Source organism: Periplaneta americana, chromosome 4 (genome assembly GCF_040183065.1).
Source record: "Periplaneta americana isolate PAMFEO1 chromosome 4, P.americana_PAMFEO1_priV1, whole genome shotgun sequence".
Classification (NCBI taxonomy): Eukaryota; Metazoa; Arthropoda; class Insecta; order Blattodea; family Blattidae; genus Periplaneta; species Periplaneta americana.
Window position 1 is genome coordinate 73,222,662 of NC_091120.1, and position 72,089 is coordinate 73,294,750.

The 72,089-nt window shown below is 34.5% G+C and overlaps 1 protein-coding gene across 2 annotated transcripts; it reads right to left on the minus strand.

Moving 5' to 3' along the window:
* Window positions 1-13,360: 13,360 nt before the first annotated feature.
* SMC3 (structural maintenance of chromosomes 3) lies at window positions 13,361-57,651 on the minus strand. Of its 2 annotated transcripts, none has more exons than XM_069823540.1 (26): window positions 57,502-57,651; window positions 57,304-57,379; window positions 44,628-44,666; window positions 44,181-44,320; window positions 42,354-42,512; window positions 42,091-42,202; window positions 41,822-42,003; window positions 41,369-41,614; window positions 38,176-38,297; window positions 37,972-38,079; window positions 34,943-35,048; window positions 34,624-34,727; window positions 25,898-25,997; window positions 25,638-25,801; window positions 24,806-24,947; window positions 21,942-22,100; window positions 21,400-21,611; window positions 19,773-19,935; window positions 19,466-19,651; window positions 19,024-19,167; window positions 18,412-18,627; window positions 17,861-17,997; window positions 15,963-16,140; window positions 15,554-15,736; window positions 15,167-15,307; window positions 13,361-14,440 (listed from the first exon to the last, which is right to left on the minus strand). In XM_069823540.1, the coding sequence occupies exons 1-26, from the start codon at window positions 57,514-57,516 to the stop codon at window positions 14,369-14,371; spliced, it is 3,606 nt and encodes a 1,201-aa protein (XP_069679641.1). In that variant the 5' UTR covers window positions 57,517-57,651; the 3' UTR covers window positions 13,361-14,368. The 2 variants fall into 2 exon arrangements, with proteins under 2 accessions (XP_069679641.1, XP_069679640.1); XM_069823539.1 differs by having other exon boundaries at window positions 14,234-14,440; window positions 25,638-25,804.
* Window positions 57,652-72,089: the final 14,438 nt, after the last annotated feature.

The window sequence follows — 72,089 nt, forward strand, 5'->3', positions numbered from 1 at the left end:
AATAATACACTAATTTTAGGTTAGAATATTCACTGAAAACAAAGTTCGTGCGAAGTTTCTAATGTGGCAATACTGATGGCCCGAACATAACTAAATAAACAAAAACTGTGTGAATTTTCTTTATTAAAACACATCACACAATGCAAATAACACACAAATTTTAGGTTCGAATATTCACTTAAAATGAAAGTTCGTGCGAACATCCAAATGTGGCAAAATTGATGGCCCAGACTGTGGCAATCTGGCAGATTTAAACTTTTTTTCTTTTTGCCCAGCCAAAAGTGCCGTTGTTTTCATATTGCCAGTTATGAGGGATTTTACTGTACTGTGTTTTAAATTAGGTACCTTCCAGATCAGGATGTATGTTGACTATAGTTTTCTGTAGCTCACATTTCATGGAATGTCACATGTTAAGTCTCTTGACGTTCGTATATACTATAAAATATTCACTGAGAAACAGTGAGGTATAATGTACTTTTTGTAGTTTATAGTTTTCTACTACAAATAAAGGGATGAAAGGATTATGAAAAATGGACACTTGTATTATTCATTAAATCAGTGAATATCCAAAATGGGGGTTTGCTGAAAAAGAATAATATAATTTTGGACAAACCACTGAAAATGACAAAATATAAAAATTACAACATTACAGTCGAAACTCAGTATAAAATTATTTGCAGATTCTGGTAGGTTTATTTAAAGTGGAGAGGTTTAGTATTTTCCTGAGATACTAAAGAGACAATTTTTTAAGAAAGTAAATTGATTGTTTCCATACATAACCCGAATCACGCAAGTGAAGTGGTAGACATTAGATACACACACACCTTTTGGAACCTGTCAACTCATATCGTAAATGAATTTATCATTGTATCAAATATTGTTATAGTAAGGTCTAACTATACCTTGCTTGTAAAGATAAATATGTTCCACAAATTAAAATAACGAAAAATACCGACTTTCTATTCTGAATAATTATAGGGGGAAGGTTAAACTTCATCTCATTGGAATGAAATATGAAACAAAGTTAAAAAACTTTATGATGTTTCATGACGATAGCATTAGCATCAGCAGGTAAAAATAAATCTCTATCAACTTTTGAATGTAATAATATTGTGAAGTTCACTCATCACCGAGTTAAGCCACAAGTCAGTCCTTCAATATACACTGTCTCTCTCAATTTTACTATTATAATCATTTTATCTTGTTCAAAATGTACACATTATCTCAACAGAGCACGTACTTGTATTACATTTGTCATGTGTTCTGTAATAATTTAAGACTACATGTACACTCTTCTCACTGTTACAGAGACTTAGGGTACGTACACGTTGGAGCAACGATAAACGATAAGAGAAATGATCTAGCGACGCTTTGGTATTATCAAAGAATCAAGTGTTCATATCGGAGCAACGAGGCCGCGGGAAGCGAACATTTTATTTTATCAGTAGAAGATATTCTATGCATTCGCTTAATGAAAGAAAATATATAGGAAATATCAGCTGCTAAGTTCAAGGTTAATGTAACTTAAATACGTACAAAATTCAACCCATTTCTCATCCCGAAGATAGTATAAATTCGTTGTGTTGTGATTGGTTCTTGTGATCACATAACATATGACGAATAAATACACAACTGATCAATTTGTCAATATCTACAATAATTAATTTAATAAGCCGAAATAATAATAAATCAATTAATATTCGGATATATTGATAACCACCGGTAATTATACAGATTAATATTGTCTTAATCGGAGATCATATGAACGACAAGAGCGAAGAAAATGGAACTTTGGTTTTTCGTCGCTTTTATCGTTACTCCAATATGCACACCTCAATGACAATGCATGCTTCAATTCTCTCTGATATAGCATCGCTGCTTCTTTTATCGTTTATCGTTGCTCCAATGTGTACGTACCCTAACTCAGATGCTACTATCACAACAGTGCCTGAGGATATATGTACAATAAAATGAAACCAGTTCATAAATGAACTTCGAATGAATGTAATTTCCAAAAATACTTTACAACCTAATATTTAAAAGTGTATATAACATGTTTTTAAGAACGTTTTAACAAGAGACTATACTCAAAGCTTGGGAATGAAACTTAAAAACTTTTTAGAGATTTGTAATAACTATAAAAATTCTGTTTCAATATTCCAAAAACAAAAGCTTCTTGTGAAGACTTAGTAAACAAACCCTTGCAATGAAGCCAAGTTCTAATGAAATGGAATGAATGTGATATATTTTACTCATATAATACAAAAAGTCATGTAAAGACTGTAATTAATATGACTATCCTGGTAACACAAATTCCATGTTCCTGATCAGTAAAACATGTCAGGACATGACTGATCTGTTCACCACCTCGCTGGACAGCACTCTACCAATCCAGCAACTGTCCACTGTATGCAAATCATCACCAGGAAATGAATTAAGAACACCTGATTCATTGCCCACAACTTAATCACAAGAGACAAATTAAAGATAATTTAATGAGCCTGTACTGGGAGGATAGAAGGAAAATAACGTTTCTGTCAACTTCAGTCATTTAATGAATGAACTGTAAATTTTCATATCTCAAATTTTTAAACCTATATGCTATCTAGCAACATTTGTAACATTAATTTGTATATCAGTTTTGTACAATACACACACAAGCTTTAAAATAAGTTGGTGCTGATAAATTAAAAAATACAATAATAAATACGTAACAATGAATGTAGTACAGATGGGCAATACTTTCACCTGCAAAGTACTTAGTTATCAAAGACGTGCAATTCATTCAGTTTAATGTATATTTTAGGAGAAATGGCTAGATTGTGAATATGGCGATATCAACGAGCTATTCATTTTTCAAAACAAGAGTAAATAGCAATTCATTCAGTTTAATGTATATTTTAGGAAGAAATGGCTAAATTGTGAAGATGGCAATATCAACGAGCTATTCGCTTTTCAAAACAGGAGTAAAAGTACACGATTTTCAACATATCTGTAATTTGTAGCACTGCTAGACTTCAGTGCAAACACGTTTTCTTTCAAAACAAACAAAAAAATTACTCGCTCCACGTTATTTCATTAAAATATCAATAAATACCTGCTTCCCGATTTCTACAACTCATCCCCCCCCCCCCAGGTAAACAAGCAGCATTTCTTAAGATTTTGAAATGTTCAATATATTAAATTCTTCATTTCAAAAGTTCCAGAATGTGGCAAATTCTTAAGCAATAAAGTTTCCAATAAGAACTTCAACTAATTGTTCTGAATAAAGTGCATGTCATACCCACTGGACACGAAAATGGGAATCCTATTCAACTTTTGAGAGTAATGAAGATTTTCTATAATTAATTTTTACAAAATTCAGAACATTTCAAAGGCCGCTGTCGGTTAAGACTGAATTGGCATTTATAGCTATTGGAATTTGTTGGACCAAAGCAATGGACTCGAGTTATTCTTTCTATTACTGTATATTTATCTTTTTGGTGTGTGTGTGTGTGGGGGGGGGGGGGGAACGACTTGAAAGTAAAAGAGGCTAAAATGAACTTTATAACAACTTAAAAATCCAAAACTTAATGACAAACTTATATTTCAATTTCCACTTCCACTACCAAGTATTCCCAAGAGAGAGACTGTTTTAATATGGACATACAAATTGTTTTAATGTTCATTGGAGATGATATAATACCAAGTAATATCGTATGCATTTCCGAAGTTCTAATTTAATATTATTCAACTTCATTGGCAATATGAATAAGTGCATGTAATTTGCTTCCAGAATCACGGTAACATTGTGTATCTAATATCTACTTTTTTATTATTATTATTATTATTATTACTTCAAAAAGGCTGTTTGTATCTTTAAGAGCTATTTCTTACAATAATACGAGGCATATTTCACCAGATAACACATTTCCAAAAATGAAACAGCCCCTATTTAACCATCTTTTCTTAGCCAGCACAGCAGTATTTCTACCAACATTTCTTTTCTCTCACAAGTATGTAGAAACTGTTCTTATTAAATTTCTTTTAAGTCTATGTATGACACATTTGAACATAAAACTCTGGAAAAAAAAAAAATTCACATTCCTTAAGCAGTAAAATTTCACACTGAAGTTCCCCTCTCCCTCTCCCCATTCTTATATATGTGAATTATATGAAAATGAGGTTTCAAATTTGGTGATTACATCTATTACTACCTGTTGTATTCTTAAGTTTTTTCTTTTGTAGATTTTAGCGGAAGATATTTACGAGTTGTGGAATATACTTATGCAGACAGACTAAATACAAGGCTTTTTTATAAATCTTGTCCACTCAAGCAGTGTTTTACATCTTGGCTATTAAGCGTGATGCAGCTGATGATGTCCATACTTTAACTCTGCTTCTTAAAACTTGTGTAAAATCTTACCTTATAGAAGATGCTGGAAATGTCGTCCTCCCTCAACTAAACAGACATTGGTCTCAGGAAAATATATTCTGATTGACATGATTAAGTTCGCCACATGGGGTGAAAATGTTATTTCGGTATCTCTCTGCATTTGCTGTCTGCTTGTAAAATATATGACCAATTATTTGTTTTGTGCTAACAATACACCTAACTTCAACTTTCCTATAATAATGAGGGATTTCATGAACACCATGTGGATTTTCAGAACACCAATGTCTAAAACCTCCGGAAAAAACCTCATTCAGGTAACTTGCCCCAACTGGGAATCGAACCCGGCCACCTGGTTTCGCGACTAGACGCGCTGTTACTCTACAGGTGTGGACTGGGTCGATTAAAAAACCTTCATTCACTGAAGCAAAAAATCACTCACAATAACATACCCATACTGCTGCATCACATGGTTGTAAGCAATGGACCATTGTAACAATTGAGTTTTAACAATTTTGTTGCTTGATGTGCAGAAAAGAACTGAAACTCACACTTGTGCTTATTTGGAAGTAATTTTGTTGGAGTACATCCAAGATTAGCACCAATTTCGTCTAATTTTTCTTCTGTTGAAACTGTACACTTCGCAGCAAAAGGAGAGGACCACTGATAATTTATAAATTCCAAATACATAATACTATGTATGCTCGTCTCATCAAAGCTGTTGTTCACCAGATAACATAATTAAATCATTTAAATTTCCTGTATTTTGTTTATAAATCTGAAATATGTCATAAAATGGAATGAAAGGTTGAGTATAGATACATCTGGGCTTCTGAAGAGAGAAATAATACAATAAATTGATAAATAAAAAAATCAATCGAAGTGAATAAAAACAAGAAAACTGCGTATTATGCCGATCTGGTACAATCAGTTTCAAGAGTGTAGATTGCTACAGCATGGGTCTACAAAACGAGTCAATAGTGCTAGTTCAAGGTTCGAGTCTCCAACAATCTTAACTTTTAAATTACAAATTTCAACATCATATGTCTCACAAAGCTAGATTTATGTGGTGACATCTCTTACATTTTAATGTCCGAACTCTAGTAAATAAACTCCCTCCTCTTACAAGCAATACTCCTGTCCGTAAATAAAACGGTCTCGGCATTACTTTTTAATATCAATCAATCTTCTTAATGTATCCAGTTGTTTACTGACAACATAGCTGGCTATTTTGAATATGACACACAACAATTCCATCAACAAATAAATGCCCTGGTTCGCATAGATTATTTTGCATCGAGTGCAGCCAGAGTGATTGGAGTGATGACGGCAGTTGTTGAAGCAAGTGGTTTGTGGACGAGATACTGGTACCCATCAGACGTCTTTTTCGTTTATTTTTATTTTTAGGAACTGAAACTATCATTTTTGTTTATACAGACCAGGTCTCTCCTATTAATACCCACAGGCCAATACTATATTTACAAGACAGACATAACAAAGTTTATTAACAAATGTCATTAAATATTTAAAATAAATCAATTTAAAGGTAAAGTAAAAAGTTAATTTTATGTGCCTGGAGGTGAACTCACAACCTATGATATGGAAAACAGATGTCTTAACCCTATGCCACACACACCTCGTAAGGTTGACTACATTGTAGACTGACAACTTTCAATAAATAAACATCACAGTAATGTCTTCAACTGCAGTTTGTTTGTGTAAACTGCAGGTAGAACTCTGCATTTCTAACGACCAAAAGTCGGTCCATTCTTTCTGCCACGAAGTGAACGTTTTTGTTGGTATTTGTATTTTGCACTCAATCAGTAGATACAAATTTTTGCATGATATCGTGAATTGCAGTTCTGAAAGGAGGGAAATGATCAGGAAAAGTCTGAATAAATTCTGCTTGCACACAAGCTGATTCATAAAGTTTACCAAAAAAATGTGCTGCTTTACAATTAGCTGTCCAACCATCTTTGCGAATGAATGTATACTGCTGTGAGACCGTCAGGGAAAAGTTCATACATGAATTGTCAGGCAATGATGAACGAAGCATAGTTGAACTATGGGAACGACCATGAATAGCTAAGATGTAGAATATCGTGTGGGTGGACAAGATTTAAAAATAAAGCCCTGTACAACGAAATACATATGCATGTTATGTACGGTTATTATGCACAAGGAAAAGTATATAACTATTATAACCTTCATTGCCAACTGTTGTAAAATTCAGAATCATTCTTACAAACTCATCATAATGCAATGCCATAATTATTCTTAAATAACATTATCTTGTAACAAACATAGACTTTCTAACATAGTTTGACAATGACACATTGAGTAGATAAGCTTATTTCAACAAATGTAAACTGGAAAGCAAAAACAGCTTAAAGAATACGAGCAGATAGAAATGACATGGCCCCAAGCTGAATTACTATCCATCTGTTCACAATACTTCAGTCTCCAAACCAAAAGAAATCATCTACCTAGTAAATAATTTTAAAATAATTTCAATTCAGAATATTATTGTATTTTATAAAGTAGTTTCTGTTAAAAGTCGTTTCAGCCATTATGAAAGGAAAATACGGCCATTAAACTCTTGTAATTGTAAGCCAGTCCTGTACTAAGAACGTGTTACTTTTGTTTTCCTGTACATGATCCCCTTCCCAAATTCAATTTGAACTCTGAGCATAGCCAGAAAGCAATTAAATCTGGCAAAGAAAGTTTTTAAAATTTATGCACTGTTACACAGGGGACATTATAAACATTTTCGAATAAACTGCATAACAACGTCAAAGGCAAATGTTGAAATGTTTCAACTTTAAAATTAAGGTGTCACACATGAATGATATTTGCTGGCAATACACGTGTTTCAACACACACATGTAAATTCACTTTGTAGAATACAACAAAATCAAATAAATATTTGTCTAAAACCATTCAAAACACTGAGCTTTATGTCTTGTCTATGCAGCATTACAAAGATTATCAATTATATTTAAATCATGCATTTTTGTTCCCATTGTTAAAACAAAATGCAAACAAATTTTGTCTCAGAACTTCTATGCGTCAAAACCACTTCCTGAACCAATTCATTCCTTTATATCCTATAATCACAAGTACATTATATTCATTTCACTTATTGTTCTATTATATGCATTAATATTCACATATATTATTTTATATATTATTTTAATGTTCCGAAGTACATATGATATTTCCATGCAGATATTCTGCGTCATCATACGATATTATTCCTTAATAATTATTCCTATACAAAAACACTTGCATCAAAGTCAAATTAATAATTGGTTCAGGGAGCTGGAGAAGTTTCTTTGCTTGATATATGTTATTTTTTAAATGAAACCCAATGTAATACATAATGGATATTAATTTCATCTTTCGTAATACCAACCCACCAACAATGAAATTATATAAAATAAATGAATTACTTGGGACATTAATCTGAGTGTAATTACTGAATATTAAATTATTTCAAGCCAAATTGTGCACTCATCCATGTTTAATGAAAGAAAAGAATGAGATTAATATGTTGTTGTTTTCTAATGCCAGGCGTTTGATAATAAAGTCATCTGACCTCTTGCATTCCAATATTTTTCAAAGATATTATCATGGTCAGCCACTGAAGAACAGATTTTGAGGTGTTCCGAATCCATTTCTTGGTTTGAGTTGCACAATGGGCAGTTAGGGGACTCATATATTCCAATTCTATGCAGGTGTTTGGCCAAACAATCATGGCCTGTTGCCAATCTAAATGCAGCTACAGACGATTTTCGTGGTAAATCGGGAATTAACTGTGGATTATGATGCAGGGAGTTCCATTTTTTCCCTTGAGATTGTGTTATCAAATTTTGTTTGTTGAAGTCTAAGTATCTAGATTTAATAAATCTTTTCACAGAGTAATACGTATATTTATGTACAATATTATTATGAGTAGCCTATAACTGTAAATACAAAATCCTTTTACTAGCAGAGGTGGGGATCAAAACATGGAGTGTATAAATAAAGCATATCTTAAATTAGGACAATAATGTGTGAATTTGCAGCTTACACTGAACTCATATGACACAAATGTTGATTTTGATACAATCAAATATCGATATAATGATCACCATTTTAATTAGTTTTTTCAGCTTAACAAAGAAATTCGCAATCACAGCCCATCTCTGTAAGGTGCAATGTAAAGTAATTTCATTTGTATGAACACTGGTATTACGAAAAGAAAGAAATTTTCTTCATCAAGATATGACAGATTGCATTAATTAATTTTTTGCATTTTCCTTTACTTATCTCTGCAAATGCATATCATAGTCTAATTCAATGAGTGGGTTGTTCATCCCTACAGTGTCCTAAAATCCTATTTTGTCCCAAATGGAATCATTCCAATCCAGCACAGATACATACTCATAGTCGGCTTTTGTGTTTGCAGATGAGGTGAAGAAGATTAAATGTGCTGTTAAAAGAGTTTTAAACTTCTGTATGGACTGAACAATTAATGTCTTATGAGACAAATTTGCACTTGTCTTTGGAGATTCTGACTGACCAAAATTTCAATGAACAAAGTGTATCCTTAAGTAATCAATGCATGCAATAGCAAAGAGAAAATAAAGTCTCCTCACAAAAAAAGGGAGAGGGAGAGGGAGAGAGAGAGAGAGAGAATAGCCAAAGTCAAGAAGTCCGAGGCAGTAAAGAGATATTCCATCAGTGTGTCTACACTTGCAACATAAATAATTTCACTATCTCCAAATTCCGTTTTATCAACATTTAACTGTATTTAAAATATCTAAAAGTCTCTCTTCACAATAAAATCGTATATCTGTCCTGGGATCACTCCATGTCAAATCAACCATTTCTGAATTGTTTTTGACCAATATTCCAGATTTCCTTAAAGTTCTAGTATTTGGATTTATCCATGGTTTTAACAAACACTACAAATTCTACGATTTTTTGACCGTATAAATTTCTGTTTTGTGTAGTCACATCTTGAGAAATAAAAATGTCTGTTACTCCAAAACTATTGCAGTTATAGACATAATTCTGGTATCATTTTAAAGTTCACGGTATAGGCTTTCATTTGATATGCAGCACAATGATCTATTTTGCCAAAATGTTTAATTAAAAAAAAACTTAAAAAACCATCCTCTTCAATTCTCCTCAAGAAAATAATATTTTCTTACACCTTTCTATTCACTATTGCCAAAATTTGAAGATGGAGAAAAAATGGGTTCTTAAGTAAACAGATGTTTTAATATATGAGAGTGACCATTAAATTCCAGAACTGTGTCTGTTGTGGGTGAATGGATCACGTCATTGAGATGCGCGCACAGCAGACGAGGTTGTGTGTGAATTTTTAAAATCACTGTATATATATTTTGGGTAACATAACTTCATTTAGTGATATGATTGTGAAGGAATTAATTTATTATCTACCCTGTAGGATCGTCAGAAATAGGATGACTATCACCTTTCGTCTTATTTAAGCCACAGAGATAGAATGACACAGGACTAACTGCGTCCGTGTCATTATTACTGATACTAATATATGAAATGCCTGGCTCAGATAAACAACACGCTCCACTATTTTCTGTACTATTCGCCACATTAGGACAATCAGTGTAGACTTGACACTTCTCCACGAGAATTGTTAGCTGATGTAAGGTAGTCCATACAGCTAAAACTGTATCTTTCATTTATAACTTCAAATTTATAGCATGAAATTTTGATTACGTTTTAAAGTACATATGGTTTGCACATTGTACCATATTCACATTCACTCACTCTCTATTGCCTTCATAATTTATTATATTATTATTACTGTATAGTCAAAGAGTCCATATGATACAAATTTACGAGTTCGTGTTAGCTGCTTAGTTCCGACACAGCAGGCAGGCGGCACAATCAGCCGCACAGCACTACAGCACAACTTTACAATGTTGCTTCCTTCCCACATGTGAAAGAGAGAACTATCAATACCTTTCTAGTTTTGTATAGACCGTAGTGACTGACTTACACATTACAAATGTTTTTCCAAGTTTTGTGAACTAAGGCCTAAAAATTATATTTTAGCAGGAAAAACAGGCACACATTCTGTGTTTGTATTAAGCGCCAAAATATTAAGTAAATAATGAGTGGTGCAGGTATGCAAAATTTTGCCTTGAATGATGGTGAACCACTGAAAGATTATAAAGCATGTCTAGTCAACATAATGTGCAGTCCCTCAATAGCTCAATGCCAAGACTGTCCCCAGAGTAAATGAACTCAGACATGACAGGATAACATGCAGAAAATGAACTCAAGTAGACATGTACATTAGAAACAGCCTTTAAAAACAGTGATGAGCGGAGACTGCAACTTTGGCAGAATGCCTTTTTAAATGTGTTAAATCTATCTTTATTTTGAAAGTAAATCTGTATGAATTATACCTTTGTGATTGAAACATCACAGTTTTATGTTGCCCTTTTCTGCCTTTTTTAATATAAATACCTAATTTACAAAATATATGTTTTTTTTGCCTTTATTTGATTATTTATCTATTATTTATTAATCTATTATTAAAAATTGCCTACAGGTATATTTTAATTTATTTCTATAACCACTACAATGAAAGTGACTTCACCGAATGTATATTATTGTCTTTCAGTCCATATTCTCTTTGCAATAATGAGTGCTGCCATGTAAAAATGTATAACAGTAAGCATTTTAATTATCGCTTGAGTTTGACAAGGCAACATTGAGTGCAGGTCTAACGTTATTTTTCTTTCAGTTTTCATTGCGACATTGTTGTAACTAGCTAAATATTTCATAGCGCAACATATCAGTACAACCAAACACAAAAATGCACTTTCCAAGGCTACTGGGAAGAAGATTTCGTTGCTTCCAACAGTAATTGCAACATTGAGTCGAAAATCTCAATTTGCATTTGACTTATGTAAAGCTTTTCTTGCTGCTGAAATCCCTTTGTGGAAAAAACAAGGTTGTGGGCCTAGTGCAAGGTTTTTGTAATTGCCTTTTATTGCGTATTCTAGCTATTCATAATATCTTTTTGCCTGCCTATTTTTAGCTATTTATGATGCCTTTTTGCCTGCCTATTTTAATGATTCATAATGTCTAAACTTCCGGTCTCTGATGATGAGTTTATTGACGAATTCTGTGAAGTACTAATGAAACTGGAGATCATGCATTCAGAGCAAATCAACAGAAATAGTTTCATATGGAAATTAGAAATTGCATTCTTTACAGAAACTTATTTACAGAATAGTGTTCTGTAAAGCACAGGGTCTCCCATATAAACTAAGACTGAACGCACTATGTTTGTACTCTGCGCTACAGCAGATGCCTCAGCCGAACTTATGCCGCGTGCAGCTGCCCTGCTTTAAGCGTGTACACAATTTTTATTTTATTTTATTGGGTTATTTTACGACGCTGTATCAACATCTAGGTTATTTAGCGTCTGAATGAAATGAAGGTGATAATGCATCCCAGTGAAATGAGTCTGGTGTCCAGCACCGAAAGTTACCTAGCATTTGCTCGTATTGGGTTGAGGGAAAACCCAGGAAAAAACCTCAACCAGGTAACTTGCCCCGACTGGGATTCGAACCCTGGCCACCTGGTTTCGCGGCCAGACGCTCTGACCGTTACTCCACAGGTGTGGACTACACAATCTTATATGAAATCTTACCTTATAAAAGATGCTAGAAGTGTCGTCCTTCCTGGGTTATACAGGCATTGTGTCTGGTAACCGCATTCTGGCTGATACGAGTGAGTTCTGCCACTGTAATGTTTCTGATTTCATTCGTAATGTTTTCTTTCAGTTCCTCCAATGTGTGAGAATTTGTTCGATACACTTTTTCTTTCAGTTACCCACAAGTAAAAATCACACACTGTTAGATCTGGAGAAAGAGGGGGAAATAGACCAGCACTGATCACTCTGTCTGCAAACACTTCCGAGATTGTAAGAAGGGAATCTTCTGCTGTATGAGCAGGGGCTGAATCTTGTTGAAACCACCCACACGATTTTTCTTCTTCCGTTAACTGATGTAAGAACGGCGTCAAAATGTCATCTTGGTACCTCTCTGCATTTACTGTCGTCTCGAAAAAAATTGGTCCAATTAGTCGTCTTGCACTAACAGCACACCAAACACCAATCTTCCTATCATAATGAGGGACTTCATAAACACCATTAGGATTTTCTGCACACCAATAACGAGAGTTACGACTGTTCACACGACCATTAAGGTGAAACCAGGCCTCACCCGAAAAGAACACAAGCTGTGGGGTAAATTCATTATGAATGAAATCAGAAACATTATAGTGGCAGAACTCACTCGCGTCAGCCAGAATGTGGTTACCAGATACAATGCCTGTATAACCCAGGAAGGACGACACTTCCAGCATCTTTTATGAGGTAAGATTTCATATTAGATTGTTGTTGTCTAGTGCCTTGCATCTGGCAATGAAGCCATTAGCAGGCATATTAGATTGTATACACACTTAAAGCAGGACGGCCATGCGCGACGTAAGTTCAGCTGAGGCAACTGCCGTAGCACAGAATACAAACACCGTGTGTTCGGTCTTAGTTTATATGTATGTAAAAGAAACTGCATTTAAAAGTTCATCTTATACAATATAGAAGACAGGCATAAAAATAATTTCAATGCAACTATTCCTATTTCAAGTATATAAAAAAGTTATAATATCTTTATAGGTTACTGATGTAAGCTCTGTAACAACTGAAATTAACTGTATTTGATGTGGATAATACTTAAGCTTTCTTTAAAGGGAAATAATGTGAATCCATATTCGTTACCTGTAAATCATGAATAGTTTATGCAATATTAGATTCAAAATTTCATTTCTTCTGAACTCAGCTTTTGTCCATCATCAAATTCCTACCACAGTTGGTCAACATGTGTAAGAAAAACATGCAATTCTTTGAGAAAATTTAAAAGGATGTTTTTGAGTTATTCATCATCATTTGCAGATCAAGTATTAGATCCTAATGTATCTATTACAGTCTCCTGCCAATGCTTCATAGGATGTCCCAAATTCCTGTGACCTTGTTGAGTATAGGACAGAATCTGTTGGAGTTTGGAAAAACTGAATAAATATCATAGCCTAATTTTGTGCTGCATATCAAGCGAAAGCCTACAATATGAGCTTTAAAATGGTACCAGAATCAGCTCCATAGCTAGAATAGTTTTAGAGTTACAAACATTTCTGTTTGACAAAATCTGTACTAAATCGAGTAATTTGTAATATTAAAAAACCTTTTGACCCAAAAATTTTGAATCTTTTGTTTACTCCATGGGTGCATACAATAAATACGAAATCATGAATATCTGAGACTGAGGTCTAAATCTGCGACTGATTTGACATGAAATGAATGACCACTTGTGAAACATGAATTTCTCGAGATTAACATTTGTTTGCATTAAAAATATTTCATTATTTATTAGTCTCAAAGATCATATCTTGTAATGGAACTTACGGAAATTAAAATTAACATTAAAATATATGTAAGATGTATAAAAGAAGTGCTATTATATTAATGATAAGAATCCTTGTAAGAAACTAAAATCTTATGTCCTTAAATGTTGTGAATTATAATTACATATGTGACAACTTTTAACATTAATAATTACCACAAGCAGATGTCCCATACTATCACATAAATAAAACCTCGGCTATGCCCATGTTCTTAACCTCACGTACTCAAGTATACAAAATAACCTGCTTTTTCATGTATACAAAATTATTCTAATTTCTACAAAAGATATCTGAGAAACAAAATTCTTAACCATGTTAACTTGCTTGCAAAGTTTCCACATCATAAAAAAAAATGTGGACTCATTTTTAAAAAATTCTTTTTACACGAACATAAACAAATATAACTGGTTAAGAAAGACTTATTTGGTCTTCTAATAATGCAGTTTCTATGGTAAGAATAGAAGTACAGAGGAAACACCACTGGTAGTTTTAACCATGCGTTGTATCATCTTCAACAAAGTCTGCAGCTTCTTCCCTTGTAACGCACTCAACATGACTGACCTGAAAAAAGAAGATGAACTTCACTAGGAACAGCACAAAAATGGACTACTTAGGCGGAGCTAGAGAATTTCATTAAGGATTGACTATCATCCTGCAAAATTTGTGACGAACTACAGGTGGGATACAATAAAAAATTCACGTACTCTTACATATAGTATTTTTTACTTTAATGTTGAGCATACTAAGAAAAAAGTTATAAATTTGCAGTAGGTCTATACAATATTATCAGCAGCCTTTATATTCATAGTATAGAGAGAGACCCTAAAATCTTGGGTTACCTGAACATGTTGCCAGCACATAGTTAATTTATTATTTTCTAGGTTACTTAAAACAATATATCACTAATATTTTTATTGTTTCGAAAGCATATTGATTACTGAATAAAATATTATGTTTTTTTGTAAATAATTAATTTAACTATTTTTTTCTAGAATTTTAGCAAAGTTCGATATAAATGAAATAGGTGTAAACTTTTTTCACGTGTTTTTATCTCCTGATTTACGAATTGGAATAACTATTGTATTATTTAAATTATTTGGATATAAAAACAGATCTAAAAGTTGAAATTAAGAGAAATTAAATATACAAAACAAAAACACTTTTTGATGTCCTTTGGATTTTTCATGATTATAGAAATATTTATAAGCTTTATTCCAACTTTTAAAACCCCTACTAATAAGCCTCAATACCAAATGCATATGCACGCACATTCTCCCCCTCTCTTACCTTATTTCGAAACTTTACACCATAGAACTTATTGGCAAATATTAGTAACTCTGGTCGGAAAGTTGTAGTAATAAACTGTGCTTCTTTGGACAATTCGTGAATCATTTCTGCAACAGCCATTCTATGTTGGGAGTCCAAAGCCTGAATGCAAAATAAGGAAAAAGAATTAAGCACATTATATGGATTACATAAAAGTAAATTTTACAAAAACACAGACAAAGTCATACTAAGAATGATACTTACAGTAATACACATTTAGAATTGTAGTTATCTTTTATATATATTCGTTAATATAAACATTTAGCAATCACGTTGACATCAGAACATGAACATGAGTTAATTTTTGATTATACAGATCAACACTATTACATTATAAACTATAATTACCTGATCAATTTCATCAAAGAGGTAGAAAGGTGCTGGATCACATTTCTGGATAGCAAAAATGAGTCCCAGAGCAACAAGCGATTTCTGGCCACCCGACAGCTGATTCATTTCTCGCATTTCAGCATTGCGACCCGAGAATGAAACCCTAATTCCAACTCCAGTAAATTTATCTGAACTAGCTTCCTATAAATACAAGTTCAAAGACAAAGAATTAAGAATCAAACCTTGAAGAACATAATCCTTATGAAGAATGAAGATAAAAATCTTTAACTTATTTTAACTGTTTAGTTCTGGTGAAATTACACGAAAACAAGATGGTTAATTTGGAGGAAATCTCTAATAATCATTAAATTACGTACTTTTATAGAAAATAAATAAAAGTACCAAGTTAAGTTCAAAACTAACTCACATCCTGTGAACCACCAGCCTCTTCATCATTTCTCCTCATGACCAATTGAGCATGACCTGAGGGCACAAGTTTGTGGAACACTTCGCTGAAGTACTTCGATACTTGCTTAAATGTGAACTCTATAGCTTCGTACTTCCTCTGTTCTAGCACCATCATTAACTCTTTGATCTTCTCATCTCTAGAAGAGATTACACAATATTGTTGTAACCATATTTCAGTGGGAGTGTTGTTAACATAACAAAACAGATATTACATAATCCTTAAATCTAAAACATTACATATGATTTCCAAAATGTCGAATGGTACACAAGAAAGTGTAGCAAATATCATTAATATTCAAAATATGTACCTGTACTATCAACAGAACAGAGTAAATAAAATGAAGATACAGGAAAGTACTAAGAACTTTATTAATTTTAATGTAAACATAGATAAGACAACCAAAACTATATATAAAGGTTTTCCAATAAGTGTGTCCTACTTGTAACATATAACAGCTGCCATGTTTATGAAGACATAGTAGTCATATTTTTCCCATGGTTACAGTTGTCAACAAATTATCATGGAACATTACACCATTCCACAACACGTAGGAATTGTTAAAATTTATTATCACAAAATTGGTCATCCATTCACCAAGCATTCCGTGAATTGTACGGTGTGCATTATAATCATCTCTGTGAGGGAACAATTCGACATTTGATGGAAAAAGCTGAGGTAACTGGTTCTGTCGCAAATGAAACACGCCTGAATGTGAATGACGTAAACACTCAAATGAAAACACAGTCGCTATTCATGAGAGTGTAAGTGAGAATCCAAGATAATCAATTTTCCAGCGAGCACAAGAATTGAGTCTTTCTTCGACCACAACTTGGCGGATTTTGAATCTGGACTTGAAGTTACACCCTTACAAGATTGTTTCAACTCAAATGACCACAGACTGCACTGTGTATTCTCTGACTGGGCTATGGAGCAATTGGAAGCTGACCCTGTTTTTAGCCAAAAAATCATTGTTAGCGACTAGGCCCTTTTTTGGACGAATGGTTTCGTTAACAAACAAAATTGTAACTTTTGGAGCAATGAGAATCCCCTGGAGATTCAAGAATGACCACTTCATCCCCAAAAGGTGTGAATTTTGGTACAGTGGAATCATTGGTTCATATTTTTTCCAAGATGAACGAGGAGAGGCTCTGGCTGTCAATGTGGAAAGATACCAGGCTATGATTGTTGTTTAGTCAACTGTCTGAACCTGACAAGTGATACCAACAAGACAACACTTATGAGGCAACTACGTCAGGAGATAATAGAGTAGGGAGGCCAGTTCCTTTCCCCCCTACAGGCTATGATAAGGATTATTTTTGGCCTCAAATGGAAGGTATGAATCTCAGAAATGTCTCATTTCAGTAATATGGTGCCACATGTCATACTGCTCACAAAACAGTCAACCTTTTGAGGGAGAAGTTCAGAGGCTTCATCATTTCACATGGTGGTGATGTTAACTGGTCCCAAAGATCACTGCTGGATTACTTCTTATGGGATTATGTTAAATCACGGGTTTATGCCAACAAACCAGAAACAGTTAATGACCTAAAGAACAATATCAAGCGCATTATTCGTGAAATGAGCCTGGTTTATGTTCGTCTGTCATTGATAATTATTGTAAGACGCGCAACCCAAAGAAGACATTCTCTTTCATACGTAATGACATTAAGTGTGCTTCAAAATAATAATAATAATAAAATAATTAAACCTCTTTCGTTTATAGAATTTGTTTCATTTTAAAAGTATAACACTCTTATTGGAAGACTCTTTACACGTACACTTTCTGCTGAGAAGTCTACATTCAACTAGAAATCTTCATTTGAAACATAGTGCTATTGATTTCTGAATTAACTTACCCTCTGTCTAATTCTTCTTTTCTCTTAACCAACTTTTCTTTCTGATCAGAGAAACTCATGAATTGGTCCAAAGCCTTCTTATTTACATGACTGTATTTTTTTAGGTGACTATTAGCTTTCTCCATTTCCTTAAACAACTGAAAGAAAACATTGCAATCATTAATACAATATTTCCGTTTGATACATTTTATCAATAATTGACAATTTCACTGAATTATTATTAACTACTAAGTGACATTTCAATCAACTGACAATGGAGTGACAGCTGTTGCAGCCAATATGTTATCGCTGCATCTGCACAAACATTAAAACCTGATTTTCAAAACATGCCAAAGCTAATATGAGAATGATTTAAAAAATCCACATTCATTCAAGATAACATCCAATAACTGAAATTATAATCTGTATGACAAAACAATGATAATATGTTATGGCCACGAGTTTCCCTTCCTTAAGGGAATACTTTTTATGCCCATGATTTTTTTACTAGCAGAAAATCTATTTTTAAGAAAGTGACTTTAGTACTTTGTTAAATAGAAAACAATACATACATTTTTAGTGCTCATATTCTGATACTTTGAATATATGTCTGGCGATGGTAATGATCCGAGCTCCTGAATCTTCTTTGTACACTCAGCTATCTTTTGTTGCAATAAATTCTGTTTGGAAGCCATTTTCTCCAAATCTTTGGCATCTTCCTCTATTTTCTCTTGGGCCTCTTTCTCCTTTAACTTCCACTTGTCTTGAGCAGCTTGCTCACTTTTTTGCTATATATAAAAAGTAAAGCATTTGTAAAAATTTTTTACCTAACATTATGGCAGAATACTATAAAAGAAAACATTCTTTTAGGATATTTTTAACCAATTTTTCAAGCCAAGAAAATTAGTGAAGTTGAATTTATACTTCATACATTAAAATTCTTAAAAGGACAAGAGTGAAAAAATATAGTGAAATTAACTGAAAAGAATGAAATAGTGTTTCCATTTTCATCAGAACAGCAGAAGAAATTTATTCATCATACAAGTGAATGTAACTGTTTCAGTCATTTAATTTTACTGTCAATGGCACACAAGAAAATCATAATAATTTAGGTAACACTAAAAGATTTCCTTAAATATCACAGAAGTCAATACCTATATATAAACATATATAAAAGAGCATACCATTTTCAAAGCTTCTTGCACCTTCTTTTCCATATTTTTGAATTCACGATTCACATCCTCTATTCGTTTCTCAATGCCATTGAGTTCTGACTTGCTGTTTTCTAACTGCCGCTTGCGATCTTCAACAGAAATTTCTTGAAGAGCCTGCAAATATATTAATCACAAATAAACTAAACAAGATAACATTTATTCTCTTCTTCACTCTTCTTCTAATGTCCAACATTGGAGGATGAGTCTATTTGTTGCCTAGCAGTCTAATAAAAATGCACTGATTTTCCCTTATAATTATTTATCAAGACTAGAACAGCCTAGTAAGTGGTTGTTGTCCATTTTGCTGTTGTTATAAAAGTGTGCAAATGCCCCCACTATAGTCCATTTTACTGTATTTGTAACTTTATATAATATCTAAACCCAAAACTTCAATTACACAGGTATTACATACCTGCATAAGTTCGTCTTTCCGCCTCATGAGGTTATTGGTAAGTAAATTTTCCAATTTGTTCTTTTCCGCTTCTAACCTCATTCTTGTACTAAATGCCTCTTTGTTCTCTTGTGTGAGACGCCTTATATCATCATTTAAGCTGTCTACTTCATGCTGATCAGCCACAGATAGCTGTGACATCAAATCCTGTTAACACAAGTCATTGTAGCAGTTATTACAGAAACGTGTTTCATGAGATAGACAAAAGAATGGAGCAAGCATGAATAAAGGAACAAATGCTCCAAGTCTACTAATACTGTCGACATACCTGATGTAACTCAGATTCGAGTCCTTCCTTGGTTGTTTGCATGGCTTCTAGGCTAGATGCATACTGGTCAAGTGACCTCTCCTTTGGTCCTCGGTAACGCTCTATACCTGCCAATTCTTCCTTCATTAATCGAATATCTGCTTTCACTTGGTCAAAGATATCCCTACAAAGACATTAATTTTTTAGTTATGACATACATAGAACTTGAATTTGGATAAGAAGAAATTAAGATGATGCTTAATACATAGAACGGCAAGGATGATGATGATGATGATGATGACGATGATGCCACTGCTGAAGGGGAGAGAAGGAAGAAGAGGAGAGTAGAAAGAGGATGAGAGATGATGGAAGTGGAGTCGAACATACAGGTCATTCGAAAATTATTGCCAACACTGCCAGTATTCAGCTCCCCTACAGGTGAGTAATGAAAGTTAGTAATGAGATGGCGTGGTGATATATGTTTGTAAGTTATAAGATTCTAGCAGTGAGTAATGTAAGATGGAGCAGTGACTGATATGTGTTGTTTGTAAGTTAAAAGATAATGTTCTCATTTATACTCTATATGAAGTGATTGTAATGCAATGCTCCAAGGCCAAAAAAGAAAAAAAAAACAGACAAGAGTAGTACTCACTCAAAGTTATGTTTATTGTTGATTATGAAAGTGTTTTTTTTAAAACTGACAGGTATTTGACTGCTTGTCATTCACCCATATGAAGCCGGTTGTTGTAGGCCAATTTAGAAACAGAATCGCTGCCTAGAGTGCGACATAGGAGGCTAAGAAGTTCAAATCTTCTATACAGTATTTCACATTTTAAAAAAAAGCATTGAGCATATGGGGCCATTCCATTAAATGACTAGTTGCCATAGAAACGCCAACCTACCAGATAACTTCTACAATGTACTAGGTAAGTCCCATGAAACCAATGATTTTTTTCTTAACGTGGAATCATCTATATTAACTTTATTCTTAAATTATTACACATAAAGTAACAGTAAAAATAAATAAATCCTAATTCCCTCCCCCTCAAAAAATAATTTAATGACAAATCCCGTGGTGAGATGAGGATGGAGATTTGTTTGTTGGATGACACAGGGGAACTGGAGCTCCCATAGAAAACTTCTGTGTTACTGGAACATGGGTTTGCCCAACAAAAGTCATAAATTAGGGATACACCAAGGATCGAACCTGGGTCCAGAGGATGAGTCCAGCAGTCTAGTCACTGGACTGTGTGTGTGTCACACGTGGCTGCCCAAGTTTTTAAATTATTTAACAGGTGGAACTGGAGATTTCTGGAGCATCCTCCATAATCTCAGGTTGAGTCCCTGCAAATATCACCTTTTCTCTAAGATGAAAAGAACCACTGAAAGAGGTACACTTTAGAAATAGACAGACCATTATATAAGCTGTAGAACAGCCAATTGAAAGCTTAGAGCAAAATGATGCTGTGGATGGCAACAGTCACCTTCCAGAGGTGTGGCAATGCATACCTGATACTAGAGATTACTTTTAAGAACTGTAAGTATGTCCCTTGTGAATAAATAAGTATTTTAATCTTAATTAGTGTTGTCATCAATTTTCGAATGACCAATATATAATCTAAAAATAGAGAAGTTTTGTTCAACTCACTTAGCTTTGCTGTTTTTTGTTTCAGTTTTCTGCATCTCAGATACAATATGATTTATTTTTCCTTCTGTTTCTCTCAGGTTTTCTCTCAATTGCGCCAGTTCTTCCTCGGCTTCTCTGATCTGTGCTGTCAATTCACTACGAGTTTTCTGGATTTCAAGGCGTGATCGTGATGTGTTGAAATAGCCACCTGTGAGCGAACCTTTTGAAGAAACCTATGTATATCAAATAAATCAATGTGTTAATGACGATGAATGAAAATGTGAGATTAAAATTTTATATCTATGAATTAAAATATTTTAAAATTTGAATAAACTAAATAAAAATGATACTGTTCATAGCTGTGTAACTATTTATATCAGTCAAGTATTCACATACCCTTCTTAAGAAATGAAAATGAGTAACATTTCTTTAACAAGTTCAAGTGAATAATGTTTAGATAGGAAAGCTGCTTATAAACTTACAAAAAGAGTTACAAACACCCTTATAATGCAGTCACTGATCACATGTGACAGGAATAAATAGCAGCAAAAAACAGAACAAACCTGGTCTCCCTCTAGGGTTACACAGTCCAGTCCACTTGTTTTAGCAAGGTTCGTAGCTACCTCCAAGTTCCTGCATATTAACGTTTTCCCGAAGATATACCTCAATGCCTTGTCATATTTTGATGCATAATTAAGTTTTGTCACCATGGGAATGGCATCCTATAATTAAAAGGTTAAGAAATAAGAATATGTGACTTATGTACATTTACATTGGAATTAAAACATACAAATGCATAGGGAATAGAACCTTCTACTGTAACTAACTTTTACTATACTTCCCCTTTGCATAACTTTTCGCCTGTGATAATATAATATCTATCTGAAAATTTTTCTTGTACATAATTCGTTCTTACGAAAGAAAATACATTTATCTATAAACAGCAGTTTCTATTGTGTCAAACAATTAAAAGGATACTAACGTTTTTTACTTGCCACATACTAATCAGAAGCTTCACATAATATGTACTTCATGTCTAGACACAGCTTTCGAAATGGCATGCATGCACATACTTGTCAATATCACTTTTCTAATATGGAATGTTCGATCTGCTTTTTATTCTTCCATGTAATAGAAGTGAGGTAGAAGTAAATGCAAATTTCAAAAATACCTTCTTGAAGGAGAAGAAGAAGAAGAAGAAGAAGAAGAAGAAGAAGAAGAAGAAGAAGAAGAAGAAGGAAGAGGAGGAGGAGGAGCAGGAGCAGGAGAAGAAGAATTATGGTTTATTTAACGACGCTCGCCGAGGTTATATCAGCGTTGCCGGAATTTTGTCCCGCAGGAGTTCTTTTACATCTATTGACATGAGTCTGTCACATTTAAGCACACTTAAATGCCATCGACCTCAGCCGAGATCGAACACACAACCTCGAGCACAGAAGGTCAGCACTATACTGAATAATAATAATAATAATAATAATAATAATTGTGATGATGCAACCCCTTGGCCTTGACTTCAACAATAGCAGCAGCAGCAGCAGCAGCAGCAGCAACAACAACAACAATAATAATAATAATAATAATAATAATAATAATAATTAGCTTGTGCATGGGTTTTGCTCTAGGGCGAAGAGGGAAAACCAAAGAAAAAGACTGGAACAACAAGGACTGAAGAGAGAAAAGAAGCCCACAGCCAAAGAATGAGAGAATTATCGGCAAAAAGGCAAAGAAATGCCTCTAAGTACTTTGCGTAGTCCTAAATAGGCTTATTCGCAACTGAAAGAAAAAAAAAATTCTTGGATACCTATATTTTGAAGTATAATATAAGATACAATTACATGAATAGAAAACCTTAACACGTTACTCTCTGCTGACATTGAGGATAACTTTCAACTTCGTATCCACCAATTATACTTTGCTGCAAAGAGTTACTATCTAAATATCTCAACAAAAGGGATCAAATTCGTCACATGTAAGGGAATTGTTATCAAAGCTAGGACAGTAATGAATATCTTAGAAAAGCTAAGCTCTTCATAATTACTTAGGATATCTCATTCCTCTCATTACTTACATTACAGAAACTCATTGGGACTATGAAGAGATCAATGATGAGAAGTGTCACATCAGAAACGACTTTAAAAGTTTATGAAACTATAGCAGTTTCTAATACCACATTTGGATCATAGCTAACTTCGGAAATCAGAGCAATTGAAGCAACAGAGATGAAACAGTTACAACATTACAGTAGAACCTCGATTATCCATCACCCTATTAACCGACTGATGGATTATCCAACTATCTTTCTCTCGCTTTTATTTTTTGCTACAGAAATATGATATATCAAGTATTGTACAGTACATTATATTAGCATGTTACTTTTTCTAGAGTGTTATTACAAGACTTTACCCTTACACAGCATAATCTACTGTCCGAGTTGTCGTACTGTATCACTTCTATGTAAAATGCCTTCCATGGGTATCAAAATAAATTTTGTGCTAGGTATTAAAAACTTGCAAATAACTTGGTGGTTCTGGAAACTAGAAACTGTGGCTCATCTCAGGATACGAGATTGGAATCACAGCTGTGTGCAATTTAATAAAAATCAAGGATAAAATGTATAAAGAATGTAAATCTACAACATCAGACTTCCAATATTCCTATCTTTCCACAGAGAACCATTGCAAGGAGTTTCCTTGTCCCTTAGAAGCCCGTTAACAACCAGACTTAAATCAGTGAATTTCTGATCCACTGCCTAGCGTGTTAAATACAATATCATAGAGGAAATTACGAAAGTGTAAGCATTAATCACTAAATTTATGAAAATCTTTTATGGTACGGTTTATCCGATTTTTTCAATTAACCGTTCAGCCCATCCCCTTCATTACCATGGATAATAGAGATTTTACTGTAGTAGAATACACATTGCTCAACCATTACAGGAATGAAGAGAAGATGACTGGGATGCCTCGTGAAGAGATGGCAAGAAAACTGTTGTAGAGTGTAACACTTTTTTAGGATTATAACCTGTAGGACGATAATTTAATAATGATCGACACCATATTATCTAAACACAAGAATAGCTGATACAAACAAGAGTCACAAATGAATTACATTTCACTGAAGACAACACAGCATCAAGCAAAACGAAAATAAAAACAGGAAGACTCAGAAAAAAAAAAGATGAAAAGAACAAATAAATTTGAAAATGGAACAGGCCTATACCCTAAACAAGAAACCTCATGATTATGATAGTGGAGACGATGATGATGAATATTCAGTTACAAGAATGATATGATGAAATATACATGATCTTTAATAACAGCACAGTACCACATTAGTTTAAAATATTTACAAATCAAACTACGAATCTTTGAAATCCTATTTACAAAACCAAAGTTACTGACATGACAAAATAAGATGCAACACTTACATTTGTTTGAGGGTAGTTTTGCTCTTTGACATGAAGCCTGTTCAGAGGCATAAAGGTGACTTCTCCCGGCAATTTTTGTCGATTCATTTCTTTTAGAATTTGTGTTCCTACTTTATCCGAGTCCACAATGTGATGAAATAACCTAACATAAAAAAAAAATCGTAATTCATAACATGACAATAATTCGTAAGTTATGTGGCCTTAAAATAGCATTAATGAAAAACAATATTAACTTTCTATATGTAATCCATGTAGAAATCTTTTAGTAATTATTATAGAATAGTCTAGTCTAATACAAATTTGCACAGGCAAATTGATATAAATAATTTTAGTACCTGGAATACTTTCAAAACTGCCAACTGAAGGCTCAGTATTATATACAAATAGATTACAGTTACATTAATTTTACACACTTTTTACAGTCCAGAAATACGGGCTTTAACTCCAAAGGAAATAAGAAAAATTGAAGCAGCAGAAATGAGATTGTTACAATCATTAATAGGATACATACTGATCGACCTGAAGAAAAATAGCGTTATTTTGTGAGGAAATATGTGAAAAGAGAGCATACAATTATTTCAATAAACAAGGTCAGAACATATTTAAATTGTAAGACAGAATATATAATTATTCTAATAAACAAGTTTAGTACATAATTATTCAAATTCTAAGAAAGAGAAAATGCTCTGTTATTTACAAATAATGTTACAATTTAATTATACACATACATTACACATACATAAAAATGACGAAGACACAGTATATTCCTGAAAACACAATCCTAATGCTATACCACTCAATGTCATTTTGGCAAATTTGATTGAGAATTTACCTGTTTCCTGCAGTGACTTCAACTGCTGTGTAGATGCTCTTCTCACAGTCGAAGTTCTCGATGACTGGGCCATAATAGGAGTTGGCAATTTCAGCAGCTGATCCTCCTCGTTCCCGGAATGTCTCCAGAACTTTGCGGACACTGTCCCTTCCGTTCAGGATTGGCTGCTCCAATCAGGCAATAGTGATCAGATAGTAATATTCTGAAGAAGTTATCAGTAATTAGTAACTCAAACATGATAGCTAATCTAGTATACTTACCTTGCCAGCCATGGAACGCAAGGACTGATCAGCCTTGGCCAAATCTTCTTTAAGAGAAGATAATGTTTGTTGAACTGTGGTTTCTTTTCTCCACAGTTCACTGAAAAGAAAAAGAAAACAAATGGATCAAATGAAATTTAATTTACGGAAGAGAGAGAAAAAAAGCAGTGTTGAAAATTATTAAAGAAAAGGTTACCAATATGTATACAGTCTAACCTCGTTGCAACAATTTTCTGTGGACTAGGAAAACTGTATTTCTATATCAGAGTTATTGTTAAATTGAAGGGTTATGAAATTTTGCCTAACTTTATGTTCTATAACAGAATATAGTAAAAATAAGTATATTACATATTGTGAAATAACATTTACTCACCACCTGATTACCCTACTTGATGCACAAATTCATTTAACATTCAGGTATGTTTCTTTTTTTTTTTTTTTTTTTTTAATCAGTAGAGGTGACTGTATTTTGTCTTTTGATTTTGAGTTTTATGACAACAAACCTGTTTCTTATTGCTTCGAGCATGTTCTGGTGGTATACTAAGAGACATTAAATCACTTCAAGGTAGTAATGTTAAAGTCTCCTTATTCTGCAGTTTTTAAACTCTTACGTTTAGGATTAAATTTACCATTTGTAACATTGCCCTCTACAGGGTGCGCATATATAAATGATTCATTTTCGGGAAAAATACCGTTTATTTCAATCTGTATATCACTGTGTGGTATACCACTGGATACAATGTATCATGAACATAAATCACTTCAGAAATGTTTATGCACTGCTTCCAATCATCTCAAAACAGATATCAGTACAATTCTACATGTCCTCCAGCAATATTTATGCACTTCTCCCAATCACCTCAGAACAGATATCAGTACAGTTCCACATGCCCTCCAGCATGTTTATCCACTTTTGCCAATGTGTAAGTTAGTCATGGAATGAAACATGGTACACAACATACGCGGAGTGATAAGATCCACAGCATCAAGGATTCTGTCTCAGATCCTGGAGATCATGCACTCATTCTTAATGTTGTTGTTGTTTTCTAATGCCAGGCGCTTGACAATAAAGTCATTTGACCTCTTGCAATCCAATATTTTTCAAAGATATTATCATGACCAGCCACTGAAGTACAGATTTTGAGGTGTTCCGAATCCATTTCTTGGTTTGAGTTGCACAATGGGCAGTTAGGGGATTGATACATTCCAATTCTATGCAGGAGTTTGGCCAAACAATCATGGCCTGTTGCCAATCTAAATGCAGCTACAGACGATTTTCGTGGTAAATCGGGAATTAACTGTGGATTTTGATGCAGAGAGTTCCATTTTTTCCCTTGGGATTGAGTTATCAAATTTTGTTTGTTGAAGTCTAAGTATGTAGATTTAATAAATCTCTTCACAGAGTAATACGTAGATTTAGTAACAGGTCTGTAAGTAGCAGTGCTGCCCTTCTTTGCTAAAGCATCCACATTCTCGTTTCCCAGGATTCCACAATGGGATGGTATCCATTGGAATACAATTCTTTTATTGAGTGATTTTAATTGAGAGAGCATTTTAGTTATTTCTGCTGTTTGAGATGAAGGTGTGTGTTTAGAGGCGATTGATAGAATAGCTGCTTTGGAGTCTGACAATATAACTGCATTCCTAAATTTATTGATGTGGCATAGAAGATTCCTGAGACATTCACTTATTGCAATGATTTCACCATCAAAACTTGTTTTTCCATATCCAAGAGATCTATTGAGTGAGAAGAGACAGCACATAACACCTGCACCTTGTTCTCTGGCGATCAAGGATCCGTCGGTGTATAAATGAAGCCAGTTTTGTGGAGGGTACCTAATATTAATTGTCTCTAAAGACAATTGTTTCAGTATTTCAGTGCTTACTTCTGATTTCAATATTTCTTCTGTTAAATTTAGATTATATTCTATATTTAATAGAGTTAAAGGGTTTGGTTTAATTTGTAAGTTTTCTTTTAAATTCGGGATATTGACTTTCTGTTTTAATTTTCGAACAATGGATATGAAACTTTTTTGAGTTTTCAATCTAAAGAGAGGACTGTATGAATGCCAATTGTTTCCTGGTAATCTGATAAGTTTTTCATATTGAATCAGTGCTTTTCCTTCTATTGTCATTTTGATGCTGTTAATATTAGTGAGGATTCTCAGAGAATCTATTGGAGTTGTTTTGATTCCACCAGTAATGAGTCTGAGAGCTTGGTTTTGAACATATTCTATTTCGTTTATGAAAGGTGAAGTAATTAAAATCTCTCCGCAGTACTGTATGTCAGCAATGGCTGTATAAACATTTTGTATGTAGTGTTCAAAGTATTCCTAGAGCATCCCCATTTCTTTCCTGCTAGTCTTTTTAGAAGGGAGAATCTTTTACGAGCTTTTTCAGAAATGTATTTCAAATGGTTGCTCCATGTTAACTTACTATCGAAAATAACTCCAAGATATTTGGATTCATAAGTCCTAGGAAGGTGTTGGCCGTTGTATTGGATATTGAATTCTCTTTCTTTTTTATCGAGTGAAAATGTTTGATAGTTACTTTTGCTTAAATTGAGTGTCATCAAATTTGATGTATTCCATTCATGTAGTTGATTTAGAGCTTTAAGAGCAGAATTTTGAATTTTGTCTCTATGTCTGTAAGTTCCGGAAGTCCACAAAACTATATCATCTGCAAATAGTGCTGTTTTCATGTTTGATTCCTCTAATAGGGAGGGTAAGTCATTTATATAAATATTGAATAACGTTGTGCTGAGGACAGCGCCCTGAGGTAGACCTCGATATGTTTGTCTGTAACTAGAAAGTGAGTTATTGAATTTAGTGGCAATGAATCTTTGACTAAGGAATTCTGATATCCATCTGAACATATTGCTGGAGATACCTAATTTCTGGAGTTTTAGTAATAATTTATTTCTCCAAACAGAGTCATATGCTAACTAAAAGTCAATAAATATTGCCAAGGTATCTTCTTTCTTGTTAAAACTATCTTTTATTTCTTGGCCAAGGCGTATGACTTGTTCATTGGTAGAGTGTGGTTGTCGAAAACTGGCTTGTCTTGGTGATAAAAGATTTTGGGATTCTAAATACCAAGTTAATCTGTTAGAGATCATGGACTCCATGGTTTTTGCTATCATGCTTAATAGTGCTATTGGTCGATAACTATTAACATCATGAGCAGGTTTCCCTTTTTTGTGAATTGGTACAATGATTGCTTTTTTCAAGCTGCAGGAATTGAGGTGTTCCATGATAAATTGAAAATGGATAAAAGTACAGACTTGGCTTTTTCCCCCAAATGTTTAAAAAATTCGGAATGAATGTTGTTGGGGCCAGGAGATTCTTAATGTACCCCCACGCAAAGAAATCTAGGGGTGTGAGGTCAGGGGATTGTAGAGCCCACAAACGTGGTGATCTGCACCCAATCCACCAACTCAGAAACATGTCATCAAGGTATGAACAATGATTAATGCAAAATGTGGTGGGGCACCATCCTGCTGATACACGACCTCTATCAGTAATTCCATCCTCCTCCAACTGAGGCTGCAGGAATTGCTGTAACATGTCTAGGTACATCACACCTGTTACAGTTGACTTAGCAAAAAAGAAGGGTCCATAACACTTGTTCTGAGTTAACCCCAACCAAACATTAAAACAGGGGTATTTCTTTCCCCTTGCATGGTAACGTTGGGCTGTTCTGTAGCCCAAATATGGCAATTATGTTTATACAGCAGTCCACAAACATGTAACCTAGCCTCGTCGCTAAACAAAATGTTTCCCACGAGATTGTGATTGTTGACACTTCAACAAGGTCCATGTGCATTGTTTGGCGACATGCACGATCTTTGTCACCAAGTTTCTGGACCACTTGGATTGAAAGGCACATTTTTTAAGGAAAAACCGCAGAATTTTCCAAACTGTGGTATGAGGAATATCCAGTTCCCTGCTCAGACGACGTGTTGGTGATTGTGGGCTCCTGGTGATCACATCATTCACGTGTCCTACGGTCCTGTTCATGAACACGAGATTTCCTTGGATGTTGCTCATCACTCACTGATTCTGTGCGATTAAATTTGTTCAGCAGGACACGAATGTTTGCCCTCGTCGGGGCATCCTTATGAAACTTGCGTCGAAATTTCTCTTGTGTGTCTTTTCCACGCAAGCATGAGCGAACAATGGCTATTCTCTATTTAGTACTGAACCTCATCGTCTACAGATCATGAATCTAAATGCAAAAAAACACGGTTATTAATTTTTTCCCAAAAATGGATCGTTCATATATGCGCACCCTGTATTTCCTTATGTTTTTTTTGTGAATGTTGCGAGTTTGACTGAGAAAACTCATACTTTTTAGCAGTAGAGTTCTATTGTAACACATTCCTTACACAGAATGCCAAGACTGGCCAACGAAAGTATGAAAGAGGGTAGACAAAATAAGAGAAGAACATTTTTAAGAGGTCGATATCAAGTGAAAAGTGAAATAGTATTGAACATGAAAATTAAACAATTATTATAATGTTTTTATCCTTGCACTGGGGTTACTCCAAAATTTGACCATCATTGTAATCATGTATAAAACATTTAAATTACAGAAAATATGCCAGGATCTATAAAATTTATCAATGCACAGATTTATCATTATATCAGTTTACAATACACGGAGATTCGACTGTAGTACATATAGGCCTACTGTGCAAGAGAATTCATAATATGAATAATACAGATAGAACAACAGAATATCCATATTCCAGAACTTAAAATCAGCATTCAATTTTTTACTGAAATGAAATTTTTAGATTAGGTAGGCTGGTCTCAGAACTCTGATGCACTGCTGTATCTGTGTTGAGAAATAAGAATAACAAATTTCACTTTTAATATTTCTCTCTCATGTTCTTATATTACGAAAAAGTGTATACAATTTCATTAATGTCAGTTGAAGGACCCAGAAGAAACACCTTTTTAGATTTAAAAGTCAATCAAAGAGAGAATTCCAGTAAGTTTTCTGCACCTTACATAACAGTTCTGTAATAGATAATTAAGTTTCATCTATAAAATTAAACACTAAGCTGTCTTATCACTTCAGATGTCTAAAGAAGTCCCCTCCCTTTTCTGATGGCCATCTTCTTCTGAGCTTCTAGTTTTCATGGAAATGAACTTGTAACTGTATTTCTATAGTGCTCGGGAAAAGTGCACAAATCAAAAATGTTAATTTTACAGGAGAAGGAAAAAAACGGTCTTCACACTGGTTTATGTCGATTTCTTCTGTATTAATTATTGTAATGGGAGAAATACTTATGTCTCCTTTCCCAAGTGAGCAGATGTTCCATAAGTTGTCAATAAATTAATAAAATTTTTTTTGGAAACTGACTTATGCCACTTTTCTCAAGCACTGCAGATTTCATACCATGATTATATTATAACTGGGAGCAAAATAAAATTAATGTTATAACAGGAGATAAGTTACACAGTTAATGTTATAGGTCAAGAAGTCCTGAAATAATAAACATGAAAGTAGTCCTGAAATTAACATTTACTAATCATTTATTGCACAATGCTTATGTAAGATCCAAATTGACTAAAGGACTTGAAATTTGGAAAGAAATATCAGCAGCTCATCTACATAAACAACTTCTGTTCTTAAAAATTCGGCTTTAAGACAATGTCTGGAAGCTCCCAAAACAGCATTAATTGTTGCCTTAGAAATTGAATGTAATATTCAAACAAACATTATATGCTAAAAAATTATATAATTATTTTAAAACTACAAACTTCTTCCAGACATCAGATGTGTTTTTTTTTTTTTTTTTAAATTATCAGACAATATTCTGTACAAGTTACATAAACAAAGAACTACCATTATAAACATTACAGACATTGTTATTGCTAAAACTCCAGTTGTGAATGAAATTCCTTTGTGGAAGTAGACAGTTTCAGAACATAATATACATAAATTCCAGGAAAACATTTTAAAAATGTGTCATAACTTCTTCAGTCAGATGTCATGGAATTAATCTAAGATAACCCACATGACTCAAAAAAAAACCCTGATGATGGGACATGAAGAGCAGGACAGTATATTAAAGACAGGAAAAAGTTACTCAATATCATGTTCACCTTCCTCTAGTTTTGATACTTAACTTTTGGACTGATGTTGCTCTTCAATGTTTTTCCAGAACTTTTAATAAATAATTTGCATTTTAAGTGATTCAAACGCATATGGCCATTCCTGTACACAAATAACTAATTCAAGAAATGTAAAAATAAATAAATAAATAAATGGATACCGAACTGCTTTGGTATACCTGGAAGTGAGAAAGTGATAACACTGTGAAACAGGCAACATATTTGCACCAAGAACTTTACAAGTAATGTCTATATCCAATATTTTTACTTCAATTGACTCTCATCTTGCAAATGTAGAATACTGCGTTTGCAGTGAAAGTCCTGTCCTTGGGCAGAACAGTATGAATGAATGAATGAATGCAAAATTTGAGTTTTCGTTGCTCTTCTCTCTTCACCGTTGCAAAAGATTTAGACGCAACTGTCTATTTTTTAATTTACGCGGTATTTACTCTTACTGCCATCAAGATTATTATAATTGTCATTGTGATTATCAAAGTCTGGCTCACGACAGGAAGAACTTCTCTGTGAGCTAAAAGTGCACATGCATGAACTTCGTTAATAAAAATCTAAACTAACCAAACCTAATCTTCGTATATGCAAGGTGTATAACAGGAATATGAAGGGAACTTCCTGATTTGATCTGAAATGTACATGCGAAAATAAATCCAGCTATAGATCATGCTGGCAATGCAATAGAAGTTCAAGCATTCACAGTTTCATCTCACAGCCAAGTTCTTCCTGTCGTGAGCCCCTCCTGATTATTATGTCACTGGTATATAGTCTAGAGAATTTTTCTAGAGAAAATGACTAATATGGGTATTATGAAACAGAAATTATTATTAGTATTAGTAATTTGTAAATTTATTCTAATAATATTGGTAAAATCATGCAAAAGGGCCCAGATCTGATGCTGATATAGTAATGGCTTAGGGCTCTAGGCCCTGGAACTTATTAGGTACAGTGAAACCTCTCACTTACGGACATCGAAGGGATATAACAATCTGTCTGCATCTGGGAGGTGTCCTTTATTGGGAGGGAGGCTCCCCAATCTAACAGTAAATTTATAATATGCATTATGTATCCCTTCATGCTTTAAATGAAATGTATTACTGTAGTTTAATTCTAAATACAATATACTACAGTAAATTCTTTGCAACTATGAACTATAGTAGATAAGACCAAGTACTGTGTCATGTAATTTTATTCTAGGTCTACAGTTATGCAGGACTGTAATTTACAGTTTTCAACTTAACCTTTACGTTCAGGTGCCATGTCTCTCGAAACAGAACTGATTGAAGTGAAGAGAATAATCCTACTAACCCTATCATGTGTCAAATACAATTTCACGATTGCGGAAACCTTGGACCCATCAGACAGATTAAATTTTATGACTTTGTTTATGCACCCGCTTCCAGCTAACAAGGGGTAGCCGGCAAGCTAGTGGTAGCCTACGAGACCCTTATTGTTCTCTTTCATGTTAAGGAATTTCTGTACTAAATTTTCACCGCAGTCAGGGGGTAAAGCAAGCTTTAAGACTGTGAAACAGCTGTCTGTGTCCTTAAACGAGAGTTCAATTTATCATTATTTCTATATTATTTCATTTGAGACATAAAAATCTGTCTGTATATGAGGAGTGTCCGTATCTTGGGGTGTCCCTTAATGAGAGGTTTCACTGTATTTATCTGAGGATGGGTCCTGGCTCTGTCAGGGCTAATGCAGGATGGTCACCCAGACCATCTGTTGGACTTGGAAAATAGTATCACATAGGAAGACACACACTGGGTCAAGGTAATCTTAAGTAAATGGATCCATCCCAGGGCTGGTCCTCAAAAAAGCCAAGCCTAGTAACTGAAGCAGCAGCAATAGTAGTAGCACTATTGCAAAAAAAAAAAAAAAAAAAAAAAAAAAAAAAAAAAAAAAAGGGGACTCTTCAGGAGCGCCTATCTTTCTATATAAATTATTTAAAAAGCTTTGTCTTGGCTTGCCTGTTTAAGTTCGAGTAAAGTAAGCACATGTTCTCACTGATCATAATTTGTCATTCTAAAACTTCAATTTTTCATTTAGAATTTTTATTTTTCATAACTGATCCCCTTCACGACTAAAATACATAATTCTGTTTAATATTAATTTTGGACCCTACAGAATTCTCTGTTGTGGTTATTTATTAATAACGTAATAGTGGTAGAGTGCCCAGTGCACAGAACTGGGGGTCCTGGGTTCAATCCCCAGCACTGGAGAGAATTTTTCTCCATTATTAATATGTAATAACCACAACAGAGAATTCTGTAGGATCAAAAATTAATAATATCATCACACAGAATTATTCGTCTTGATTCCCAGCCACACAAGTCACTCATGATGACATAATATATGCCGAACATAGAATAGGCCATAAAAGGGAAAAACCAAAGGAGAGGAATTCAATCCAGTGCTGTGGATTCAGCCTCGGTGTAATTCAGTGGTAGAGTATCCACTGTGTAGAACTGAAGGTTCTGGGTTCGATCCCCCAGCGAATTTTTCTCCATTATTAACAATAAAATACATAAACTACCACTAAGAAGTTGAAGTATCAGCAGAAAACAGAAATAAAACTCAACTTACTTGCGAGTGCTTTGACACTGGTCTTTACTCTTCTTCAGTTCGTAGAACTGCTTATTGTACTCGTCAATACATGCTCGTTGCCTCTCCATTTCATTAGTTTGGTCCTGTAATTAGAAAATCAACATTAGGCCAAATTATACAGAAACTTAGAACTATTCATGACGATATAGTTATGCAGATAAAAGTAAATCACATGAAACTTAGATATTATAGGCTAATTATATTTTTACAAGTCTACATTTTCGAAGTACATTCTAAGCAACAGAAAAATAAAACAATAACAATATAATTACATACAAGTAGTAAGTACAATGTTTACCTCAATTTTTTTCTCCAATTGAACTTGTTTCTCAGCATCTCTCTTCATATCCTCTGCCAGTTTGTCTCTGTGATCCTTCTTGTCTTTTATTTGTTTATTTAGAGACCTACATAACAAAATGCCATTGTAAAACACACACACAAATTACATGTAAAATTATAATAAAAGTCAAAGTTATTTGCTTGCAACACAGATAATTCCACCCCAATGTAAAAGTTTAGTCATGAAATTATAAGTTTAACAGTCTTAAGAGAGAGAGATAGAGATATAAACAGAGATAGAACTAGATAGAGAGGGGATAATGTTCTAAATCCGCAATGTTACATTATATAGTAAGCATCTTACTCCCTTCTGAGGAATTATTCATAACAGTCTTTTTATTCGAATTAACACACACTCAATACATACACAAGAATGCAAGTATTACCTATAGCGGTTTCAGAATAAGAAGGCATATGGCCTAAGCCAATCGAGTGCTAGCAACAGTTCGACATTGTCACACAGTGCACGGTGCACGAGACGTGGAAGACAGAGACAACAGATAAGGACAGAACATATCAGTTGCAGCCCTCTCGCTGAGCGAGCGGGTCGAGACCTATTTCTTCATTGTGTGTAATGTTTAAATATAATTACTCTTACTGAAGTAATTCTCATCTCAATTTTTATTACTTCTTCGCTTCATAGATCAGTAGCTCTTGGAGTCACTGACTTGCGAAAGAAAGTGACAGATATGTAGAAATTTACTTTGCTAATGTCTGAGAAAGAATGTTTTAATTCTTACTCAGACTTCCTTGTACAGCAAAGCTGAATTTATTATTGTTTATTTCTCCAGAGGAAAGATAAGGTACAGTTTGTTTGTAGGGGCAGCCTAAGAATCTAGCAATAACAAAACGAAAACATATCTGTAGATACGTAATTTAGTATTGAAGTTGGAAAGTATTTTATTTTTCCTTCGTTAAATGAAGCCTATATAATTTAATTTAATTCTCTAGCTTATACATACCTAGGGGTCCAGGGTTCTACATTCTGGTTACGAATCTGGCTATAATGCAGCGTAATCATAATGTGTTCATATATAATTCAGTACTCATACTGGAACTGTAGATTATTTTATTTTTCTCTGATAAACGAAGTCTATCTAATTTTATTTTATCATATAATTTTTACATATCTAGAGGTCCAGTGTTCCATATTCTGGCTAAGAATCCGGCTATAAGAATATAAGCATATCTGTTCATATGTAGGCCTAATTCAGTACTCATATTGAAACTGAAGATTACTTTCTTTTACTTTATTAAATCAAGCCTATCTAATTTCATTTAATCCTCAAGCTTATACCTACCTAGAAGTCCAGGATTCTATGTTCTATCACTCTGGCCTGTGGCAATGTAAACCTACGAGTGAAGGTAGTTGTACAGAAACGAATATGAAAACCGTAATCCAATAATATCATTAATATATTGAAGATAAAATTGTATATTAGAAAAAATCGTATAAAGTGTAATATATATAACGAAAGGTTTTTAAAATAGAAATTGAGTTTTGGAATTATAAAATCTTCTCGTTCCTAGCATGCCTGTATTTATTTGAAAAGTGAAATGTAGTTAATGTGCTTCATTTTATAAAGTTTTCTAATGCTCTGAAGGAAGAATGTTGTTAATGCTCTTTGTATAATTCATGGGAAAAGAGGCAGGAATGTTTATGTTTACAATATCATCCAAATATCTCATATGTTTATGCAATATTTCGTCTTATACCATGTATAATATTCCAATTAAAAGTGAAAATCGTACCTATGATTATTCTCAGCTTTCTTCTTCTTTCCACGTTCTATTATAATGGCACTGCTAACACATACTACTAATGTATTTAAAATATCGTACGATGAAGTAATACACGGTTCTGAAAATTGTACAAATAATTAACACGTTTGTTTTGCGTTATTTTCCAGGAGAGGCAAATTCAAGTATACCACCTATTTTAATTGTCTCTTTGTCCTGTCCGAGAATATGAGATAACGTATGCACTTCTAAACCACACGTCTCTGCAGTCAGATTCTTTGTTTGTGAAGAACTGACACGCACTGAATCATAAGTTAGTCCTTTAAAAAAATTATATACAAAAATACCATACTCCTCGCTTGTGAGTGTTGGACTATCCCTTTACGTATAACAGATGAAACACCAGAGCCAATTGCAATCCCTTCAAGAGACATTGTTACGGTAAGTTACACATCACACAAGAGAAAACAGTCCACATCTGAATTTGAAAATAAAGAGAATCTATCTTCGTTTACAGAGACTGAATTCAGAGCAAAATATGTTCTATGCTGTAGGTTGGATATCTCTGTTTAGTCTTAAAACGAAAACACGCGAACCAGTTGACATACAATTGCCATTCTTGTACAGTTGGATTCAGAATTCGGAGCTCTATCGAATGGCATAGCTTAAAATTCATTCCTAGCCATAAGTATTGTGCGCACAAGAAAGAAACTAATACGCGACGATTTAACTAGGTAACACCGCTTCACTGTCACTGGCTAGTTGAGATAGACCGGCCTGAACTAGCTCCGCCTTATATACCTTCTTATTCTGAAAGCGCTCTAGTCTTATACTTTTGCCACTTTTAATTTGCCTATTTAGTAGTTTACTTGTATATGAGACTGGAGGAATGAACATAGTTCAGTAATTCTTACAATTAATAAATAAGTTGATAAAAAAATTAATAAAAATGTTAGAACTATATTAATGAAATACTTATGCCACTTTTAATTTGCCTATTTACTAGTTACTTGTATATGAGACTGGAGGAATAAACATAGTTCAGTAATTCTTACAATTAATCAATAAGTTGATAAAAAAAAATTACCTGAGATTAATATGAACAGAAATGTTAGAACTATATTAATGAAATACTTATGCCACTTTTAATTGGTCTATTTAGTAGTTACTTGTATACGAGATTGGAGGAATGAACATAGTTCAGTAACACTTACAATTAATCAGTAAGTTCATATAAAAAAAACTTACTTGAGTTCTTTCATAATCCACTGGTCCCGAGCTTCCTTGGATGTAAATTGGCTGCCTCTGCCCTGCTTAGCATACAGTTCCTTTCTTTTCTGTTCTTTCAGGGCCAGTCTGTTATGAACATAATAATAAATTGTGATTATCTCCTAGTTCTTTAATAGTTGCAGTTTAAAACAAAACATTTTGCACCTTATCAGAAAGACTTACTCTCTGGTACATTCTTCTTCTTTTTTCTTCATCTCTTCGTACTTTGGTTTCAGTTCCTCAAGTTCAGATTCTCTCTGCTGTATTGTTTTCTTCAGTTTCTCCAACTCATTTTCTGCCCGTAACTGTAAAGTGTGTAATTCAGTTTAATTTTTTATGATAGTACTTATAACATGCCTACCTATATTTACTGATAACAATGCATTTAAAAATTTTCACAACTTTCTGCTATTTATTTAAGAAAATGACATTACGTTTTCATGTTTAAGCAATTGTAACCTTTAAAATCTAGAAATTTAACAGGCTCAAAATATCTTACTATCAGGGTTAGGAAGTTCATGTATTTGCATATTCTTTTTAAACACTGTTACTGATAAATTATGTATACGAATTACGAAATTGTCTAGTGTCTTGAATGTATTTTATTGTGCATATAAATGCATATTTATGCACTTTTAAATTATTGCGTCATATTTTAGTAAATATATCCTTATTTGGCACATTTTAACACTAAAAAGCCTTGAAATAGCTTTAAAATGGGTTATTTTAGTGTACTGGTTATTATTTATTTCACTCACATTAGAAGCAAATAATAAAAATAAGATGCCACATCATGACAACAGTATCACAAAGGCAAATGAATCATTCATCACATGAAGATTGAGCGATTGCTCTGGCAGGCCGTGTAAGTGGCACATGATATTGACTTCGTCTTGATAAGTGGGAAATAGAATGAAATTTTCTGGAGGGGGAGGGCACTATGATCCAGCACTGCGACCTATTACGAATACTGCGCTAGCCCTCAAGCTAGGTGTTTTCCCAACCCACATTAGCTGACTACAGTTAGGCTCACTGCATACCAAGGTTTCAAGCAGGCAACCTCCCTCGTCCCTAGACTAGACCCTTCCATGCACCAGCAGTTGGCATTTGGGGAATGCTATGGAATGATAACGAAATGGAGAAATGCTGATGGAATGATGTAGATGCCTAATATGTGGAAATGGGAGAACTCTGAGAAAAATCCCAAGTATTACTATGGATTTTTCAATTGAAAAATTCATGGCCTAGCTGGGACTCAAACCCAGGCTGCTTACGTGATAGGCTGAATATCTGACCACTCAGCCACCACAGGGAACCTTGATAAGTGGAAATACCAGCCTTACTGGAGTAGATTACAAGAAAGAAGGGTCTAGAAAAGGGAGCAGAGTCTGTGTGAATAGTGATAGGAACAGAGTATTAGATAGTTTACAAAGTTAATTTTCTAGTGATCTTTTTATTAGAAATGGCAGAGTTTTATATTGAAAGGCACTTGAAAAAAGATTTCAGATGGTTGAACATATTAATGCTGCAAAACATAATGGAACTGCTAGTAAAAAAGTGTGAAAAGTGAAGGTGTCCAACGGCCATTAATACAAAAATATCTTCAGAGACAACATGTTAAGATTTTCCATGTAAATATGTCACACAACGATGGCAAATTGTAATTCATTCCTTAATTTGGATCTGGAGCCAAGGACATCTATTTCTCAATAATAAATGTAAGTTTGCATTGGTAGATTGCTATATTTAGATAATTTTAATGCATGTTTTTGTGCATATTTCGCACATTTTAAAACCATAGTTACATGCATATTACAAGAGCTTTTAGAGCATGAACTTCCTAACCTTGCTTATTATACTAATACAGTAAAATCACTCGTAACCGGCAATATCAAAACGACACTTTTGGCTAGGCCAAAAAAAAAAAAGAAGTTTAAACCTGCCAGATTGCCACAGTATGGGCCATCAGTTTTGCTACATTTGGAAGTTCACATGAACTTTCATTTTCAGTGAATATTCGAACCTAAAAATTTGCGTATTATTTGTGTTGTGTGATGTGTTAATAAAGAAAATCCACACAGTTTTTATGTTTACTTAGTTATGTTTGGGTCGTCAGTCTTGCCACATTAGAAAGTTCGTACGAACTTTCATTTTCAGTGAATATTCGAACCTAAAATTAATGTATTATTTGTATTGTGTGATGTGTTTTAATAAAGAAAATTCACACAGTTTTCATATTTGTTCAGTTATGTTCAGGCTGTCAGTGTTGCCACATTAGGACGTTCGCACGAACTCTCATTTTTAGTGAATATTTGAACCTAGATTAGTGTATTATTTGTGTTGTGTGATGTGTTTTAATAAGGAAAATTCACGGTTTTTACGTTAACTCAGTTATGAGCAAGTGATAGAAAAATAAGCTTCATATGGCTGCAATTTTCACATTTGACACTATGAAATACGAACTTTTTATTGTATATACGAGTATTTATTAAGTTATCCAGCAAAATCTGGAACTAGCCTGGTCCCTTTGGTGCTGGTTAAGAGGAATTCTACTGTAGTTTATTTACATAAACAAGTCTATGATTATTTATTTCACTTTGCAATGGAGTTATTATTGAAATAACTTATCAACCATAACATAACGACAGAAAATATAGATTAATTACATAAATGACCTATATTTTATTTAACATAGCATAAACTGTAAAGTAGGTTACCAGTCTGCACAAAATACAAAAAAACATCTAAAAGAAAATGTAATAAACACGTTTCAATAAGTTCATTTCTACATGTGATCCATTAGTGGCACTCATAGGGGTTAGCCTACCAGACATCCGTATTTTTATGAAGTTGTAATCAACTGATTTTCAAAAAATAAATTGTGCATAACCTTATATCTTGAAAATTTTGAAACACTTTAACAAGTTAACAATTAGAATTGACTCAATTTCGAGATATAAAAAAATAACAGTGATTTTCAAACTGTAAGACACTTTTTAATTTATACCATACAATCCTTTTATTGCCAGATTTGATATCAGCCATAATTTCAAAATCAGCATGAGTGAAATTGTGAACATTTAAAATTATTCTTCTGAGTGTAACAAAGGCCTCAGAATTATAGTAGTAGTAAATATTAGGGACAAATAACACATGCATCATGCTATTTAATATCACATTACCATTTTCTGGAACAACTTAACCAAAAGATAAAAGAACAAAATGTCCTTAGGTTACCAGTATTTAAGAATAGGAATTTCTCCTGTAATCTTATGGCTTGCACTAACACTATTACATTTAAAATAATGTTAAAGCAAAAATCATGGAATGGATGTGATGTGTGTAATACCAAATATCTTCATTTTCAAATATGCACCTTTGATGTGTTGTCACCAAGAACCTCATCCGACAAGTCTTTAATGGTAAGTTCAAGTTTCGTCTTTTCTTTCAGCAACTGCTGCTGTTCAGCACTCAAAGTGTCTCGCTCCTCTTTGTGTGTTTGAACCATCTTCTTTGCTTCCTTCAAGCGTCGTGCTGCTGTGCGAATATTCTCCTGAGCAGCTTTGAGTTCATTACTGTATTTCTTTTGTTCTTCACCTGAATTTTTTCGAGCTGCTTCCATCTATAACAAAGTAATATGACAAATGCTACAAACAACTGTAATATTTCTTCTTCATTAATAACAATGAAAATGTAAAGTCTTTTAAATTTTCTGTCGAGAAGTATGACAGTATCATTAAAAATTAAACAAATATCTCTGACAAAATAGTTCCATATATAAAGAAAGCAATGGTATCTGAAAGTGTTAAATTATGTCATTGCAACGTACATCATCAAGTTTCTTTCTCGTTTCCTTGAGTTCACGGTCATGAATAGTGTATTCAAGTGAGCGCCTCATTTTGTCCCATTTTTGATATTCCTTGAGCTCTTCTTTTTCCTCTTCCAGAGTTTTTAGACGCTCCTCTATTGTCCTTAAAAATTCTTCTATTTTGTCCACTTTCCCTTCAGTCTCTGCAAAAATTCAATGAACATGTCATCTTATTCATGTTTCATTATTGCAATCATAAATAGAAATTATGATTACTCTACATTTCATACCTTTCAAAATGGCTTTTGATTCTTCTCTCCTTTCGTCATACACTCGAGTTCCAGCAACTTCACGCAGTAGTTTGAGCCTATGAGAATCTGGTGCAGTTGCCATTTGATTAATCTGAAGACAAAGAAAATCTTATCTAAAGAAGTTTTACATTTCAATTTAAGTACAAAGTAATCATTTCATTTGTTAAATTCTGTTACATTTGCAAAAATCCACAATCTTGTTTGTTTGCATTTTTCTTTTCTTAAATATACATATGACTTACTTTCCCCTGTTTAACAATGTAATATGGGTTAGATCGTGAAAACCCTGCCGACTCAAGAAGGTTCATCACGTCGGAACGAGGCACCACCTTCTTGTTAAGGAAATATTGGTCTTTCTTAGCTCCAATAACTCGCCTGAGGAATACTTCCTCTTTATCGATCTAAAACAAACAAAATACACCTTACACTATCTATAATAATTATCACAATATAGTTCAGGTATTTTGAAGGAAAAAAAAAAGTTTTCTATCTCAAATAATTATTTGGACTTCACTGTGTAATTTGGTATATAATTTACTGAAAAATTCGAAATGTAAGTGCTTTTAATTACATAACACGTTTTATGTCTCTAAAAAATATCTGGTATAAAAGGTTGTGGTTTGGCATGTTTTGTAGCTGAATGTTTCATAAATTGGCGGTACTATTTACGACTTTAATGTCTGACTTTGTCGTGAGTTTTCAGGAAAGTTTAGTGTTATGTTTTTTAAAATATTTACTTTGTCACTCATTTTCTCGGAAGTTAATAATTAACAATATATGTACCTTTTTCTCAGAAACTAAAACAGCAAGAAGCATGAAATTTTTACAGCTTATCTACAGTATTACATTGATTCCCAGATACTTTAATGAATGAAGAACATCTACTACATTGTCAAATAACCAAAATCCAAGAGATATATCAATCCAGCTAATGAAGTACTATTGGGACACTAGATGCCATATTTACGCATTCTATATCGGTTTCAGGACATTTCATCCACATTTTTTCGCCTATGGACATTTCGGCCACACATTTTTCGCTTCTTGGTCCATGATTTTCTGGTCAAGAGTCGTGTTCGTCCAAGTCAATTTTGGTCAAGACAATGAAGTGTCGACAATTAATCATGGACATATACAAATGTGGCCCACATGCATTTTGCCCATACACTGTACAGTAAAGGCTCATTATTTAATGCTACACGATTGTAAAAAAAACGTGCACTGATAAGATAAATTCTAATATTCATTTCCTGAAGTTTCCTCCTCATACTCTTTTTCTTCTTCTTCATTCTGCAATTTCAGTTTACATCCCTAAAAGAAGCTAGTAACAGCAATTACGGCAGTGAGAGTGGGAAAAATAAACTAAAATCTGAATATGACAAGCCTTCTTGTCAGTCTGCAAGTACCAGATGATAACTCAATAACTATTTTAAAAATCTCTTTCATTTATTATTTATTAGAAAAAAGTTAATGTATATGTATTTTTTTCGCAACTTGCTTAAGATTCACAATCTTCATACTTGATAGTAAGTATTTATTGCGAACATAACATATTATAATGAATTTTTAACCAGTTAAAAATTAGAGAGTATAGTAGAAATGGACATTACAATGAAATTGCGTATAACATCTCTCATACAATGAAACAGTAATGAACATGCCAGAAGTGAATTACTCAAGTGGGCAGTAAGGTTAAGTAATGACAACCCTGTATTGTAACAGAAACTTCAATCACAAATTTATATTGATCAGATAATAATAATCTTAAAAAAACTTTACTGACATATTTTGGGTTTTCCATAATACAAAATCAAATCAAATCAAATTCAGTTGCATGGTATACTGTTTCATCAAAATGAAATGTCACATTTAATATTAAAATACTTCAACTAAGCTTTCTCATTATAAATGTATAGAAGACGGAACATGAATATGTTATTTACTTATTGTAACTATGTGAAGATCCAATTTTTAAAAGTTAAAACACATATCCACATCCTCAAAAATATGAAAGGAATGTAAGGATATATTATTACGTTCTTTATAATGCAACAATATCAACAACTTACGGGCAAACGTCCATCTGTGTTATCAAAAATGATCTCAACATATGCATTGAGAACTCTGGGACCAGTTCCTTCATGAAGAAGAGCCTGTCGCTGTTCGGGTCGTAAATGTGAGAACTCATCACTCAGCACAAACTGGATAGCTAAACATAAGTCACATGGTAAGTTAAATCATTTTAGTTTATTCTGGAGAACAAGTGAGTGAAATTATAAACAGAGAAGATGTTCAGAGAAGAAGAAAAAAAAAACTTTTTCTATGTTCAACTAACTAGGGCAAATAATGTAATTTACAGATATCTCTATTTGAGACTGGAATTTAAATGAGAAAAATGGATAGGATGAAATTACAAATAACGTTATTGTCTTTATTAAAATAGGAACACTGAAGTGAAAATGATGAATGTTTTTATTGTAACATATTCCCTTTCTCAACCAGACTTTAATACTTACCATAGAAGAAATTACTTTTGCCTGAACCATTTCGACCCACTGAAACAAAGAAAAATAACTTCACTTATTACAAGTATGACAGTAAATAAGAGAGATAGAGAAAGTCTTTCTTCAAAGAAATTAAAATGACATGGTAAACAGCAATTCTTGTGGAAACTTGCCCCTCAACATTAGCAATTTTGTTCACCACAAAACCCAGAAGATTTACCAAAGATAAACATTTTATATTTTAGTTGGAAGTTGACAGCTAACCAATTGAGCTATTACTGAGCACTTGAGAATGGGTTTAATTAATTTTGTATGCAATGTACAAAACAAAGGTGTGGAAAATGTTACATTAATATTCCATTATCATTATCTTTTCAGGTAATAGTAAAGTACTATTTTTGTAGACAATAAAAATTTATGAATACTCAGAAAGGTGAGGTCTCTCTATGAAACAATATATACATATACGAGGTCTCGCCATACTGTAAATATCTATTAATTTGAGAAAAATTCGTTCCGGCACCGTGAATCGAACCCAGGACCTTTCCATCTGAACTATACCAGGACATGATCCACGGTGCCGGCTGAACTCCTCTCATTGCATTATCAATAGCCTAATTCCTGCATTTAAGACATTCAAGCCATGTATGCAGGAGCACATATTTAAATGACTTTATGACCATTTTCGACAAAAGTTTATGAATACTGTTAACATTGAGGATGGCGAGACCTCATATATGATTTTCAGACAGAATGTTGGAGAAAAATATTCTTAAATAGTCTTTGGACATTTTACGACTCACACTAGCTTCTACGTACATACTTGGGAGACGGTTTTCTTCAATCTGCTTTCTTATTTTTGGGCCAAAACTTTTTTCTTGAAGACAGATACATATATAGTTTTTTTCGATATATGACCACTCATTAAAAGTCCTACATCTATTGTATAACTGTGCGTGATACTGTATGTCGATTGAACTAATGCAGCTGTTGATTGTTCTCTTTTTCTGGACAATGTACACTTGGGACACTAGTTCATAACTGAATCCACTTTGGTCGCAATTCCAAATACACTATGCTCACAACTGGTGACGTTACATCAGTGTCACTGGTGTGCCGGAATTTTGTCCAGCAGGAGTTCTTTTACATGCCAGTAAATCTACTGACATGAGACTGTCGCATTTAAGCACACTAAAATGCCATCAACCTGGCCCGGGATCGAACTCGCAACCTCGGGCACAGAAGGCCGCATTATATACCGACTGTGTCACCCAGGCCAACAAACGGTCTCCACATTCACGAATTTCTTGTTCTTTTATATCTTCGGATATCATAAAAGAAGTTATATGTCTACTGAGAAATTCTGTATTCCTTTTTGAGATGTTTCATGAAAGTCGTAGAGCACTTGAAATTGATGTTCTCTATTTCGTTTGCTTTTTGCATAACCCAACACATCAGACACTAATAATGCAACATTTTCCCTCATTTATCGACTTGTCAAATTGAGATATAACAAAATCTTTTATAGTTTTGTCCTTAATTCTTTATTTCCTCGAAAACATCTCACTTCTTTCCTTTTTTTTTTCCCCCACACAGGTACTCAAACACTACTTAAATATTTGACTTAAGACCTTTTATAGATGGATGTCTTTTCAACAAGGCAGCATAAGATGTTACCTTTCGTGGTATTTTGTGATAAACATCATAAATCCATTGAAGATTTTCTTCCGAATATTTTGTTACAATGCTGTAAACATTTGACTTTTTTTTTGGGGGGGGGGGGGATGGTTCATAATCACTGGAACTGCTAGCTTCTCTTCAGGGCATAGTATTTCCATCACCAGCACTAGCATCACATTCTTGATTTTGAATAATATTATAATAAAATCCTTTGCCTTCCTCAAAGTCTCCTTCATCGTCCACTATCCTGTCCATTGTTATTTCGTTGGTAAAATATAATTGATTTTCCTATTTTTAAACTATTAAATCCATCAAAAACAACGCAAACATGTGGTCTTCACTACCGACAGTGTCCGCTTTAGGATACATTCTCCTCAGTTTAAAACATTCCGTATGTTTATAGAGTTTTCCTTTCATCCATTTTCACTTTCCTTCCAAGCAACAAATGACACGGTGCACATCCCAACTATAGGCATCCAACAAACAAAACTCGGTGAGCAGAAACCAGCGGGCATGATTGTCTTGTGCAGATGACATATGCTCCCTTTCTTAGCATGCTCCCCATCTCCAATCACACTATGGGCATGTATTATCTTCTTGTGTTGAACTGAACACGAGTTATTGCTACAGAGTCAGGGAGTCACATAGTGTTTATATTAAATATTAATTTAATTTAAATATTTAAAATTTAAATATGAGGACAGTTCCAGTGAAGATAGATATCGATTGTGATTTAGAAAGAGACGATGTTGACATCTTGTAATGTTATATTCACTTAATTGGTTATTGTTACAGCTGCTCTTTGAGTGCACATGTCCGCAACTGTAGCCGTTATAGCTATACCAATAGCCGCTTATTAAAGAACCTGCCTACTGTAGTGGGGTAAGAGGGGTATAGTATGTGCGGCACGAGGAGTCTGGGCTAGGTTTTGCTTGTAGGATACCTATAGACATAAACTGCTGTCTCAAGCACAGCAAGCTATTGTGAGGAGGGTTGGCTTACCAGTAAGGTTTCCCACACCCTCAACTTGTACAGTGTTCTAAAAGACAAACCACACATTACACAAACGAATGCTTTTGGGAGATTTAGAGAGATGAAAAGATGGGCCTGTATACAAATTTAAGATACGAAAATCCTGTTCAAGCCGAAACCTTTTCCTTGTGAGAATATAATTTTGAAGTTTTTCTAATTTACTTATTGTGTTTTCTTCTGCTGTTACAAGGACTTCTGTTACTATTGGCTTCATGTAGACTTTGTATGTTTGGTTCAGTGTTTGTGTTGGGCTTCCTCATTTTGTTCCTGCTAATATGTTAAGATGATGCAAAATGTTCATATCACAACGATAGATTTCAACAAAATATAACAACCAACAGGCAACATACAAACAAAACAAAGTTGGTCTACCACAAGGAGTTGTGTCAAAGAAAGCTTTTGAGAATATATTAAATACATGATTAACCCAACAATTTAAATTTACTTCTGCATACCAACCAAGTTAAAACATTTTAATGGAATGGCACAGAATGAAAATTCATCATTTGTAATGGAATAATCCACCAAATTGAAAACAAATTTATTGTATCATGATGGAAAAGTAACTTAACCCTATTAATTGAAAAATTATATTAGTATAACTGGTAATGGTATTATACTGGGTTATCCAATTATCTTCTGACCACAGCTGCGATGGGAACTGCCTCAGCTCTTACGACTGGACGGAGTTAACTGGTTTTAATCTGATTCTCACGCGACACAGTGTTTCTTGAGCAGTGCAAGCAACCAGGTACATATGTCCAGTCTGCTAAGAATTAATGGTAAATAATAGGCCTAATTATTCTATTCCGCATCAGGTGTTTATTTATGATTCATATGTCGTACAGAATCTGTTTGTGCAGTCAGGAGATTATTTCAAGAAAATTCCCAGGTAATCGAGTTCCAAGTTGTGATAAGATTTATAAATCAATTAATAAATTTTGGGAAGTCAGTCATGTTCAAGATAAGAAACGAAGATGACGACGTACAGTGCTCACAAAAGAAACTCTTGATAACAATGGACGTCTGAAAAATTCCCCTAAGAAATCTCCTAAGCAGATGCCAGAAATCTGTAGAAAATGGACACAGGCAGTTCCAGCATCTTCTTGCGTAACATGGATAACTGTATAAATTTTAAAGTAAATTAGAATTTATTAGGCCGTCACTCTAGCACAGCCATCGTCAACTGGCCTGCAAACTAGTTCGGAGCGCCGAGACGCTGGCTGAGGAGGTAGTACTGTGCAGTGTGTCGAGCCAAGCCAACGCATCCCATCACAGAAGCCAACTTTCTGACCATAATTTACAATGCCTTCTTCGATTGTGTTCTATACGAGCATTGACACCTAACATAAACCAGTTAGTGAGGGAAAAACGAATTAAAAAATCCAGGAAAACCAATGTTAATGGTCGGCGAAAATAATTTTTATCATTTGTTATTTACATTGTAATAAAATAATTTAGGCCTACTTCAGTCTTGTAACAGAAACGACAATATGTTTAACATGTTATGCAAAATAACAAATAATTGGTTTTGTGATATAGTGTCAGATAAAAAATGGATAATTAATTTTATTTTATTGACGACACTTAAACAAAGGAATAGGATGACAGGATTTAAATATTAGTAATGGGTTCGATTTGTTTAATATTTTGTAACAGTGAAAATGCATTATAGGTCTGTAAGTTCTCAATTACTTTAATATGGAAAAAAAAAAAAAAAAAAAAAAAAAAAAAAAAAAAAAAAAAAAATTTGTTTTCAAAACTGCTGCAATACATAACGAAAAAGTACAACTTGCTTGTTGTCTTAAACTAAAAAGTGATTTAAAAATGCAGGAAAACCAATGCTAACGAACAGCGAAAATAAATTCTATAATTTGTTATTTACATTGTAATAAAATAATTTAAGCCTACTTTAGCCTTGTAACAGAAACGATAATATGTCTCATATGTTATACATAAAAACAAATAATTGGTTTTGTGATATATAGTGTGAGATAAAAATGGATAATTAATTTTATTTTATTGACGACACTTGAACAAGGAATAGGATGACATGATTTAAATATTACTAATGGATTCGATTTGTTTAATATTTCGTAATAGTGAAAATGCATTAGTAATTCTGTAAGTTCTCAATTACTTTAATATAAAAAAAACTATTTATTTTCAAAACCGATACAATACATACTGGCAAAATACATATTGTTTCTTGTCTTAAACTGAAAAGTGGTTTACTTATTACCAGGGAACGGATTTATATGGACTAAAAATATATGAAATATGTAAATATATATGTAGTTATTTTTACCAAAATATGGAATTAAATATGGATTTTTACCAAAATATGGAATTAAATATGGACTTAAAATTATAAAAAAATGACTATGTACGTTAAATATTGGTACATTTTAATCAAACTAAACAAAAAATATAATGGACGTACCTTATCTTCCAATGTAGTTTCAACAAAACACAATTTTTATTGTCTGTTACCATAACAATAGGTTACAAACATTTCTTTCAAGTGCTGAAAAGTGAATCTTCTTCTATTGTCTCTGAGGATAGATTTATACCGACTAAAAGAGCGTTCGACGTCACAAGAAGTAACTGGTACATAATTCAATTTCACAATGTCTGCTGGGGATAAGTCCAAGTTAATCTTCACTGTTGATTCACCACTCATCACAGCAACAACCTTTTGTAGTTCTTCATATCCAGGGTTTTTTGAAAGTACAGTGTCCACCTTAGCTCTTACTGCATCTGCAACTTTACCTCTACCACGATTCAGTTGTTCCACAGTACTATTTATAATTTCAAAACTTTCAGATAGTGAAAGGTGCCTATTTTGGAGACTTTTGAGCGTTTTTATGATGCATGAAAATGTATGCTGAATGTGAGCTAAGTCATTCTTCACACTTATGTCACAGGTAACTGTTTTCGCAGTATCAATTGAGACTGCATCTTCAGAGTCCAATGCAAGGAGAACATTGTTAATAGAGTCTATATGTTCGGCATAATATTCAACTGCTTCTAGCCATGTACCCCATCTAGTTAAAATTGGCTTTGGTGGCAATGGAATTTCAGGGTACATTTCTTTCAACACGTTAACTCTACTGGGAGCTTTGAGAAATACTTTTTTCACTGATGAAATCAACAAATCTACTTTAGGGAAATTGTCTCTGACCACTTCTGCCACACGATGAAATGCATGCGCCACACAAGTAAAATGAGTCAATTTAGGATATACAACAGATAATGCTTGTCCAGCTTTGACCATATAAGGGGCAGCATCGCTAATAAAGAATAACACATTATCGTACATAATACCCTTTGGCCACAGGATACCCATAGCTTCGTTGAACAGTTTAACTATAGTTTTGTTATTGCACTTTTCTAGAACATCACAATGTAAAAGAATTCGTTCAGAATATTGTTCACTTAACAAACCGATAACTACATTACCAACAAGTCTACCTTCTTTGTCGGGAGTCTCATCAATGGAAACCCAAATTGAACTATCTTTAATTTCATCTCTTATCTTCTGTATTGTCTCATCGTAGATGGATGGAGCATACGTCTTCCTAAGTGTTGACTCATCCGGGATTGTATGTTGAGTATATTTTTCAAGGAATTCCCTGAAGACCTTATTCTTTAGTTTGTAGAGAGGAATATCAGCAGAGATGAGAGAACGGCACAGGTCGATGTTAAACTCAGATCTTACATTCGATGTTGTTGGTTGTGTTAAAAACAATTGTCTCTGCTTGGAATTTAGTTGTTTGTTGGCCTGATGTTTACTAGTTGTAATGTGTTGTTGCACCAGGAACTTTTGTGTAGATGATACTGCACACTGACACAAATTACAAAATAATATTTTATTGTCAGTTGATAAACCATCTTCTTTAAATTCTGAAATGTAACTTGTTAGTTTTGATTTTAAATTGACTGAATGACGTACTTTTGGCATATTTACCGTCTTTATAGTATGATTTACAAAACTGAACCTATGTGTACTCTGACTGGCATTTAACTGTTGAGCTGCACAACTGAAGTCTGTTAAAAATTTTAAATTAAATTAATACAGTTTTGTAACTTACTTTCCCATTGTTGATAGGACTGCTAATTTTCAAATAACTCTGATGTTAAAGGGATTACTGAACATGTGTTTAAATCTCTATTGTTGAAATGTATTTTTAAAAGTTAATGGAATTTTGTTTTGTTTTATTGTTAAACCTAATATAATATGGACTGTTTTATATGAAATATGGAAAATATATGGAAATTAACGAAAATATGTACTAAACTCTAAAATATGGAAAAATATGGAAAATAAAAGTAGGATTTTTCAACCCTACACATTGTGAAACATAAAGATAATGCAAAATATAAATTATATTAGCTTTATAAGTAAATATGTATTTACATATAAATCCTTTCCCTGCTTATTACACAGTTCCTCTTAAAATAAATTAAGTACATGCTTCTTCCGTGTTTATTATAATTATTAAAGAATGATTGAAAGGGTTGAACAAGTGAACGGATGCCACTGCCAACACAGATTCCTTCCCCCCATCTCCTGCTGCACAGTTGTCTAAGGGATAGACCTGAGCAGCGAGCAAACTGTCCCTGCACCATAGTGCACTGAGATGACGAGTCCTGCTCTAGCATAACAAGTAACTACTGAACCACGGACTCATGTAATGCCTGGCCAAAGGAAAGCAACAGCTTATCAGCAGGCACAATCCCTACTGCAGCTCTAGTCAGACGATAATTGGATTACCAAACATGTGTAATTTTTCTTATGATCTGACCAAGAAGCAGAATTTGCATTTTCAATGAGTATCTCAGAAATGTATCTTTATCTTAGCTTGAATGGTTTTCTCATTGCATGTGTGGATAAAATGTGCTGGCTCCTGAAAGTTTTAGAGTTTTTTGGTAATTTCCTAGTGCCTGCAGATGTTTCAGGTGTCGTTTTTTGAATTTACCTTATTGTAAGAAAGTACAACATAGTGTTGTATTGGTTCTTTCTTTTAACCCTCTCCAGCTCTATTTTCTCTTTCTTTTTTTTCCTCATTATTTCATCTTACATTTAGTACATGTTTTTTTTTTTTTATCCAATGCCACCAGGTTGTCTTTTCGACATTTCTGGTCTTCTCTCCTGGCCATGGCTTAGTTGTAACCCACTTCTGAGGTTGGGGCGCCTGGAAGGCGGAGTTACATTACCCTGATGATGTGATAGGATGATTATGATAATGTGGTGCCAGGAGAGGTTTTAAATCTAAACTTAACCTAAATTCCAGACCATGGACGAACACAGGAATAATCCCCTTTAAAGAAAAATTCCTGTGCTCTAACCGGGAATCGAACCCGGGACCTCATGAACTATAGCAAGAAGCTTTGACCACTAGACCATGAGGCTGGTCAGGGAAAGAAATATAAGAAAAACAAACTATCGTGATAATGACAAACATCATCTTCTACAGAACAGTCCAAAATATTGTCGAACCATCGAATCTGTGCCCCTTCAGCGCTGTCGTCGTTCTTGGAAAATTTAACGCCTCTACTCACTCCATTCCTCCAGCTTTCCTCCCACCACGTGAAACAACAGGCCGAATAGGGATGTTGCCAAACTTCCGTCAAACGGTGTCATAAATAACTGGTCGTCCATGCTACAATATCATTTCTTTCAATCAAAATACATCTTGTATTTCAATATTTTTTAAACCTAAATCCCATGTCTCGAATCACTTTCCGTAATATTTCTCTCCAACCTTTTATTATTGCTTCTCTCGCAACCTTCAGTAATTTCTTCAATATTGGAACTTCTTTCTGCATGGTATAAAATTCTTGTATCTTTCTTCTTAAAATACATCGGTTCATATCATCTACAACAATTAAAAGTTGCCTTGGTCTGTACTTCCCTGGTGATTCTAGCTTTACATCTCCTGCACAGACTCCCTCTCTTCTGATTTTCTTTATTAGGCGCTCTGACCTGCCTCTATATATTACATAACAACATTTAGTACATATAGCCTATGTTATCTTACCTTATATATTACTAGCAGTGATGTATGCAACGTGGAAGAAAGGAACTGGCCACCCTATCCCATTATTTCCTGCCTTAGTTGTCTCATGAGTGATGTTTTACTGGTGTCACTTATGAGATTCAAACCTGTCTTCGGACAGCTAACTAAACAACAATAACAATAACCTGTTGTGCAGCCACTAGGATTCGATCCACGAACTTTTCGGTCTATTTGGTACACTCACTTTAAAACACGGCATTTCACTTAATGTTATTTGTTGTTTACAATGCACAACAATGGATGGTTCAGGTTAAAGACCATTTCCGAAAGCAACTAAAGTGAGTGGAAAATGCTTAATTTGGAATGTAATTTTGTGTTCGTTAAAAACAGCAATAATACCAATTAAATATACTGGGACAACAAGTGATACTTTCATTGAGGTTAAGTTAGTGGAAAAACGACTTATGTGCTACATAAGGAACATCAACATGTTCCAGGAAATTACTGTTTTGAATAATTTCAAGGAAAAATTGTTCCAGGGCCGGATATCGATCCCAGACCCTTTGCTTAGTGCACGAATGCTCTCCTGACTGAGCTACCCCAGGAACTATACACGACATCGTCACAATTTCTCCTTTATATCCACACAACTCAAATGGGCTGACAAGATGCCACAACCCAACTTTGGATGCACATAAATTCTGTGTGACTTAAATTGTGGCTTCCTGTTAATGTACCTCCAGTAACAAATATAATTATTATGCAAATCTGGCTTTCTGGTAGTAGCTTCCTGTAAAGCAGGTTTGAATAATTTCAAAGAAAAATTGTTCTGGGGCCAGGTATCGATCCCGGAACCCTTCGCTTAGTGCACAAATGCCCTCCCGACTGAGCTACCCCAGGAACTATACACGACATCGTCACAATTTCTCCTTTATATCCACACCACTCGTCGACCTGGTTGGCGAGTTGGTATAGCGCTGGCCTTCTATGCCCAAGGTTGCAGGTTCGATTCCGGGCCAGGTCGATGGCATTTAAGTGTGCTTAAATGCTACAGGCTCATGTCAGTAGATTTACTGGCATGTAAAAGAACTCCTGTGGGACAAAATTCTGGCACATCCGACGACGCTGATATAACCCTGCAGTTGCGTCATTAAATAAAACATAACATTTAACATCCTCACAACTCAAATGGGCTGACAAGACGCACACAAATTTTGTGTGAGTTAAATTGTGGCTTCCTGTTAACGTACTGTTTTGTCTATTCCTGCTTAAATACACATTATTTTTATTGAATAGTATCTTTGAACTACACTAAAGGAGTTTTTCTGCATTGGTGAACACTGTGATTAAACAATGAAATGAGTCTGACAGAAATATACCACACTAGTAGAAATCTTACTTCACTGTCATTTTTAATACCCAATCTTGCGAGATCTTCCAAGACTTGAATTGAGATAAACTTACCATAGTAAGTTATTAAACTGATCCACAGCATTATCAGGGGAATCATAACTTATACTGAAACCATCTTACCCTTACACTAAACTATAGACGAAGATATGCGAGGGTCCTCCAAAAGTAATGCACAACATTTTTTTTAATTTATTTTTTATTGTACACCTTTGCAATTTATGGAGGTCATAGATATAGGGGAGAGTCGGGTAGTATCGGACATCGGGTAGTATCGGACAGTGCGTTTCTTTCATCTACCACCATATGGTAGTACCTGAATGACATGGTTACGTTTCTCTATGCGACATCACAGAAACGTAACCATGTCAATCAGGTACTATCATCGTGTAGTAGATGAAAGAAACTCACTGTCCGATATTACCCGATGTCCGATATTACCCGACTCTCCCCTATCCTTCCCGCTTGTATTCAAACTTAATATAAGTCGTTCCCGTGAGTGGCATCATCATAACACTCTTTTAAGATGACTGCTGTACTTCAGCGTGCTATTATCGAGTTCCTGTGCTATGAGAACAAGACAGTGGGAAACATTTACAAGAGGCTGAAAAAGGTGTATGGAGATGCAGCTGTCGATTGCAGTATGGTTAGTCAGTGGGCAAACAGATTATCTGGTGAAAGAGGGCACATCAATATTCGGGATACTCCTTGCAGCAGCAGATCCTGCACTGCACGAAGTACTGATAATGTGCAATTCGTTAACAACATGGTTGTGGCTGACAAATGCATAACAATGAAAGAATTGCAAATCAAGATTTCAGGTATAACTCCCTGTAAAGTTGATTTGAATAATTTCGAGGGAAAAATTGTTCCGGAGCCGGGTATCGAACCCGGGACCTTTGGTTTAACGTACCAACGCTCTATCACTGAGCTACTCGGGAACTCTAACCGACACCGATCCAATTTTTCCCTCTATATCCACAGACCTCAAAGTGGGCTGACAACCGTCAAGCAACCAACTTCGAGTGCACACAATGAAAGAATTGTCACTCCAAGTTGGAATAGAAAAGGCAAGTGTGTGTGTGCAGAATATTGAAACAGTTGAAGTTAAAAAAGGTTTATATCAGATGAGTTCCGAGGATGTTGACAGAAGCCCACAAAGAAACCCGAAAAACAGTGTGTAGGCCTAGCAAACTTTTGGACCAGTATGAGAATGGTGGAGATGACTTTCTTGCAAAAATTGTGACAGGAGATGAAACACGGCTCCACCATTTTGAACTGGAGACAAAGAGGCAGACACTGGAATGTCATCATGCAAATTCACCAAAGAAAGGAAAATTCAAAACTGTGCCTTTGGCAGGAAAAGTTATGGCTACTATGTTTTTCGATTCAGAAGGAGTCTTGCTTGTGGAAATCATGCCACACGGAACCACCATTAATTCTGATGTGTATGTGGCAACTCCCAACAAACTTCAAGCTCGACTGAGTCGTGTTCGACCACATCGCGAGAAGCAGGATGTTCTGTTATTGCATGACAACACATGGCCACATGTCAGTCACAAGACCACAGACCAGACCAGAAAACTTGGATGGACAACACTAAAACATCAGCCTTACAGCCCTGATCTGGGGGAAAATTTCAATATATGAATTCCTCACCGACAATTATATCTTAAATACTAAAAAGAGCACAACTGTCTGCATTTGTCGAATGCACACCATCATGCTTACGAAAAGGCACTTTTCAGTGCCAATAATTTATTTTGTGTGCACAAGGTTGGAATTTTGAAGTAAGAGGGAAAGGCAGGAATCCGTGTTCTGAAATTTATCCTCACTGGCTTCTGTGAGATTATAGTAAGTAATAAACACGTGATTTTAGTTTGCAGGCACAAACACTTTCGACGTGTTATACTGGTAACAACGGAGGGAGGAGGGTCTGTAAGAGTGGACAGAATATACAGCGAGGCCTAAGTATAAAATGGTGCAGCTTTTCTGGAGAATTAACCAGAGGCGTAAACAAAGTTCTAAATCCGCATAAAAAAAAAACACGCGCACACACACACACACACACATAAACCCTACGTTAACTTCCTCAACTGTCACGGTTCTATGTCAAGAGTACTTCTACTAATAACCTCGTAAGAGTGTACGTACAATTAATACATTTGGTGGCAAACTTCGCGAAAGCAGTAAATAATTGCCTATGGCCGCTACAAGTATATTTGTAACAGACGAGTTAGTTTCGAAAGATTTACCTATACTCATGTTTTGCTTGTATCTCCGAACAGAAATGTAGCCAAAGTAGCATCTAATTTGTAGGTTACTTTATTTGTGCATCAGTAAAAATTAGGTCTCATTATGAATATTAATTAATTAATGCTATTACATAAAAATTCAATGTATTATAATTAGACAGTAAAATTAACCATGTTAATACAACATATGCATCAATTTTACTCAATAAAGTTTGCAAAAACCCATCTTTCTGAGAAGATACAAAAAAACGGGTAATGGCCAACGGCTTACTTCATTTCGTTACTTACCTACAACATTGTGTCTAGGATCGAAAGGTTCAACTACTGTTTGCTCTCTATAACTCTTGAACCCTTGAATAATAACCTAAAATAAATAAAAACAAATATATTTTGTGTTCGAAAGTAATGGACATAAAGTTCATAAGTCTCGAAATGTTCCCACCTTACTTCACTTGCATATTACACACAAATATTACAAGTACAAACCTGTTTAATATACATATTACTTGTACAACTTAATAGAATACTATACACCCATGAGTAATTTCATCACAAAACACCTATATAATGAATTGCATTAAACATTATTATGATTTGTTGTCAAACAAAACATTTCTTGCGCCTACTTCGTCTTGAGTAGTTTCGTTTAGGACAGAGCACCATGCCTAGTGCTCGACAGAGGATCGATTCAAAGATGTTCAAAACACTACTTTTAATTATCGTACCTAATAAACGAAAAATAAACTACATCCTCCATATTAATTAAAATTATGCTGTGGCTATCTATATATTTTTATTCAATAGAATTTCAATTTCAATCCCGCATTCATTACTGTTTACCACGTGTCATTCCGTCGTACATAAGAGAACTCACCCACAGCACGACATTTATAAACCAATAACATCACGTATCGTTATTGACGTTAGCGCGCCAAATAACAGGGCGGCAACCCACTGATGTTTATGTGTGTTAAATCTCAAACCCAAAAGTATCGATTTCGATTGAAAGAAGCGCTCAAAATAAACGAAATGTTTTAGTGTCCATTGTTGAATTGAATAAAGGTTCTGAATAAATTTCGGCAATGACCTTACTCTCTATGGATTGAAATACTTTCTTGAACAAGGTATGTAACTTTTACAAATAGTCTATGTAAAACGGAAAATGTGCCTATCATATTATTTTACTTGTAACAACTGAACCCAAAGAAAAATGTTGGTGCATTTAAATTGAAGACGTTAGAAGTCAAGGAATGTGCATGCAAAGTTAAAATAAATATTTAAAATTTCGCGCGCAGCACCGATTTTCATATGTTTTATTTAGGTATACCCATAGAGATAGAATGATTTCCCTTGGACGGGGGCATAATACGACGACAAAATAAGTTAATTCATAAATACCTATCAGCGTACGAATACGCACACACGCCACACGCATAAAAAAGACAAATACTACGTATATACTTCTTTTTGATGGAAGAGCCCGAAGGCTTGCACCGCAGCCTAGGGCTTATTGTACTTACCATTCCTGTTCTATGAATTATTTGTCACCGAACAATCGCGCTCTTGTGGGAATACAGCACTGTGAACTTAACCCGCGCTATGGTAATGATGACAATGGCATTTGAATAAATGACGAAATGAGTCCGAGGTCCAACGCCGAAAGTTATTCAGCAATTCTGCGTCATTTATCTAAGGAAAAACCTCGGAAGAAATCCAATTCAGTAACTTGTACCAACTGAGCTTTGAACCCGGACTCGTTTGTTTCATAGTTTGAAATCCGTAGAAACTGAGATTAAAACATACGTTGAATAGAAACTTTTTTATTGGAGTGGCATATTTTTCCACACAATATTGTGTAGCCTATGCAATTTCTAAGTTCCTTTATTATTCAGGTTTGTATAAATGAATATTTATGATTCGGTATTTGATGTCATGTCATGACTAATGGTTATTATATCGGAAGAAATTGATGTTTTAGTCGGTTATTTAAGGACGCTGTATCAACTATTAGGTTATTTAGCGTCGATGGTATTTGGCGAGATGGGACCGAGGATTCTCATTGGCCGATTTTCTGATATTCGCTTTATAACAATTGATATACGTTATTAAAGCATATAGCACCCTTAAAATAATACTGTCGTAATTACCCAAAGTTAGTTTTGAGTAAATGCAAGATAAGCATTTCAAAGTCGTATGAAAATTCAGGATTACCAAGTGTCAGTATAAGTCCTGCAGACTTTGCACTTGAATTTAGAGATACGGCAGTTATACTGTTTGATAGAGGATTAAATAAAGATTACAAAACTGCCTGTAACTCAAAATTAAATTTTTAGGAGTTACGACAGTATTATTTTGGGGGTGCGATTTTCACAGTCTTTTGAGTGCCAGCAATCTTGTTTCCCGGTCTCACCTCTTTCTATTCTTTGGGAAATCCCGAATGAGGCAATGTTCGTCAGAACATTGTTTCCTTTTTCGCACGTTTAATTATTACAATCACATCAGCAATTATTGTGATCGTAGGCCTATACCGTTGCCTACGTGATACTATCACGTAGGCAACACCTGTCTTACCATAACTGCCATTCTTTTTTTTTATGTCATGTTAGACCCGTCATACACTTGAAGAGATATCGATAGCGAGAAATGTGTAGCGTGAAAAATCAAAGATTGATAACATGGATCCAAACGGACGTCCACACTTTGTCTATGGTCCACATACTGGAAAAGATTCTTGTCTTGTTCTAGGCGAAAACCTCGAGCGAGAAAAGTCAAAGATTGATAACATGGATTCAAACGGAATCGGCAGCTCAGCGAATTTTCTTGACACATTTATCAAAGATGTTTGACATTACACTCATTGAAGATTGAATGTCGCCGTTGTTCCTGCAATAGCTCCTATGTGCAAAATATAAAATTTTTCAGTAGAAAGAAAAAACACATTTATTCATCCTATGGCAGCCGTACATAGGAAACTGTGAATTCTTAAATTTTCGAAACAAAGAAATATAATTACATATAGGAGATTTTATTATTTGTTGTATCACTATTTAAATTATTTAATAGAGCAAAAATCTGGAAATCGATAATTATGCCACATAGGAGTTATTGCAGAAACAACGACGATGTAGAAAAAGATTAAGTAATATCACACGTGGCGTTGAATGTATTGTATTGTTTTTATCGTTGCTTACGAAATTATTATAATCTCGTAAGCAACGGTTTTTATTGACATTGACAATTGAAGCCATGAATTAAAAAAAAAAGTACAAGTCCACTTATCAAACATTTGAGATAAACAGTTTTTTTGTATATCTTTAAATCTACCAAAGATACCTATTACTTTGATTTTTTCTATGTATAGATATTATAATGACTTTGTGGCTTGCAAAATATTACATTAAATCTATATAAAAATGATAAAAATCGTGTTTTTGTGCTATTTTGGAAATCATTTGAACTCTTTTTAACTATGAAATATTCATTTTTGTTTAATTGCATAAAAAATAAATGGCATATTTACAAAGATTTCAGAAGATACATGACACTAAAAATGTTCACTCTGAGTAACAGTCTTCACTTTCTGAGGCAGCATTATCATTGCCTGAGTTTCCATAATGAAGTAGATACTCAAAGTATGGCCGATGCAGTGCATCAATGGAAGATATATATTTCAAAATGTATCTTGCTTTCGCAGGTTTAAAACTAGTAATTTCACTGTTGTAAGCTTTCTTCAAAACTGTCAAATTAGAAACAAGATTTTGTTTGAATTGAAAAATCTGTGTCACTAGTCCACTAGATGATGTGCAAACAGTCAAATCATTATTGCGATACTGAATAATCTTGTATGATGTCACTTTTCCACTTTTATTCACGTTTCGACAGTGGCACAGGTTCTTCCACTTTTTCAAAGAAGGATTCGTAATCCATAATCATAGATTGATCGACGTGAACACTTTATATTACGTGCACTTTTCTCCATTATATCCATCTATTGTTGAGGAGTGTATACAGTATCCTGCTTCATCTTCTTTAACTCTATTCGAGCAAAATCCCTATCGCAGGATAAATAAGAGTGGCCTTTTGTAGGATAAACATGTCTCAATCCACACCTGTGGAGTAACGGTTAGCGCGTCTGACCGTGAAACCAGGTGGCCCGGGTTCGAATTCCGGTCGGGGCAAGTTACCTGGTTGAGGTTTTTTTCTGGGGAGTTCACTCAACTCAGGGTAACTATCGGTGCTGGACTCCGGACTCATTTCTACGGCATTATCACCTTCATTTCACTCAGACGCTAAATAACCTGAGATGTTGATACAGCGTCGTAAAATAACCCATGTCTCATGTACTGAAAACGTTCACTTTCCACTAAATGATGTAGATATTTGACAACAGTATTGTTTCGGTTTTGAGGTGTACATGCATCAGTGAAAATATACAGATTTTTCACACTCGGGGCAACGTAATGTTTAATAAAATGATCCAAAAAAAAAAATAAGAAACAGTTTTCGCGGGAATATAATGTAACAGCTGATGCGGAAACAGCTCCGCTCAGCGAGAGCGGGTGGAGGTATGAAAATAAACTTGTGTTGTTCAGGAAGTCAGCCGCGCTCACTACAAGTATCTGCGTTGATACAATAACATTTATTCATGCATTTTTGAACTTTTGATTATCATCATTCGAGAAACATGTTTGAAAATGAGAATTTTGTGCTGTTCTGAATCTCATATGAAAGCTTATGACAAGACGATTCCAGTGATACCCAAAACTCATATAGCGTCACAATGTGGATTTGTGCCGTTTTGGAATTCATGGCTTCAATTGTCATCAGAACTCCTAGTCCCAGTATATAATCCATCACAGAAACACGTACCGTGGAAACCGGGCTATATTCACGTCAAAAAAGGAAAGAATAGATGGTGCCATGAAAATGACACATACTTTCTTGTTGTAAATTTTACGCATTTTGTAACAATCTAATTTATGACGTAACCAATACTAATTATTACTATACGACACGATCGTAGGCTATTCCTGTTTATACCGTTCAAAAATATATGAGTACATCCATGAAATTTACTATACACACAAATAAAAATATAAACTTTCGATGGAACTGATATTGAGCAAATCGTCTTTTTATTTATATTTTTAATAGGAGCAAATTACATTTTGACTAAACACTATTTTTCAAAATTATCATTCTCGGATTAATTAAGTCGTATTTTCATAATATACCTATTTATTATAAATAAAACACTTCCAATGTTCTAACAGTACAGGAAAAATCGCTATACTGCACACAGATATACGAATGGTATGCCAAAAATACTATTTCTGCACAAGAAATGCAGGAAATGTGCTATTGTGAATATCTCGAAATCGATTTTTTTTCAGCGTAAAAATATTTTATCTTTGATAGTCTTTATCTAACTTATGTATTTAATAATTGAAATAGGTCTAAATTATATTTTTTATTGATTTTTAACTGTAAGAATTTCGTTATTTTATGTCGATAATAACAATTCAGTCATGTCTATACTTTTACCTAAATAGGGGAGAAGGCAATGGTTAATTGAATGAGCAAGGTGTAGATTGGACTTTTTCCATTGCTAAAAATTAAAAAGGAAACAACAGCTTTTCGTAAATAAATTTATCTCCTTCTTTACATGATCAAAAATATGGGTTGGACAGGAGTTCATACTCCTTGGGATCATTAAAAATAGCTAATCTACTTGATTAGCAACGAAAGCTTGGAGATTGGAGGTTTATCTGTCCATATACCTCGCAATTTTCAAACTTTCATTGATTAGTCAAGCAGATTAGCTGTTTATAACTACCCTAACGGGTAGCAATCCCTATCCACTCTACATTTTTTATCACCTACAAACGAAAACACATCGAAATGTTGTGGTTTCCTTTTCTATTACCAGCAATGGAAAGAGTCCAATTTTCATTTCGTCCATATCTATGTAGCTCGAATTCAAGAGTTAGGAAGAATTTGGCTAGTTACCGTTGAGTTACCGTGACCATATCATACACACATATTGCCCACCTCCCCACAGATACACACACGTCATTGCGAAATTAGTAAAATTGTGCTTATGATGCTCAACGAGTATATTATTACGTGGAAATTTTGAGTTATATAATTCTATAGGCTACTATTTATATAGGCCTACACACTCACTTTAAAGTCACAAACAACTCATTTATGGATTTACAAAAAAATTAAAATATTTTCTTAAAATTTCGCTAATTAATTACTCTCAACAAGAGTTTACATAAATATGTAGCACTGGATAATGAAGTGGAATTAATTTCAGTTAACTATAATAAAAAATGCATCTAAAATGAATTGGAAACTCGTGCAAAGAAGCTTTTCTGCATTTTTCCAATAGAAAATTACCTTTCCCTTGTCTCTTTTTTCAAGTTGCTTGATATATTGTATGGTCTTCATCAGATCATAATTTAGGATTTAATTATTTTAGTTTGGAAGAAACCGCAAATCCTCAGAAAATTAAAATTAATTTAGATATGTTTATTATTGATTTTATTCATCTTTCATATGAACAAATTCAGTACTGTACTTGTTCTTGAAAAATGTCTTAAATTTAAATTTGTTTCAATGTTGGTAAAAGAGTCCTTTTTATAAGTATGTGAAAGAACTGTCCTCGCCATTTGTCTGAATAAATATTTTATTGTATCCTTGTGCCTAATACAACTTCTCCTTCTCCTTGAACTTTTTCATAATTTATTATTCGAACACTTGACAGAAACCGTAGAACTGGAGCACATGAAATTGAAATAAATCCATACATCTTTTAGGCTCTCCATATAAAAACTGAAGATATATACTGGTCAGTAGGTCTACGATATTTATTTTTCACAACTACTGCGGTAGGATAAGGGCAAATGTGAAATTAATAACAGGCGAATTCGTGAAATAACCTGAAATTGATCACGCATCCTACCCTCTATCACAGACGGACTGATTAGAAGTTAACTTTCTGTGGGAAATATCACGCTACCAAAGAATTCTTGCACGAAACAATTTTTTTAATGAATTTCTCATCGGAAGCGCAGGAAAACTGTTGTTTTGCTGCAGAATTCATTTTAGCGATATTCGCGGAAATACACATTTCCAGCTTGTTACTGAAGATGCGGTGTCTGGTATATTATTCGTCGTTTATCCTGATGTAAGGAATGGGTTTTAATTCTTATAGCCTACACTAACGATTCAATTCATCCGAAATTTAAGCGTATGAAATATTATTGTTAAACAAGTAACTGCCTTCATAAAAAATAATGCAAATGACAATTTGCTCGAAATAGGCTTAGATATTTTCTCTGTTGTTTATATAAATGGGATAAATTGGAGACCGATAATAATCAATCCTGGAAAGTATTACATTATCTGAATATTTCCCTTGGGTAACACAGAAATTGTAATACTTTTATTGTTGTCCCAATTGAATTACAAAGACTATTAATATGGTAAAGCAATACATAGCTGATTTACAATATCTGCGAAAGCGTGATCATTCTGACTTCAAAAATCATTCCCAGAGTAGGAACGATGAGGCATAATAAGAAACACACCATAGGCTAGCCTTTGGGCTACTTCTTCGTAGCAAAGGGAGATGTTATGAATATAATGGAGGAATGGTGAGAATAACAAGTACGGCCAAAGTATTCGGAATAAACTATACTCAAGAGTCTTTACGCATTACAAGTCTCATAAGAAATGTTGAATATCGAACTCCGGTATATTTAGTGAAAGCCATTATGAAATAAGCTATGGTTGACTCAAGGATATATGAAAACTTGTCAGAATCTTAGTTATGTGACCAGGACCTGCCCTGTTGTAGGTTAGAGTATTTTTTTAAGTTATATAATACCGACTCTGTATCAACTATTATTTAGTGTCGGTGAAATCTTGATGGCGAAAAGACATTGGTAAGGTATTTCCGAGATACCGCTATGGAGTTACCTAGCATTCGCCTTATAGTTGGGGAAAACATCGGAAAGAAAACACAACTAGGTAATCAGCAACGCGCAGTAGCGTCGCGGTTAAAGCGTAGCGTTAAAGCTACAAAGCCGCAAGGTCGCAGGTTCGATTCCTGATGGCGTCATGGATGTTCTTCATTCATGTAATCCTTCCGGCCACAGTATGGCCAAATTAAGTTTAGTCATATTAAAAAACAACAACAAAAATTGCCTGTACTATGCCCTGCTAGTGCTATGCGTAACTTCGTGCAAGATAAGTGCCTGACATCCTTATGGAGATAAAGCATAAAGAGGGAAGGGGAGAAGAAACTAAGGAGAAAGACACCGAACATGAAGGAAAAGGTTGAACAAACTCAATAAACTTGCTTCCACAAAGCGAACTTAGACTCGACAAACATGAACCGAACATAAGATTTCTTACGCACAACACTACGATGGAATATTTAGTTTGCATCTATAGTCAAACTTCGCTACGAACAAACTTTGAAACTGGTTTTTAAGAAATTCCGCTATTTTACTCTACATTCTTCACTTCTACGTATTGTTGGATGCCTATGGCGTAAGCCGAAGACATTTCCCCATCCATGTTCGAACATTGCACGACGCTAATCTCTACTGCCATTAATTCCGGTTGTCTGTAAAGGTTGGGGCTTTAATCTGCCACCCTCTGGGTCGATTTGGCCTGTAATGGGGTTGACTTTAAGGTAGTCAGCCCAAGCGGGATTCGAACTCACGCTTGAGCACAGAGTCTAACTCGCTACCGACGAGCAATGTCGGTGTACTGTAGGTTGTAAGAAAGTGATTTTTTTTATTTCTTGTAGCTTTCGTTAAAGACTCAATTTGCATTGTTAGATTACCAATTTGTCTCACAAAACCCAAGTTAGGAACCAAAATCTCATCCTCATATGCCTGTTTTCGTGGCTACTGTGATTTTTACTATACTTGCAAGTAGTATAGTAAAATACTAATTGGAAAATATTGTTGCCTACTGAATAACATATTATCTGGCCTAGCTGTATGTGGTTAATAATTTTAAGTAAAATAACATTGCAGTGTAGGCCTATTGTATAATTACTCATTTATCATTTATTCACCGATTATTATTATTATTATTATTATTATTATTATTATTAATGAATTTAATAACTCACAGATCTATACAATCAAAGCTTTCTACGTATACTCTATGTAGCCTACTTTTTTTTCAAGTCGGTGGATATGTATCAATTATTAAAACTCATGAAAGTAATTATTAATGTTTCTTATATAACTTTAATTTGCTTCTGTTTTCATAACACGCAGACAACCGTTGAGCACGAAAGAAAACAATGACTGTAGGCAATTATATTCCGCCTCTACTCTGATTTAGTGGCTCATGAAAGTTGCACGTTGGCTGACATTTAAAGAACCTTGATTACAATGCCTTGATCTTTTGAGGTTTAAACGTATATTCATTGAACCACTTCTAAGCTGACACAGTCGCAGTAGTTGCTTTCTTTCTTAAAAACAGGATTATTCATGTAAAGTCTATAGAGGAAGATTTTTCTTCTTGCAAGAAACATCTCTCTTTGTTCCAAGAGTCTAGAAAACAGCACAGCAAACAACTGTTAGAAATGTTATTACTACCGTGGATAATATTTGTTATATGTAGTTTTTTCAATCGACTTACAAATAGTGAAGACGACAGTGGATCAGCCACTATTGTAACAAATTTGGGTGAGTGGATAAATTATTTATAAACGTGAAAATAAATCAGTAGTTATGGAGCAAATACATTTCCTAAAGGTAACAAAATCATCATCTACCTCGAAAAATTACCATTTGGCATGTCCCATCCTCATTATTGTGATTAGACACTTGCAAAGTTGCCTTGGTAACTCAGTTGGAAGAGCACTCGCTTACGAATAAATACGAAATCATTTCTACTTTTCGTTATGATTCCAATTCAAGTTTTCACGCTCTTCAACTAGAGCTAATGTGCTATGTAGGCCTACTACATAGCACTTACAGCATTAGGCACTGGTTACGCTGCGTCTGTGGCTCAAGTGCTATTGCGCTGGTCTTCCATCCAGGCTGTCCGGATTCGATCCCCGGCCAGATCATGATGGAATTTGTGGTGGACAAAACAAACGTTGCAGAGGGTTTCTCGGGGTACTCCCGTTTCCCTCTATCATTCCATCAACACCCTTCACCTCCCCCTCATTTCATCTCATCTGCAATAGTAAAAATAGGCTGGGGTGAAGTCTCGGGGTAGTATGAGTTTCCGATGCTGTTATAAGAAGGGCTTGGGGCTCCGGGCCACTGATTATCACGCTACTCGTATGCGGACGGGATCTGGCTTTATCGGATCTGAGGCAGGATAGCTCATGTGTAAGCGTCAGCTGATCAGGAAGGGCTTGGCGGTCCGGGCTCCTGGAGCTTATGAGGATACTCGTCCGCGAAACGGGACCTGGTTCTATCAGGGGCTGAGGCAGGATAATAAATCTCTGTGTTGGATTCACGAATGCCACTAACCTAAGCCACCTGTCGGACTTCGACAATCATCGAATATATAGGTCGTACAATGGGCCAAAGGGTACCTAAGTATACAGCCCTCGTAAAGTCAGTCACTAGTTATAAATACCTCTTGTTTTGCTTCGGTATATTTACATAGAAACAATTACTTGTTACAGCTGGCGCCAGCGTTTTTGGCGTGTGTCCTAGATATACAGTGCCCAGTTTGTGAGCATGTTGTTAGTGCAGCTGAGAATGGTACCACTTTCTATACACGTCACATCAGCCATATGCCAAACACAGTTGTCAGACTGACTGCTGCAAATGTAAAACACTCGCAGTTAACGTTCCCATTACTTATTTCACACGCCAAAAACGGTGACGCGGACTGTACAAAAGCAAGTATCATTCTCGTAACCTGCTTCAATGACAATTAAGTCAGATGTCTCAATTTTTGGTATTAAGAAGAATGCCTTTGTGTGCAGCCCCAGGAAAGATTATTTGGATGCTTAACAATGACATGTACCTAAGTTTCTTAAATCATAATCAGAGTGCAGGGTGCGAATTAACGGGAGGATGAGTGGGATTCCCCCCCCCCCCCGTTGGAAAGTTATCTCCCTCTCATAAATTCATATTAACATCCCTGCCAGGGATAACTTGTATCCCACTCACAAAATATAATTATTGTTTTAATGCAAGTATAGGCACTTTATAAAATACAATATAAAGTAAGCAAAGAAAATAATACTGATGTATTATCATCACCGGCAAGCTGACAACAATCAATAACATAGGAATTACACGTCTTATCTTAAGTCTGCTCATGGATATAGACTAATTATTATTATGATCAAGATGCAAGACAAGCAACTCAGTGCGACCAAGCGTTGAGCCATATGAATGAGGATAATAATAATTTTATGCATGGTGTTCTCTATCTAGGATTGTATCCCCTCCTCATCAGAAATTTTAATTCGCACCCTGATTATAATAGAAGAAAGTGAACTATCAACATTAATATCATTCGCGATACTGTAGGAACTAAATCGTTGCGAAATGCGTAAAACGTGTAATAAGAATGTATGACGTGTTTCCTCTGTGATACTTATTTTCTCAGTAACTTCAGAAATTTCAGTTTTATAAGTAGCGATCACTGTTTTGAAATCCCTCCTTGTAATTCTTGTTTCTTTAGACAGCTTAACTTCTATTTCTAATGTCAGAAGGGCGAACAAGTGAAGTAATGTTTTATTTAAAAAATACAAACGAATACATTTATCGGGACGCAATACGCTGTGTCCATAAAATCTCGATACTATTTCAAAACATCAATATATGTATTTTTCTGCAACTATATGACATAGTGCAATGCTAACTTTTGCAAAGTTCTCTGTCACTCTGAAGCTTTTTGTATTCACCCTGATGACTCTCAGTAAGGCAAGGCGATAGTTGGATAACTTCAGTTATCTTTATGCGAAGGGTAGAAATGTTATGTTATTAACTAGTGTTCTATACATATAATCCTTGACTTACCCCCACAGGGAGAGGTCCAAGGATGATATCAGGAGATAGAGGGGTCCGGGAGATTTGTCCATTACGGTCTATCTCTTTCTCAGAAAGTTGTTAATTCAGAGTATCCGAAACATCTGTGCACTAATGTGTAAAATTACTATTGACTGCATCTCTTCTACCTAGGGGACCGGGTTACTGTTCGAGCATGTCAAAGCAAATGACTCCCATAATGCAATTCTCAAGAAAGGAAAATGGAGTCTATCACCCTATGAGGCCACACCAGACTGTCAGGAATGTGTTCATGAGTTTCGTGTTGCCAAAACCCAGTCTCCGAACATTTGCAGTTAACACGTCCTAAAACGCGGTAAGGAACTTCGTCAGGAAACAACGTTTTATACAGATATTCATTGTCTTCAGCATTAAAAACAGGAGACTGCACAACGCAGAGCTTGAACGACCTATATATTGTAAGCATAAATACGTATTTAATGCATGTGAAATATGACGAATCAACTTGTGAGGGCTGAGTTGGAATGTGGCTTACATATTTTTTTTCAATAGTTTGGTCGTACACTTCGAGGTAAGTCACAAGCACTATCTTTCTTAAAAAAAACCTTCACCCATCTCAGTTTGGTTTATTAGAGGGATGATTCACGGCGAAAATGTCGTTGAACGGTAGTAGGTGGCTTGGACTCAGCATACTAAAAGTGCCTTCTAGTGCCTTCTCCTGTCACTATTTATTGTTCAGTTAAATTGTGCGACTTACATTAAAAAAACATCCAAAGTAGTATAATACTAAGCAAAAGACCACACTGCTCTACCTCGTACGACCGCAACGTAATGACCTGAATTTGTATCGGACTTATAGGTATTCTGAATATTCCGCAAAAAATACTAGTATCGTAGGTAAGCAAATATTTCACCATAATCAGGAGCATAGCTGCAAACTGTATTAAGTCCTTCGGTGGACGAAATTGAGTTTGATAGATATAATTTCCTAATCGATCTTTCATGCTGTGAAGTCTGATCTTCAAATCGTATTTGTAAAAGCATGTAGTGGCTGTTATTTCAAAATATAATCGGTCCTGTAAAGTATCTGGATCAAATCGTATTAATCCCAAGATTCATTTTATTGAGTTGGAAAAACACTTTCGAAAAAAATTTGAAATGATGACACCTAAAGACTGCAATAATATTTATAAATCTGTGGGTTGCGTTCACATTTTGAATGAAGAGTGGAATGTGAAGAACTACAAAATACTCAGTGAATTATACTAAGAAGATTGATGGTATCATGAAATAAAACGAATTATGTACAAAAGTCGATCAAAGAAGAAACTGTGACAAGATAAAAAATAGAGATCGCCTATCGAAATTCATAACCATTATTAAAAAGGAAAAGCAATAGGTCTTGTTCCTGAACCATCACTAATTGCACCAAACAGCAGAGTGAAGCAAAGAAAACTGATGTGAATGCTCTATCAAGCAAACAGTTTGTAGGCCTACTTAGAAGAGACTTAGAATTCAAAACTGTGATAAAAGGCTATAAGGATGATGGTGGTATGGTAGCTTGTGACTGACTACAGCAGTGTTTCCCAAACTTTTTGAAACCCCTTGGAAGACATTTGTTTGCGACTCCCACCTACCATACGAGTACTTACCAATATTTGAAAAATACAAATTCCTGTAAAATTGAAACAACGATAATTTTAGTCAAAACCAGTGGATATCACCCAACTTCTGATATGCCGGTACCTGCAAGACGAGAAATAGGAATGTGCAGATCTATTTTCCAACTCTCTTTGGCTTCTATGACTAGCCTTCCTTGCTGATATATTTTTCAAACACTTAAACACTTTGAATGGCAGCTATAAAGACCAAGATGTTAACATAATAACAGCCAGAGATAAAATTGACCGATTTATAAGGAATCTTCACTTCTGGTTGACATCGCTTGGAAAAATAAATTTTATTCATTCCAGTGCCTTAGGAAACTCATGGAAAATTTAGCTATGACAAAATACTGAGTTTGTTTTTGCGGATATGCAGTTAAGTTTGCATAGTTTTAAATAACAGCTTTTTGAGTAGGCTATTTTCTGGAAGAAACGCAAAACAACTATGGCAGTAACAGATGGATACTGAAACTGCGAAACTGCTTTTAGGCAGTTGCTTTCAATTGACTGTAATTACAAAAAATATATATATGAAGAAAAGACTAATTGAAATGTAATTATATGAACTAATGGAATGTTTTTTTTTCAATACTAGATATTTTTTCGATATTTCTGGTCTTGTCTTATGGCAATGGCTTATGTGTAACCCACTTCTGAGGTTGGATGCCAGTTGAAACTATAATTTCTTTTTTCGCAGAACGTATGGCAGTTGTGGTTCTAAAGAGTGCAAGAATACCTCGAGCTTGCAAAGTAAGATACTACATTTTTTACAGTATTTATAAATTCGTGTTTATGTAAAGTAAGTTTCTAGTCTTTGATTGTCATCAAAACAAAAGCGAGAAATTGAAAACTATAACAGCTTGTAATTATAGAGTTTAGATTTGAGAAACTACGAGTACTTCCTTAAAAACAGGCACATTTATCGCATTTTATTATTTTTTACTATATAACAACTGAAACATTTTTTATTTTTATGTCCAATGTTGTTTATGTTTCTAAATGCAACATAAATTTATGTTCCCCACTTTGGGAATCACTGGGCTAGAGAAAAAGGGTAGAATAGAATTTGAAGTAGGTTGAGATTTCCATGACAGCAGAACATATTGTATGACAAGATTTTAAAATTGTAAGTTGTCATTTAGTAATGGAGTTGGAATTTACGGGAAAAGGGCTACTATGGCCCAGCACTGCGACCTGTTACAAACTATTGCGCTAACCATCAACCTAGGCACATTCCAAAACCTATACCGGCTGACTACACTAAGGTTCGCTGTGTATCCAGGTTTCGAGCAAGCAATTTCCCTCGTCTCTAGGCCAGCCCCCTCCGTGCGTCGGCAGCCGGCGATCGGGGAATGCTATGTAATGATGACGAAATGGAGAAAATAATGGTGAC

Bases quoted from the DNA above. Each gene is read 5' to 3' on its own strand.
- SMC3 (XM_069823539.1), bottom strand. The intron at 38,298-41,368 runs GTGCATATTTGA...CACACTTTACAG, and splicing joins TTGGTGACAACACATCAAAG to TTACGGGCAGAAAATGAGTT. The intron at 16,141-17,860 runs GTAAGTTAATTC...AATCTCTTCTAG, and splicing joins AAAGAAGAATTAGACAGAGG to AGATGAGAAGATCAAAGAGT.